Source organism: Pan paniscus, chromosome 14 (assembly GCF_029289425.2).
Source record: "Pan paniscus chromosome 14, NHGRI_mPanPan1-v2.0_pri, whole genome shotgun sequence".
Classification (NCBI taxonomy): domain Eukaryota; kingdom Metazoa; phylum Chordata; class Mammalia; order Primates; family Hominidae; genus Pan; species Pan paniscus.
The window spans coordinates 70,034,030-70,106,118 of record NC_073263.2 but is presented as its reverse complement, the minus strand read 5'-3'; positions in this window follow the sequence as shown (position 1 = coordinate 70,106,118).

The following is a 72,089-nucleotide window of genomic DNA, read 5'->3' as shown; positions in this document are numbered from 1 at the left end:
AAAACACAAAATGTATTATAACAGTATATTTTGATTACTCAGACAGAAGCATTTTGGAATATCTAATTTTCATATTTGATTTTTTCCTGTTAGGTTCAGGGAATACATGTGCAGGTTTGTTGCACGGGTGAATTGTGTGTTTCTGAGGCTTGATATGTGAATGATCCTGTAACCAAGGTAGTGAGCGTAGTGTTGAATAGATAGCCTTCTAACCCACAGAGGCTTCCCCACCCTCCCCCTTCAAACAGTCCCCAGTGTCTATTGTTACCTTTTCATGTCTACGTCTATTCAATGTCTAGCACCCACCTATAAGTAAGAACATGTGGTATTTGGTTTTCTGTTCCTGTGTTAGTTCACTTAGGATAATGGCCTCCAGCTGCATCCATGTTGCTGCAAAGGACCTGATTTTATCTGCTTTATGGTGGCTTAGTATTCCGTGATGTATTTGTACCCTATTTTCTTTTTTATTATTATACTTTAAGTTCTGGAATACATGTGCAGACCATGCAGGTTTGTTACATACTCATACGTGTGCCATGGTGGTTTGTTACACCCATCAACCCGTCATCTACATTAGGTATTTCTCCTAATGCTATCCCTCCCCTTTACCTCCACTCCCCAACAGGCCCCGGTGTGTGATGTTCCCTTCCCTGTGCCCCTATGTTCTCATTGTTCAACTCCCATTTATGAGTGAGAACATATGGTGTTTGATTTTCTGTTCCTGTGTTGGTTTGCTGGGAATGATGGTTTCTAGCTTCATCCATGTCCCTGCAAGGGACATGAACTCATTCTTTTTTATGGCTGCATAGTATTCCATGCTGTATATGTGCCACATTTTCTTTATCCAGTCTAACAATGAGAGGCATTTGGGTTGGTTCCAAGTCTTTGCTATTGTGAATAGTGCCACAATAAACCTACATGTGCATGTGTCTTTATAATAGAATGATGTATGATCCTTTGGGTATATACCCAGTAATAGGATTGCTGGGTCAAATGGTATGTCTAGTTCTAGATCCTTGAGGAGTTGCCACACTGTCTTCCACAATGGTTGAACTAAGTTACACTCCCATAACAGTGTAAAAGCATTCCTATTTCTCCACATCTTCTCCAGCATCTGTTGTTTCCTGACTTTTTACTGATTGCCATTCTAACTGGCGTGAGACATTATCTCACTGTGGGCTTGATTTGCATGTCTCTAATGACCAGTGATGATGAGCTTGTTTTCATACATTTTTTGGCCACATAAATGTCTTCTTTTGTGAAATATCTGTTTATATCCTTCGCCCACTTTTTGATGGGGTTGTTTTTTCTTGTAAATTTGTTTTAGTTCCTTGTAGATTCTGGATATTAGCCCTTTGTCAGATGGATAGATGGCAAAAATTTTCTCCCATTCTGTAGGCTGCCTGTTCACTCTGATGATAGTTTCTTTTGCTGTGCAGAAGCTCTTTAATTTAATTAGATCCCATTCGTCAATATTGGCTTTGTTGCAATTGCTTTTGGTATTTCAGTCATGAAGTGTTTGCCCATGCCTGTATCCTGAATGGTATTGTCTAGGTTATCTTCTAAGGTTTTAATGTTCTTAGGTCTTATGTTTAAATCTTTAATCCATCTTGATTTAATTTTTGTATAAGGTGTAAGGAAGGGGTCCAGTTCCAGTTTTCTGCATATGGCTAGCCAGTTTTCCCAACACCATTTATTAAATAGGGAATCCTTTCCTCATTGCTTGTTTTCGTCAGGTTTGTCAAAGATCAGATAGTTGTAGACGATGGTGTTATTTCTGAGCCCTCTGTTCCATTCCATTAGTCAATATATTTGTTTTGGTACCAGTACCATGCTGTTTTGGTTACTGTAGCCTTGTAGTATAGTCTGAAGTTAGGTAGCGTGATTCCTCCAGCTGGGTTCTTTTTGCTTAGGATTGTCTTGCCTGTACGGGCTCTTTTTTGGTTCCATATGAAATTTAAAGTAGTTTTTTCTAATTCTGTGAAGAAACTCAATGGTAGCTTGATGGGAACAGCACTGAATCTATAAGTTACTTTGGGCAGTATGACCATTTTCACGATATTGATTCTTCCTATCCATGAGCATGGAATGTTCTTCCATTTTTTTGTGTCCTCTCTTGTTTCCTTGAGCAATGGTTTGTAGTTCTCCTTGAAGAGGTCCTTCACATGCCTTGTAAGTTGTATTGCTAGGTATTTTATTCTCTTTGTAGTATTGTGAATGGGAGTTCATTCATGATTTGGCTCTCTGTTTATCTGTTATTGGTGTATAGGAATGCTTGTGATTTTTGCACATTGATTTTGTATCCTGAGACTTTGCTGAAGTTGCTTAACAGCTTAACGAGATTTTGGGCTGAGATGATGGGGTTTTCTAAATATACAATCATGTCATCTGAAAACAGAGATTATTTGACTTCCTCTTTTTCTAGTTGAATAATTTTTATTTCTTTCTCTTGCCTGATTGCCCTGGCTAGAACTTCCAATACTATGTTGAATGGTAGTGGTGAGAGAGGGCACCCTTGTTTTGTGCAGGTTTTCAAAGGGAATGCTTCCAGCTTTTGCCCATTCAGTATGATACTGGCTGTGGGTTTGTCATAAATAGCTCTTATTATTTTGAGATACGTTCCATCCATACCTAGTTTATTGAGAGTTTTTAGCATGAAGGGGTGTTGAAATTTATCAAAGGCCTTTTCTGCATCTATTGAGATAATCATGTGGTTTTTGTCATTGGTTTTGTTTATGTGATGGATTACATTGATTGATTTGCATATGTTTAAACAGCCTTGCATCCCAGGGAGGAAGCTGACTTGATCATGGTGGATAAGCCTTTTAATATGCTGCTGGATTCTGTTCGCCAGTATTTTACTGAGGATTTTTGCATCGATGTTCATCAGGGATATTGGCCTGAAATTTTCTTTTTTTGTTGTGTCTGTCAGATTTTGGTATCAGGATGATGCAGGACTCATAAAATGAGTTAGGGAGGAGTCCCTCTTTTTCTGTTGTTTGGAATAGTTTCAGAAGGAATGGTACCAGCTCCTCCTTGTACCTCTGGTAGAATTCAAATGTAAATCTGTCTGGTCCTGGGCTTTTTTTTTTTTTGATTGATAGGCTATTAATTACTGCCTCATTTTAAGACCTTATTATTGGTCTATTCAGAGATTCGACTTCCTCCTGATTTAGTCCTGGGAGGGTGTATGTGTCCAGCAATATATCCATTTCCTCTAGATTTTCTAGTTTATTTGTATAGTGGTGTTTACAGTATTCACTGATGGTAGTTTGTATTTCTGTGAGATCAGTGATGATCTCTCCTTTATAATTTTTTTAAGTGTCTATTTGATTCTTCTCTCTTTAATTCTTTATTAGTCTGGCTAGTGGGCTATCTATTTTGTTAATCTTTTCAAAAAACCATCTCCAGGATTCACTGATTTTTTGAAGGGTTTTTTGTGTCTCTATCTCCTTCATCTCTGCTCTGATATTAGTTATTTCTTGTCTTCTGCTAGCTTTTGAATTTGCTTGCTCTTGCTTCTCTAGTTCTTTGAATTGTGATGTTAGGGTGTCGATTTTAGTTCTTTCCCACTTTCTCCTGTAAGCATTTAGTGCTATAAATTTCCCTCTAAACATTGCTTTAGCTGTGTCCCAGAGATTCTGGTACATTGTGTCTTTGTTCTCACTGGCTTCAAATAAGTTATTTATTTCTGCCTTAATTTCATAATTTACCCAGTAGTAATTCAGGAGTTTGTTCAGTTTCTGTTGTGTATTTGTGTGGTTTTGAGTGAGTTCCTTTTTTTTTTTTTTTTTTTTTTTTTTAGACAGAGTCTTGCTCTGTCACCAGGCTGCAGTGCAGTGGCACCATCTCGTCTCACTTCAACCTCTGCTTCCCCGGATCAAGCGATTCCCCTGCCTAGCTGGGACTACAGGTGTGCACCACCACACCCAACTACTTTTTTGTATTTTAGTAGAGGCAAGGTTTCACCATGTTGGTCAGGATGGTCTCGATCTCCTGACCTCATGATCTGCCTGCCTTGGCCTCCCAAAGTGCTGGGATTACAGGTGTGAGCCACCGTGCCCAGACGTGAGTTTCTTAATCCTGAGTTCTAATTTGATTGCCCTGTGGTCTGAGAGGCTGTTATGATTTCCATTCTTTTGCAGTTGCTGAGGAGTGTTTTACTTCCAATTACGTGGCCGATTTTAGAATAAGTGGTACGTGGTGCTGATTAGAATGTATATTCTGTTTATTTGGGGTGGAGAGTTCTGGAGATGTCTATTAGGTCCACTTGGTCCAGAGCTGAGTTCAAGTCCTGAATATCCTTGTTAATTTTCTCTCATTAATCTGTTTACTATTGACAATGGCGTTTTAAAGTCTCCTGTGATTATTGTGTGGGACTCTGAGTCTCTTTGTAGGTCTCTAAAAACTTGCTTTATGATCTGGGTGCTCCTGTATTGTGTACATATGTGTTTAGGATACTTAGCTCTTCTTGTTGCATTGATCCCTTTACCATTATGTAATGAGCTTCCATGTCTTTTTGATCTTTGTTGGTTTAAAGTCTGTTTTATCAGAGACTAGGATTGCAACCCCTGCTTTTTTTTTCTTTTCTTTCCCTTTGCTTGGTAAATCTTCCTCCATCCCTTTATTTTGAGCCTATGTGTGAGTCTCTGTGTATGGAATTGGTGGGTTCTTGGTCTCGCTGACTTCAAGAATGAAGCTGCGGACACTTGTGGTGAGTGTTACAATTCTTAAAGATGGTGTGTCTGGAGTTTGTTCCTTCAGATGTTCAGATGTGTCTGGAGTTTATTCCTTCTGGTGGGTTCGTGGTCTTGCTGACTTCAGGAGTGAAGCTGCAGACCTTCGCAGCAAGTGTTACAGCTCTTAAAGGTGACACATCTGGACTTGTTCGTTCTCCAGGTGGGTTTGTGGTCTTGCTGGCTTCAGGAGTGAAGCTGCAGACATTCGCAGTGAGTGTTACAGCTCATAAAGGCAGCATGGACCCAAAGAGTGAGCAGCAGCAAGATTTATTGTAAAGAGAGAAAGAACAGACCTTCCACAATGTGGAAGGGGAACCGAGTGGGTTGCTGCTGCTGGCTCGGGTGGCCTGCTTTTATTTCTTTATCTGGCCCCATGCACATCCTGCTGATTGGTGCATTTTACAGAGAGCTGATTGGTCCGTTTTACAGAGAGCTGATTGGTCCATTTTGACAGAGTGCTGATTGGTGCATTTACAATCCCTGAGCTAGACACAGAGCACTGATTGGTGCATTTACAAACCTTGAGCTAGACACAGAGTGCTGATTGGTGTGTTTACAAACCTTGAGCTAGACACAGAGCACTGAATGGTGCATATACAATCCTCCAGCTAGACATAAAAGTTCTCCAAGTCCCCACCTGACTCAGGAGCCCAGCTGGCTTCGCCTAGTGGATTCCGCGCCAGGGCCATGGGTCGAGCTGCCCGCCAGTCCCACGCCGTGTGCCCGCACTCCTCAGCCCTTGGACAGTTGATCAGACTGGGCACTGTGGAGTAGGGGGTGGCGTCCACTGGGGAGGCTCGGGATACGTGGAAACCCATGGGGGTTGGGGGGAGCTCAGGCACGGTGGGCTGCAGGTCCTGAGCCCTGCCCCGTGGGGAGGCGGCTGAGGCCCGGTGAGAATTCGAGCATGGTGCGGGCGGGCCGGCAGTGCTGGAGGACCCGGCACACCCTCTGCAGCTGCTGGCCTGGGTGCTAAGCCCCTCACTGCCTGGGGCCAGCAGCGCCAGCTGCCTGTTCTGAGTGCAGGGCCCACTGATCCTGCGTCCACCTGGAACTCATGCTGGCCTGCGAGCCCTGCATGCAGCCCCAGTTCCTGCCTGTGCCTCTCGCTCCACACCTCCCCGCAAGCAGAGGGAGCAGGCTCTGGCCTTGGCCAGCCCAGTGAGGGTCTCCCACAGTGCAGTGGTTGGCTGAAGGGCTCCTCAAGTGTGGCCAGAATGGACGCTGAGGCTGAGGAGGCGCTGAGAGTGAGCGAGGGCCGCTAGCACATTGTCACCTCTCATTTCCACGAGATAGGTCTCTTTGCACACTGATGGGTCCTGACTCTACCCAATTTGCCAGTCTGTGCCTTTTAATTGGGGCATTTAGCCCATTTACATTTAAGGTTAATATTGTTATGTGTGAATTTGATCTTGTCATTATGGTGCTAACTGGTTATCTTGCCCATTCGTTGATGCTGTTTCTTCATAGTGTCAATGATCTTTACATTTTGTGTTTTTCCTGCAGTGGCTGGTACTGGTTTTTCCTTTCCATATTTAGATCTTCCTTCAGGAGCTCTTGTAAGGCAGGCCTGGTGGTGACAGAATCCCTCAGCATTTGCTTGTCTGTAAAGAATTTTATTTCTCCTTCACTTATGAAGCTTAGTTTGGCTGGATATGAAATTGTGGGTTGAAAATTTTTTAAAGAATTTTGAATATTGGCCCCCCATCTCTCCTGGCTTGTAGGGTTTCTGCAGAGACATCTGCTGTTAGTCTGATGGGCTTCCCTTTGTGGGTAACCCAACCTTTCTTTCTAGCTGCCCTTAACATTTTTTCCTTCATTTTAACCTTGGTGAATCTTGTACACTATTTTCTTTTTCCAGTTCAACACTGATGGGAATGTTGGTTGATTCCACGTCTTTGCTATCATGAAACAGTGTTGTGATGAACATACGAGTGCACGTCTTTTTGGTAGAATAATGTATTTTCCTTAGGGTATACACACAATAGTGAGATGCTAAGTTGAATGGTAGTTCTGTTTTAATTACTTTGAGAAATCTACACACTGCTTTCCACAGTGGCTGAACTAATTTACATTCCCGCTAGCAGTGTTATAAGTATTCCCTTTTCTCCACAACCTTGCCAGCATCTGCTATGTTTTTGATTTTTTAGTTTTAGCCATTCTGACTGGTGTGAGATGGTATCTCCTTGTGGTTTTAATTTGCCATCCTCTGATGATCTGTGATGAGGCTTTTTTCATGTATTTGTTGGCCATAAGAATGTTTTCTTCTGAGAAGTGTTTGTTCAGGTCCTCTGCTCATTTTTAATGAAGTTGTTTGTTTTCTGCTTGCTGATTTAAGTTCCTTTTAGATTCTTGATATTAGACCTTTGTCAGATGCATAGTTTGCAAATAATTTCCCCTATTCTGTAAGTTGTCTGTTTATTGGTAGTTTCTTTTTCTGTGCAGAAGCTCTTTAGTATATTTAGGTTCCACTTGTCAATTTTTGTTTTGGTTGCAATTGTTTTTGGGGACTTAGTCATACATTCTTTGCTAAGGCTGATGTCCAGATGGTATTTCCTAAGTTTTCTTCTAGTGTTTTTATTGTTTTAGGTCTTACATTTTACCTGATTTGATGCTGTCTTCACTTTCCCTCACATCACTGTGTATCAGAGATTCAGAATGTCCATGAGAAATGACGTAATGCTACAGAAGATAGATATTTTGGAAAATTCTTCTAGTTGTCAATCTAACAACACACACTATTTTTGCATCATGGTAGTGAATTAGCTATTTTTAAAGTATATAATCAGTTTGTTATACTGATTCTGATATCATACAAATAAAATTTCAAGTCTCATGATTCCAGAGTGGCTTTGAAAGGAATGTTTAGCATTGTTTTGTATTCATTATCTAAATGCCATTAACTGCTTTATTTGATACAGAGGTTGCTTTTATATTGCACTCCTTAGTTTGCTTCAATTTGTAACTATCATTTATTTTGTGATAGTTCTATGAGTAAGTTCCCATGTCATACCTTAAGTAAACTATTATAAATTTGCTAATATGATTTCAGACATTGTCTGACATTTATGTTGCTTTAATCACGCTCTTGATGGAGCTTCTGTTATATGTATGACAGTCTGTTAAATATCAATTTATCCTTATCTTAAATGTATATGTGACATTGTACATACAAGAATTATCTAGCAAAACTCATTAAATATAAATAGTAAAAATACATTGCACACAATCTTGAATATCAGATGGATGTTTCTGGAAGAAAAGTATAGGTTTTCCCTTAGCATCAGTATTAGCTTTCATATGGTGTTTGTTTGTTTGTTTTTAAAGAGTTGTAAAGTCACTGTTAAAATATCAAAAATATTTCTAAAAATATATTATCAAAATTCATCAAAAATAATATTTTTAATGTTAGAAATGTCTACAGTTGACATTGAGGATGTGTACTTCTTGAGTATTTCATAGAAAGAAAATGGAAATACACTCATAATTAAAATAATTTTGATACTACCTTAACAATCCATAAAATGGCACATCTTTGGGTTTAATTTTACTGAAAATTTTTTTTTTACTATCTATTTTGGAAAACATTTGAAGAATTTTATTCAAGGAGAATTTGCAAAAAGTATGAAGGTTTTAAAGGAGAATGCAGGATATGTCAAGAGGTTAACTATTTAAGAAATAGCACTTGGCTGTGGTCTATGTTATACTTCATTAAACAATTCCATAATTGCTTTGAAATTATAACTAAGCACATTTTAGTATAAATAGTAGACATATATTTCTTAATTTTAGCTTTTATGCTTGTCTTTACTGTAAAAATATTTATTTCAACAGATAAAATTCTTACTTTCTATTAAGGGTCGACTTATTACTTCTCTAATGAACAATATAAGCATGATAATTTTTCAAGTCATTTTCTCCTCTATTGAATTATAATAATTCTCACCACCTACTTCAAAAGTATGGATTAAAGAACAACAGCAGCCAGGTGCGGTGGTTCACACTTGTAATCCCAGCACTTTGGGAGGCCAAGGGGGCAGATCGCTTAAGGCTAGGAGTTCTAGACTAGCCTGGCCAATATGGCAAAACCTCATCTCTACTAAAAATAAAAAAAAACAAAAAACAAAAAAAAGAGCCTGGCATGGTGGCACACACCAGTAATCCCTGCTACTATGGAGGGTGAGGTATGAGAATGGCTTGAACCTAGAAGGTGGAGGTTGCAATGAGCTGAAATTGTGCCACTCTGACTCTGTCTCAAAAAAATTTAAAAAAAAGAACAGGAAAATATGTAATTTCTTCAACAGGTTTTTTTCATGTAGCAAAATACAGCAAAAAAAGCATTTCGTGTATCTAAAATTAATGTTTTAGCAAATATGCATTTTATAATTATAAGACTGTTTTAAGTCCAATTATTACATTTTATCATACTTTAAGCATGAATTCATATATTTACATTTAGAATAAATAATGTGGAAATAACTTTTTTCTGGATATCAGAAGAGCAAGAAAAAAATTTCACTTTTGTTATACAGAAACTACTTTTAAAGTATCTAAACATTCCTCCTTATTTGTAAATAGTAATAGGCATACTTGTATTTTTAGCTGTTACATCAGGTGAGAGAATAAAGTATCATTTCATGGTGAGCTACAGCATCTATAGCAACTGGCAGCCAGAAAAATTACTTTATATATATTTTTAACATGGTGTTTCACATGTTCCTCACATTTTAACATGGTGTTTCACATGTTCCTCACATTTTCTTCTAAAGTTTTAGTTTTAACTAACAATATTGTAGGTTTTTAAATATGGAAAGGTGAGAAGCAGGCAAAGTTGATCTAAAGTTGGATACTGACAGAGCTTTTAACAGACAACTTCAATTCAATTGCCCAAGATCACACACATAAGAATTTGCAGACATGGGATTCAAATGCAGACTCAGAGACCACAGTATTCATATTTTTCATAATTGTCTATAATCGTCTACTTCTTACAGCAAAATGAATCACTATGGAGACCAAGCCAATGAGGAAAGCAGTTAAGTTAAGGAAAGGCCTTTCTGAGAGAATGGAAAAGAGCAATTTTCTTACCTACCTTCTTAGACTCACTATGGACTGAATGCATGCATCTTTCTTCTTTCTATTCCCCCACAATGCCCAGTGCCCAGGACAATGGACACACTCAGTACAAAATATATATACATACATAGTTAATGAATGGAAGGTGGCTGAAAGAATGCCACATTATTAATCATGGTTACCAGAGGACAGTTTAGGATAGAATCTTGAATTTGCTCTGTCAGGGCAAAAGATACAGCATATAATAGTACTACATCTTATTTCTGGTAATATGGGAAAAAGCTGCTACTATTGTAGTTTGAAAGCTGATCCTTTATTTAACAGCCTATTTTCTCTTTGTACACACCCCTACATTTGAATATACATTCATAACTTTCATTTACACCAAGAATGATATTTCATATACCAAATGCTGCTATCTTATAGATTTAAGGGTAATTCTGATTGATATTGTTCTTCCTGATATTTTATTTAAATCATTCAGACTTGGAAACATATCAAAATGCTTCTCTACTTGTCCCTGGTTTTAGCACCACAGAGCTACATTTTAAAAACTTAACCCCCCAAATTCCGTAGACATCCCATAATATGTCCAAGATACATTTACAAACGGAAACATAAAAGTGACCCTGTGTTTCACATATAAAAAGCATATTTCACAGTCAGAATACCCCTTCTGGCTGGCAAAGAGTAAGTATAATGAGCTTCAGTTAAAAGGTATTGCAGAGAACATCCTGCCTGTTAATTTAAGCAATCCGATAAACTGGGCTGTCTCCTGCAAGGTGAAGGACACGTCAGAAACCTTAATGAACATCTTTCTGAATAGCAGTTACAAGCTTAGTTGCTCACCACGGAAGACTGATTAAGTTAGGGAGGATATTACCTTTTTATCCAGTCTTTCTTCTCACATACTTTGCCACTGAGATTGAACTAGCTAGTGTCTGCAGTGCAAAGATAGCATTGCTCAAAGAATCTGTGTCCTGTAAATCCAGATAGAATCACTTATCCTGGAAGTTCTTTATCTAAGTTCTTGCCACTGATTATATAGTTGTCCTCTATATACAAGTAAATATTACAACATATTTAAATCAATGGAAAAAGTGATGGAAATTATTCTTGGATAAAATTATATTTCAAAGGAAAGAATGACTATTTGTGTATTTCAATGCATTTGAGTGTGAATTTCTATTCCTTATTAGGTAAGTCAGGATTCCCTTATATTTAGAAAAAAAAGTCAATTGTCTTCAGAAGATTTATGCATATTTAAATGTTTCATATTTAATAGTTTATGATAGATACATTTTAAACAATCTCACTTGCCAAATAAAGAATCAGAAAAATAATAAAATCATATTACAAATTATTATATATGTTAAGCCTACAGAACAATAGAAATTTAAATGTTGTCTGATGTAGTTTTGTTTATAGGGTGTGTTCATTATTATGAAATTAGCTTTAATAACCTATTTACAGATGCCTGTATGCTAATCTTGATCATAACTGAACCAAGTTAATCCTTCCAGTAATTGTGTAACCCCAAAGCAATAGTAAAACAAACAACAATTGTCTATAAACTAGCTTTTAAAATAGAACTATGTTGTTACCGAAACAACAGGCATCCCCACATTTCCTGTTCAAAGGAAGAGTCTCTCTCAAAGCAAGGAAGACAGTAACCAGTATCTCATGTCAAATGTTTGCACTTCTAAATGGGAGATAAACAATGGATAGACATAGACATAAAGATAGAATAATATACACTGGGGATTCCAAAAGCAGTGAGGGCAGAAGTGGGGATGAGGGTTGAAAAACTATTGAGTACCATGTTTATATTTGGATGATGGGTTCACCAGCAGCCCAAGAGCCAGCATTATACAATATACTCATATGAAAAGCCTGCTTGTGTATGCCCAGAATCTATAAGATTTTTTAAAATTATCTTTTTATAATAGTGTTTTTAAATATTAAACACTGTATATGTAAGCTAACATATAGCTTGGTTTTTAGATTTTTCCTGTTTTTGTTTATTTTCACTTATAATTAAATTATATTGATTATATTAAATAGATTTGGGGGTTCTTTTCAGGGTTTGACTGCTATTTACTCATACAACAAACAGTAAGCATTCACAATTTGGTAGGCCCTATCCATGGTACTAAGAATAGATCAGTTCAAAAAATAAACAGAAATTCATGTTTTCATAAAGCTACTATTCTATTGAGGAAAAGAGATTATCTACAAGTTATTAAAATATAGTAGATGAAATGGAAATAAGTACTAAAAAAAACGAAAAAAAAAAACAAAAAAAACAAACAAACAGGAAGACAGGTCTGGAGAACATTGTCATTTAGACAAAGCAAACAAGAAGGTCTCACTTAGAGCATGTGCAAAGTTCCTGAGGTGGTCACATGCCAGGCCTGTTTGAAAATCTGCCAGTCACATACAGAAATCACCAATTGTTGCCTGTTAGGTTCCCTGAAGGCAGAGGCTGAGAGTGAATTGGAGGGGCAGAATATGTATTAGGGACTAACACACATTAAGTGACAGAAGAAACAGCATTAAGCAGAGAAAAAAGATGAACTCCAATAGTCTGACAAAGCCTCCACCAATTACGGTGGGAACTCTGGAATGTGCATATTCCTGTTATAATGTTCTCCATGTCTCTGAAATATGTAGGCCTTTATTTGTCATTGGTTATGGGATGCCCAGGGAAGGGTGTGACCTTGAGTAAGATAGCATTCTGAAGCTGAGACAGACCCTGAAGGATCTGAGGATGGCAGGCTGCCTTCTGACCACACTACTCCAGAAGCTAGGGCAGAGTTCTTCCTTGAAGGGAGATCTGGATAGCTAGTCCTTGTGTCTCCCCAACCAATCTGCTACCACTGTAAATTAAGAGTTTGCATAGACAATATGTCATCTGGTCATTAGCCACTGTTACAGGACTTGCCTCTCTGTTTGAATTTCATCTAGAATTTTGCTAAAAACAGAAGTTTTATAACTAGGTATTTATATAATAATATCCTGCATTTTACAACCTCTTGGTAAACCGTTGCTGAATTTAATAGCATAGCCATTCTGTGCAGCATGTTTCCCCCAACTCTGTGTTATTACTGAACCTAGTGATGTTTCAGCAGTATCTCCAATTTTAAACTGAAGAGACTTCTTGAAACAATAGAATCTCAATTATCTGACGTCGATTTTTAGGACTTGCAATTTCAGCGTGTGATTTTAATTTCTCCTTGCATGAATATGGCTCAAATTTGAAATATGAGAAGTATTAGCATTCTTTAGTGTCTTAAATACTTGTTGAGAATTCTTATTAGTGAGTGAGTTTACATATTGCTTTGATTTCTTTTTTTCAAATATACCATTACTACATGTTTTATTCTTATCCTGGTAGTGTATTTCCCTTTAATCTAATGTCTTGTAATTTGACTTTATAATATTATACCAGACTGAATATACAGTTGTTTGAATCCCATTTTATATATAATTTTAAAAATTTTCAATTTGTTATTGAAGGAATACATGGATCATATTACACATCTGCCATTTCTTCAACTAATATAAGCAATAATTGTTTTGATATTTATTTATTTTTTAAAATTTGAATATTACCTATAAAACATGGGGATAGCTGCAGGAAAAAAATCTTAAGTGTAATGAAGTGGAGACACTGTAAAAACATCATGTTGGGGAAAATATTACTGAAGAAAAGAATGATAGTGGCTTTTTAGAGTGGATCAATAGGAGACATATTCCTTGAGGTCAAACGACTGGTGAATTATTAATGTAGGAATTTTTCTGTCTGATAATGCATTAGTTTTCTATCATTGTTCAGTATTGTGCCATGTGATATCTGAATTACACACCACCTCCAGCAAATGTCTTTACCTCTTATAAACTGTGAGAAAATGGAAGATAGCAACCTCCCACAATAAAACTCTCAATCCTCCCAATACTAGCACACATTGTGTCACTGTTTCCTCTGTCAAAAATAAGTTGTCCATATATATCAAAAGATAACCCTTTTCTGCCTTTTCAGGAAACTATGCTTCTTCAGGTTAGTAATTTTTACACATGTATTTCCTTTGCTTTTTCTAATATATAACATTTAGACAATGCATACTATTTAATATGCACTGATCTAGAACAAAAAGTAAATATGATTAAAAAGAGACAGAAACAGGGAGAGCCAAAATCCCTATTCTCATGAAACTTTCTTTTAAGTAAAATAAACAGATAAAATATGAACGTATTATTAGAGCCACGCACTACACTGGGGATTAAAATACGTTGGTAGGATTGTGTGTGAGTGGAAGGCCTAAGTAAAAGGTTGATACTTAGATGATTATGTGAATATTGCTGCTGTCAAAAGCAAGAGAAAAATGGGTCCTTTGATCTAGCAATACATCTTTTCAGGAATGGTTTTAATTGTTGAAGGCAGAGAACACCACACATGCATGCTTACGTTAGCTAAAGAGGAAAGAAAAGTTAACTATAAAAGAGGAAAAAGATACCTGGAAGGAAACAAGAATTGAGACACAACTCTAATGAGAAGAATGTTACTTGTATCAAAGCAGGTATTCTTTGAACAGCGTTATTCCTGATTCCTCACTAAATATTCATCAACCTATTCATAAATCATATATCAGTTTAAATATTAATTATTCAAATAAGGATTGTTTCCACAGATTATATCAGATTCCTGATTAATAAGCATTAATATGTCACCCTGTATTTTATAAATACTTCATGAATTAGTAAAATATCAATGCAACACATAGATATTAATCACTAAGTCTATAAATATGGTATTGTTCTTCCTCAGAAAAACATCTCTATCTTCTACTGGTCATCACTTTAGAATCTTAAAATTAATCTCAATATTCATTAGTATTTTCATTAGTATTTGTAAATACTCAATCTCCTTTAAAGTCAGAATTAATCCTTTCAATTTTATTGAAAAGATTAGTCTGATATTCCAAAATTATTTGGGGTAGGTGGATTAAAAATCAGTCTCTAATGTAAATAATTTTAATTATTACAATATTTTAATTAAAATTATGCACAATCTTATATGATAAAAGTGATCAATATTTAATGTGTGATTACCATGTTGGTAAAAATAGGTAAATGTTCATACCATAGTATCTGATAAACCATGAAAAATAGAGCCATGCAAAACCTAAATATTTTCATTACAACATCAAAAATTATGTTTTAGTTTGTAAATGTTTATTCCTAATAAATTATTCTTATAAAAAAAGAGAAAAAAGAATTGTAGTAAAATTATTATATCAACACTTTACAAAACTTTCTATTGACCAACTATTTGAAAAAGGATAAAAAGACATTAAAAACCAAAAGTGATAAGAAGATTTATGGTAAACGAATATTTTATTTATAAAAAAATAGACTCAGCTTTTCCTGGCATTGGATGGCTATAAATTATAAAAACTACTCCAATGCTGGTCAAAGACATAAACAGAATTTCAAGACTTTTATTAAACTAATGGAACAAAAATAAGTTTAAAACAATAACACCAGCTGAAATAATTGCAGTGAGATATAGTTTTTCAAATAATGTTGGCAAGTTCACACCTTGCAATCAAACACACATACACACACATATCTTCAACACATAAAAGTTTTTAAGTACTAATTTGCACTCCTTGTCAAACACTTCGTAAGGTGCTGATCCATGCAGTCACTAAGCAGAAGGATGCTGATGCCACAAAGTCCTTTATACATCAGGAAAAATAATGTATTGCTTGAATAATTTGTAGAAAATACTGCAAATGCAATCTTATCTCCAACCTGAAGGTTACACGATTCTCATGAAGTGTTCAAAGATACTGCCCAGATTAAAAAAAAAAAAATTGGTTATGTGATTTCCTAGGTGGGAGTGTATGTCATTTAGAGTTGAGGTCTGGGCAGGAGGCTGTCTGAAAAATTAAACAATGATTTTCCATTCATAATTCTTTCTTTTTCAGGAAAATAAATAGATTCTTAAATCTACATAATTTGAGATTATGTCACTCAGATCCAGGTAATAAGTTGACTAAGATACATTTTTGCCGATTTTTTAATGAGAAAGACCAAGCTAAGAACCAGTAAAAACTGGAAAATAATTTAAAAAATAAGGAGTGGGCCAGAACATGTTTATAGCCAGGCAATTTAGAGCTATTTTAAAATGCTGGATCCCAGCCCTTAATAACCAAGAGATAGTGGGCAAATACTACGATCTAGCTGCATCACAGGACCATTATATGTAAACTGAGGTAACAGTAGTTGTATAATATCTGTGGTGTGATGACAAAATAAGATAATGCATATAAAGAACAGTGACAGAGATGTTAATTTCTCAAGAACTAACCCCTAGAATATTTTATTGATGTCATTTGATTTAATGCCACAGGTGTATGCATTTGGCATTATTATCTTCCATCATTATCCTTATGCTAGGGATGATTACATATATACTCAGAGATTATCAGATTTCTGACACAATTTCTATTTAGTAAGTGGTGGAGCTGACATCTGAAGGAACGTGTCTGAACTTCAAATTTAGGCTCATGACATGGTTACTAAATATTTATAAGTTTATTGTGAAACCTTATGAGATTGGAAACCTTCAACATAAAGGAAAGGTTAAATTCTCTACGTAAGGTATAGAAGTGACCTGATTGATTGGCTCTGTGGAAGACTATTACATTCACTTAACACTAAATTGAAGATACCTGTATTAGTCTGTTCTCATGCTGCTAATAAAGACATACCTGAGAGTGGGTAATTCATAAAGGAATGAGGTTTAGTGGACTCACAGTTCCACACAGCTGAGGAAGCCGTACAATCACAAAGGAAGGCAAAGGAGAAGCAAAGAAACATCTTATTTGGTGGCAGGCAAGAGGGCATGTGCAGGGGAACTCTTGTTGATAAAACCATCAGATCTCGTGAGATTTATTTACTATCACGAGAACAGCAAAGAAAAAACCTACCCCCATTATTCAATTACCTCCCATCAGGTCACTCCCACAACACATGGGGATTGTTACAATTCAAGGTGAGATTTGGGTGGGGATATGGAGCCAAAGCATATCATTCTGCCCTGGCCCCTCCCAAATCTCATGTTCTCACATTTCAAAACTAATCATGCCTTTCCAACAGTCCCCTAAACTCTTAACTCATTTCAGCATTAACTTAAAATTCCAAAGTCCAAAGTCTCTTCTGAGACAAGGCAAGTCCCTTCCCTCTATGAGTCTGTAAATTCAAAAGCAAGTTACTTACTTCCTAGCGACAACAGGGGTACAGGCATTGGGTAAATACATCCATTTCAAATGATGTGAAATTGGCCAAAACAAAGGAGCTACAGGCCCCATGCAAGTCCGAAATCCAGCAGGGCAGCCAAATCATAAAGCTCCAAAATGATCTCCTTTGACTCCACATTTCACATCCAGGTTATGCCGATGCAAGAGGTGGGTTCCCATGGTCTTGGGCAGCTCTGACCCTGTGGCTTTGCAGGGTACAGCCCCCTTCCTGGCTGCTTTCACAGGCTGATGTTGAGTGTCTGTGGCTTTTGCAGACACATGGTGCAAGCTGTTGCTGGATCTACCATTCTGGGGCCTGGAGGAGGATGGTGGCCCTCTTCTCACAGCTCTACCAGGCAATGCTTCAGTGAGGATTCTATGTGTGGGCTCTGACCCCACATTTCCCTTCCACACTGCCCAAGCAGAGGTTCTCCATGAGGGCCTCAGCCCTGGAGCAAACTCCTGGCTGGACATCCATGAGTTTCCATACATCCTGTGAAATCTAGGCAGAGGTTCCCAAAGCTCAACTCCTGTCTTCTTTGCACCTGCAGGCTCAACACCAGGTAGAATCTGCCAAGGCTTGGGGCTTGCACACTCTGAAGCTATGGCCCAAGCTCTATTTTGGCCCCTTTTTAGCCATTACTGGAGAGACAGGGATGCAGGGCACAAAGTCCCTTGGCTGCACAGAGTACGGGAGCCCTGGACTTGGACCACCTAACTATTTTTTCTCTTAGGCCTCCAGGCCTGTGATGGGTGGGGCTGCCATGAAGGTCTCTGACATGCCCTGGAGACATCTTTCATATTATCTTGGAGATTAATATTTGGCTCCTCGTTACTTATGCAAATTTCTGCAGAAGGCTTGAATTTTTCCTCCGAAAATGGGTTTTTCTTTTCTATCGCATTGTCAGGCTGCAAATTTTAAAAACTTTTATGTTCTGCTTGCCTTTTAAACATAAGTTCCCATTCCAAACCATGTCTTTGTCAATACCTAAAACTAAATGCTTTCAACAGTATACAAATCACCTCTTGAATGCTTTGCTGCTTAGAAATTTCTTCCACTGGCCAGGCGCAGTAGCTCATGCTTGTAATCCCAGCACTTCGGGAGGCCAAGGCAGGCAGATCACTTGAAGTCGGGAGTTCAAGACCAGATTGACCAACATGGAGAAACCCTGTCTCTACTAAAAAATACAAAAAAATTAGCCAGGCGTGGTGGCACATGCCTGTAATCCCAGCTACTCAAGAGGCTGTGGCAGGAGAATTGCTTGAACCCAGGAGGCAGAAGTTGCAGTGAGCCAAGATCATGACTCCAGCCTGGGAAACAACAGGGAAACTTCGTCTCAAAAAAAAAAAAAAAAAAGAAAGAAAGAAATTTCTTCCACCAGATGCCCTAAATCATCTCTTTCAAGTTTAAAGTTCCACAAATCTCTGGAGCAGGGGCAAAATATCGCCAATCTCTTTGCTAAAGCATTACAAGTGTCACCTTTGCTCCAGTTCCCAACAAGTTCCTCATCTCTATCAGAGACCACCTCCACCTGGACTTCATTGTCCATACCACTATCAGCATTTTGGTCAAAGCCATTCAACCAGTCTCTAGGAAGTTTCAAACTTTCCCACATTTTCCTGTCATCTTCTGAGCCCTCTAAATTGTTCCAGCCTCTGCCTGTTACCTAGTTCCAAAGTCACTTCCATATTTTCAGGTATCTTTACAGTAGCACCCAACTCTTGGTACCAGTTTACTGTATTAGTCTGTTCTCACACTGCTAATAAAGACATACCTGAGACTGGGTAATTTATAAAGGAAAGAAGTTTAATGGAATCATAGTTCCACCTGGCTGAAGAGGCCTAATGATCATGCGGAAGGCAAAGGAGAAGCAAAGTCACATCTTACATGGTGGCAGGCAAGAAGGCATGTGCAGTGGAACTCCCCTGTATAAAACCATCAGATCTTGTGAGACTTATTCACTATCACAAGAACTGCATAGGATAAACTCACCCCCACGATTCAATTACTTCCCACAGGGTCCCTCCCATGATGTGTGGGGATTATTACAATTCAAGGTGAGATTTGGGTGGGGACACAGAAACAAACTGTATCAATACCTAGATTAATTTTAATAAGAATATAAAGGTATTTTACTCTCAATAAAAGACTGACCAACATATTATCATGGTAAGAACTCAATACCAGAACTGGTTTGAAAGTTGTCTGAGCTGTCAGTGATATCTAGCTTTAGTAAACATAGAGCTAAAAGCCAACAAATCAGTGATAGTCCTTCTTTAAAATGAGTCACTTGGCAGATGCATGCCAATGAGCCAGCTTGTAAGGCTGACATCAACTTATTCTTGTCTTTCTCGCCTTGTGACTAAGAAAATCTCAAAATTAATGCTTTCCAAAAATGTAGTAAACAATTAGGAGTTGTTTTGCTTAATGAAATAATACCTGGTCAGACTAGATCCTCTTTACGTAAGTGAAGACTGTAATTCAGCTTTTATGGCACATATTAAGTAATGATTTTACTTTCAATATTACTAATACCCACATAACATGGAAGGGTGAGAACTGAGTAAAGAAAGATCTGACAGGAACAGGGAGCTGGAAAATTCAGGTGTCAAAGACCTCTCCATTCTGATTTTGTAGCAAAGGCAAGAGTGGAAAACTCAATTTGGTACAGACACGTAAATAACTACACAGATGATCACATCAGATGACGAAGGTGGAGGTTAATACAGCTAAATCATCTTTGCTGCAAAACACATGAAGTAACACAGCTTAGTGGTTAAGAGTCTGGCCACAGAGTCAGTCAGGTGTGAGTGAGAGCTGATTCCTTGCTTACAAATGTGATCATCTTGCACCAATCATTTATGCTCTTAAGGATCCTCCTTTGGCCTCAGAATCTTGAGGTATAAGATGGGGATAATACTACATTTTCCAAGGGGATAGTAATCATAGTTGTGTAGCAGAGTTAGGCATTATTTTCTAAAATGCTACTCCCAGAGTTTATTTGTCTAGTACGGGTCTCAAGCACTAGTATTCTGAAAGCTTCCTGGAAGATTCTAATGTGCAGGCCGTGTTGAAAAACAATGGTTTAGGAGAATTAAAATATATATGATTTAAGGGTGTTAAGACGAATTTATTTTTACAGTCAATTCTTAATACTTGATAATTTTATTGTTTCTGTGGAAACAATAATAATAGTATTAGTTATCAACATATTAGGCATTGGGATTACTGGTAGAGGTAGCTACAATTCCTGCTGCATGACTGCCTCAAGCCCTGCCTTTCTTCCTAGTATGTAGATGGGTTTTTCTATTTGAAAATTTAAGCCATAATAAATCTAAAACTATGTGTTTCCTTCTCATCTAGATTTTAAATATTTGGAGACTTATAGAATATCGGAGATAATCCATTATCCCTTCTAATACCAGAAAAGCATAGATATACTTCTAAAAATATAAAGCAATAGATGAAAATCACAAATGAAAAGATATTATAATTGAAATAACTGTCAACAGAGATTTTTTAAATTAAAGAAAAAAGTAGAAAAGATCTAATTTTAGTTCTCAACTAAGTGCCTGTATGAAATTAGAATAGATATATTCTAAGTACAGGAATCATCCAAGTAGATAAAGATGACTATTGTCAAGTTAAAAATGGCCATGGAAATGGAGAAGAATAATTATATCATTGAGAAACTGGAGTCAGTGTAACACAAGTAAAATTGAGTAATTCTTCTGTAATTTATAATTCAGACTTAACAGTACAGTGAAAATAAAATGTGTAAAAAAGAAGCAGACACAAATTCTATAATTATGCATAAGGTTCACCATGTTTATGCATTTCTTGGAAAGATTATATCCTAATTATATGCAATTATGAATTTGCATATATTAAATATGTATATATAATTATATATGTGTGTTATATATACACACACTCACATATATAAAATTGCCAACTAGTGTGTTTTATTTCTCTAAAGAACTTTTCAGAATCTACAAGGAACTCAAAAACTCAATAAGAAAAAAACCTCATTAAAAATCGGGCAAAGGACACAGACATTTACAAAAAAAAAAGACACACAAGTGACCAACAAACATAAAAAAATGCTCATCATCACTAACCAGAGAAATGAAAATTAAAATCACAAAGAGATATTTTATGCCAGTCAGCAATGGGCATTATTAAAATTAAAAAATAATAGATGTTGGCATGGATGTGGAGAAACACTGTTGGTGGGAATGTAAATTAGTACAACTTCTTTGGAGAATGGTATGGATATTTCACAAAGAACTATAAGTTGAATTACCACTTAACCTAAAAATTCCAGTACTGGGTATCTACCAAAAGAAAAAGAAATAATTTTTTTCAGAAAGACACCTGCACTTATATGTTTATCACAGTACTATTCACAATAGCAAAGTCTTGAAATCAATCTAAATGTTCATCAATGGATGATTGGATTTAAAAATGTGGTGTATAGACACCATGGGATACTATGCAGCCATAAAAAAAATAAAATCATGCCTTTTGCAGCAACACAGATGTTACTGGAGGCATTATCCTAAGTGAAATAACTCAAAAACAGAATATAAAATACATGTTCTCACTTATAAGTGGGAGCTAAACAATAGATACACATGGACATAAAGATGGAAATAATAGACATTGGGAGCTCCAAAAGCAGGGATGGTAGAAGAGCGACTGAGGGTTGAAAAATTACCTATCAGGTACAATATTCACTATTTGTATACTGGGTACCCAAAATGTTGTTTCTTTGTTTGTTTGTTTGTTTCTGGAAGCCCAGATCTTACTATTATGTAATATATCCATGTAACACCCCTGCACATGTACCCTCGAATCTGAAGTAATAAAAATAAGTTTTCATCTTTTCTGTTTTCCTAGTGCCCTTTGTATTTGTTATCAAATCTCAATAGACCAAATATTAAACATATCTTTTCTATTTTTTCTTTTTATATTGTTAATATGGACTTATTTTATATAAAAATGTATGAAGTTTGTCACCATATTAATAATTTGTTTGCTTTCATGGTATTTGCTTTCTTTTTTTTGTTAAAAGGAAAAATAAATCTCTGTCCCATAAAAATAAATAATACTCAGTGGTCCTTTCTAAAGTTTTGATGCAGGATATTTTCTTGACCCCTTTGCAGTACATGGGTGCCCCGTTTACTCTGCCTGCCATGCTCAACGTCTTGCAGGAGGGTGTGCATAGGTGAGCGAGTGTGGGAACCAGCCTGCCTCTTCAGTGTAGGCAGAAGCAAACACTCGGGTCCACTGTACCCCACCCCTTGTGGGAGGGAGTGTGTAGGCAAATGAATGTGGGAACTAGCCAGCTGCTTTGGCACTGGCAGGAGCAAACTCTGTGAAGGCCAAGCAGCAGTGTCCAGGTGGGAGTGCCTGTGACCCCAAGGCCCCAGAGGGTGTTTTACAATGTTATCTTAGCTCCACTGCCCACGGACAGAAATGTATTATCAGCTCAGTGGATCTTTGCCTCGTTACATGGGGTGACTGCTCTCTGCCAGTGAGGGCAAAGGGCCAGTGTAACAGTCTTTTTTGGTACTTGCACTTGCTGCATCCAAAATTCTTGTCCAGTACCCAAGAAGAATGAGGTCATGCAGACGAATTGAAGGATGGTGAATGTGGAGAATTTTAGTGAGTAATGAAAGTGGCTCTCGGCAGAGAGGGTAGCTGGAAAGACGACAGGAAAGGCATGTCACTCTCCCCTAAAGTCAAGCTACCTCTCTGCCTTTCTCCTCTGAAGTCAAGTAGCCTCTCTCTAATATCTGGCATTATCTCTGAAGCCAAGTCACCTCTCCCTGATGTCCAGCCTCTTCTCCCCTGTACCAGCTGAGTCTGGGGTCTTTATAAGCACAAGATGCGGGGGCCAAGCAGGCTGTAGGTAGTTTTGGAAAAGGCAACATTTGATTAGTAAAAAGACAATATTCAGAAAGAACCAATCAGGAGATAGTGGGCAAACAGGTATAGAAGTTCTTACTTTGGGCTGCGGGTTTCAGGCTTTTTGGCTTAAAGGTGGGGCTTCACCAGGAACCTGCCCCTGTCTGTCTAGAATTTCTCTGTCTCCTGTGTCTATCAGTTTTACTTCTGTATTATATTCAAATTTCTAATTCATCTGGAATTATTTTCTGTGTATGGGTTAAGAGTAAAATTCAACCTCCTGTTATACCTCTGAACAATTACTGCTTATCTCAGCATCATTTATTACCATATAAAACTTTTCTCACTAACTCTGTGCCCCCATTTTAAAACATTAATGTCTTTATATATGCTAAGCCAAAGTAAACTAATTTGGGTTTTGTACCATGGAATTTGTCATTTGTTTCTAAGCTAAAATTTTAATATTTTTAAAGTTTCAGGAATGCACCAGAACAGGTCTCAACTTGAAACTCTTAGTCCTTTGTGATATTCTGCTTCTTCAGCAATGTAATTTACATAAATACATACACACACACACACACACACAAACAACCCTACAGACACACAGTCACATATACATTTTTGTTTGCTAAATGATTGAATATATAGTATTGATCACTCTCTTTTAAAAAGATATGCAAGAGTAATCACATAAATCTGTATGCAATATTAATTTTTGTTCAGAATGCAAACAGAAGTAGTAGAAACAAGAGAAAAAAATAGTAACTATAACCAACATAGATGTTTGCTTTTCTGGAATGTAAAGTAAATTATGGACTTCAACAAATCTGTGCTTTCGCTAGATATAGTCACATTCTTAAGGTTTTTCTAATGTTCCATCATACCTGACTGTGGTCCTCATATTTTTATTATATAAAAACTACTGTAGCTCTACCCAGCATATCAAAATTTCATGAAGGAGGTAATAAGGAATAAACACAGAACAAAAAGTCATATGACAGCAAAATCAGCTCATTATTAAGTGCTCTACCAGAATACAAGAATTATGTTGCCTAGATGTATGCAATAAGACCATTCTTAAGCATAAGGGGAAAAGGTCATTGTTGGATAGTTGGACACAACACAGTTGCAAGCAAACAGGATTATCCAAGACAGAAAATGGAAATTATTCTATGTCATAAGCCCTACATACATTTTTGTGTGACTAATGGAATATTCAGATCACCTGTACTATAAAATTTAATGAGTAATCTTAAACACAGATGACAAATTATATTGATACTTTAACATGGACCTAAATGACAATTACGTTCATACTGCAAATGAAAAAAGAACAAATTGAAAATCTTAGAATACCAAAATAAGACAAATTGGGTAAAATTTTTAAATTCTTATGAAAACATGATTGCCGTTCATATTTATGAAGTACATGCATGTGATATTTTGATACAAGCACATGATGTGTAAAGATCAAATTAGGGTAAAGAAAGCTCGAAACTTTTACAAATCAGGAAAGAGAAAAATTCAAATAATGACAATGAGAGAAATGAACTTCGAAGCTTGTAAACACCATTTGACATTTTTAAAGTTAATTACTTTTGTAAAACTAAATTTAACATAAATTGTCAAAATAATAGATTGTAAATTTACTAAAGATAATGATTTTCTGTTTTCCTAGCAATGTCCTACTTTTCTTTATTTTCTGCTAAGGTAAAACTATCACTTTCATTTAGATTGGACACCTGTATGATATACTAAAAGAATTTATAGTGACAAACACCATTTATCAAGTGATAGCTTTGTGAGTATATTGAAATATGTAAAAAGTAATATCTTTTGATACTGTTGACAGCAGCTTATTTTGTATGTGTTTCAATTGAATGCTCACAAAATTCCTGTCATGTTTATCTGAAGTGAAAAGATGAGACCAACTGGCAATTACAGAGAATTGTAGTTTTAAAATAATAGACTTTTAATCACTTAAACAGACCTATTTTTGGCAATTACATAGATAAATATGGATTAACAAAGTAAAGCTAAAAAGTTTGTAAAAGCATATAACTAAAATGAAAATAATATCTGAATATCTTCTAACAGGTGCCCCTAATTCCTGGGCCATGGATCGGTATCAGTCTGTGCTCTGTTAGGAACAGGGCCACACAGCAGGTGGTGAGCTGTGGGTGAGTTAGCATTACCACCCAGGCACTAATGGCTGATGATTTGAGATGGAACAGTTTCATCCTGCAACCATCTCCCCTCCCTCCATTCCCATCCGTGGAAAAATTGTCTTCCACAAAACCGGTACCTTATGCCAAAATGGTTGGGACCACTGATCTAAATTACATAATTTTTGTAATAAACGGAAAAAAACCTAAATGGCTAGACAATTTTGTTAATATTATTTTTAACTGATAAATCATACTTGAATACATTGATGGGTACAATGTGATGTGATATATGTATATAATGTGAAATAATTAAATCAAGTAAATTAATATATTTATAACTTTACTTACTCATAATTTTTTGTGGTGGTGAGACATTTGAAACTTACCTTCTTAGCAATTTTGAAATATACAATACATTGTTACTGACTATAGTTACCCTGCTGTGGAATAAATCTCAAAAACTTATTTTTCCTATCTACTGAAAAATTGTACCCTTTGACCAACAAGTCTTTACCCTCCTTTTATTCCCCTAAGTCCATGTAACCCTCATTCTACTCTATTATAAGTTCTACTCTTTTAGATTATACAAGTAGGTGAGATCATGTGGCTTTTATTTTTCCATGTCTGGCTTATTTTACTTAGCATAATAATGACCAGACAAATTAAAATGTATATTTGTATTAGGTTAGTGTGGGCCTGGAGAATCCCTAGGTTTCAATAAAGTATTTTAGAAGCTGGAGTTTGGTGGGAAAATGTCTTCAGTATTCTAAGAACAAGCATTTCAAACTAAAACTCAATGTCCTCAATCAAATGTTAACTATTTCAAACTGAAATTTAATTCCTCAATCAAATGTTAAGACCAGAAATATATGTATGTGTGTGTATGCATGTGTGTCCATTCAAACATGAAAAGAGTCTCAAATTTTCCCTTCCATTAACTTTTAAACATTTTCTTAGATAGTTTGAAACATTTTCTTAGTTTATACATATAAAAAATACAAAATACTTGTATATCTATATATGCATGTAGTCTACACCATTATATTTGTTCCCTATTTATTTATTCTCCAAATCCATTCATATAGTTCCATACTTACATACACACAAATACACCTATATATATAATTACATATGCATATATATACACATACACGTATATACACACACACACATATATATATACAAGGAATTTAAAGTTTTCATACTCTGAACTTCATAAATACCTTGCAATTTTAGCTACATATTACATTTTCTGTTTAGAAAATAATGACAATTAAATGTTGATTTATTATCTTCTTTTCATAACATATTAAACAAAATATTAACTGTTTAGATCTAGGTTGATTTAACTCTGAATTTACTAATTTGATTAATGTATCTTATAGGTTTTAAGCTAAATTTAGCTTTCTGTGTTTTATATCTTTTTAAACATGATCAAATTAGCTATTTACATATTTATTTTAATTTTGGTTTTGTTTCTGCTTACTTTTTCTAAAAAAAATCAGGCTTGGTAATTAGGTTATATAGCAAAATATTTTTAATAAATAAAAGGTCCTTTCAAAGTTTTGAGATCAATGTGTTATATGCAGATAGTAGGATATTTATTAAAATATTGTATTGGCAATGAAGTAATAAGACAAACATTGCCATTATTTTCTTAACCTGCTCCGAATAAATCTGGTTAAACATATGCCATATGCCTTTACATAAAAAACAAACATAAAAATGGGTGCAATTAGTCGTCATGTGTTAAATATTAATAAAATTTCTAAAATGCTCCCCATAAATAAAGCAAATATCTCTAAAGAATATATATTTAATCATTTGCAATCAAGATGCTTTCCAGTGACCCTGAAATTTTCTTCTTTATTTTTTAAATTTTTTTGAGACAGGGTCTTGCTCTGTCACTCACACTGGAATACAGTGGCGAGATCTCAGCTCACTGCAACTTTAGCCTCGTGGGTTGAAGCGATTCTCCTGCCTCAGCCTGACAAATAGGTGGGACCATAGGCGCACAACACCGCACCCAGCTAAGTTTTTGTATTTTTAGTAGAGACAAGTTATGCCATTTTGCCCAGGCTGGTCTCAACCTCCTGGGCTCAGGTGATCTGCCCACTTCGGCCATCTAAACTGCTGGGATTAAGGTGTGAGCCACTATGCCTGGCCCAAATATTTTTCAATTTAAAGAAGGAATTCTTTTAATTTTTATCAAAAGTATATAGATAAACATATGTATGTTTCTCTGCCTTTCTCTTTCTTTGTGTATCTATATATCTATCTGAGATTTATAGGAATATAAGTTTTTATGTGTATATATAAAACAATGATTTACATATATGGTTATAGAGAGAGAAGGAGAAAGACGTTAGGACATTTCATCATTTATGGAATACAATGTAATTTTACTGCAAAGAATTGTAAAAAAAATTACATTCATTCCAAGTTATCTATTAATAGAATTGATATAACTTATCTATCTATCTGCTTTTTATGAGAAAATTTTCATATCTATACAAAGGGCAAAAAAGCATAGGATTTATGATAAAAACTCTCCTACTATGGTAAAAATTCAAAATAATTCATGGATATTTTAACTAATTAAAAAGACAATCATTTTTTAAGAAACATTTTCCAAAAAATTTACTTTTATACTAATTATTATTCATCAAACTTTTATATATATTTTGTTTTATTCCCCCACGTTTGTTTTATTTGAATTTTTTTGTTTCATTAAGGATGAACATCTGCTTATGAAATTGTTTTGGCTAATCTTTTATTTAGAATTGTATTTGGTATTTTAATTAATAAATTGTCAATGCAAAATTAAGAAAACTACAGTAATTTCAAAAATGTAATTGCTTTGTTTAGGATTACATAATTTGTATTAGAACAAGAAAGAGAACTGACCTTTTATAAAACCACAGTTGGGCTTCTTATGAAAGAAACAAGCTGTTCTGTCTGAAAGAAACAAAAGAAAACCCAAAACAAACAAACAAGAATTCTGTGTTTATTATTCCATAATTGTTTACATTTCTTACTAATATAAAATTGAGCCTTTTAACATTTCGTTATAACATCCTATAGCTATTTTACAAGAAAATATATCTTTTGTATTCTATTTAATATTTGATATAAATTTTCTTACTAACTGTAAAAGGATTAAATTTTATTTTGTCAAAAATTAAATGATGAATTGTTATCTCTCCTTTATTTTATTTTACATAGGTATAACATAGAAAATTTACTCATTTGGCCGGGCGCGGTGGCTCACACCTGTAATCCCAGCACTTTGGGAGGCCAAGGCGGGCAGATCACGAGGTCAGGAGATCGAGACCATCCTGGTTAACACGGTGAAACCCCGTCTCTACTAAAAATACAAAAAATTAGCCGGGCATGGTGGCGGGCGCCTGTAGTCCCAGCTACTCGGGAGGCTGAGGCAGGAGAATGGCGTGAACACAGGAGGCAGAGCTTGCAGTGAGCCGAGATCGCGCCACTCACTGCACTCCAGCCTGGATGACAGAGCGAGACTCCGTCTCAAAAAAAAAAAAAAAAAAAAAAAAAAATTACTCATTTATTTTTATTCAAAAAGTATAAAAACAGTCAAAACTGTATATCCTTACATTCAATGAAATTCAACTTTTTCTGACATCTATAAATTTTTTAAATATTTTAAATAAAGCATAAAATACATAGGGAAGGTGGACACATCAAACGCCTACAACTTGACGAATATTCACAAAATGAATGCATCTATTTAAACTCCACTCTCATCAGAAAACAGAACATTAAGCACACTTTAGAAGCCCTCCTTGTGCTCCCATCTAACATTTTCTCTTCCCCAAAGTTAACTATTATTTTGATTTTTGTTATTATAAAGTACATTTTTTAATTTTTGAAGTTTATACACATAGAATTATGCAGTATGACACCTTTACTTTCTGCCTGCATTTGCTCAATATTATATTTGTGATATTCATCTCTGTGGTTGGATGAAGCTGTTCATTCTTTTCATTGACATAAGATGGTATTTTATTAAATGAATGTACCACCACTTACTTAAAAAGTTTATGATTTATTGGTGTCATTATTGGTTTTCATTGTTCCCAGTTTGGGGCTAATACTAAAATATGATGTGAACATTCTTATCCATGTATTTGGGTGAACTTATGATTACATTTGCGTATATTATTCATCTTGGGGTGGCACTGGTGATTCACAGATATTTTTTCGTTCAATACTTAAATCCTGCCAATTGCTTTCCAATGTAGTTGTATAAATTTACAATATTACCAGCAATGAGTAAAATTTTCAATAGCTTCACAACATTGCAAACCCTGGGTGTTCTCTCCCTTTTGCTTTTTAGTAAATACTAGTATTCTATGAAGATGTGTTATTGTGGAAACTAATTTTATGTTCCGCATGACAAATAAGGTTGAACACTTCATCACTATATTGGTCACCTAGAAATTGCTCTTTTTGAAATTGCCAATTCAAGATTTTGCCCATTTAAAAATAATCAGGTTGTCTCTTTTCATTGATTTGTAAATGTTATTTATATCCTCACTATATGACAGTTTAATGAAAAGAAATATTACAATGGTCTTTTCCTATCCAATGACTTATTCTTAAATTCTCTTTTGAAGAGCCTATTAATAAAAATATTCTGAAGACTCCATTAATAAAATATTATATTTCCATCACTATTTAGTACATTTCATTTCCTTTTAAGAAATATTTGCTTACCTCCAAGCTAATGAATGTGTTCTACATGTTATTGTCTAGAAATTTTAATGTTTATGCTTACACTCAAATCTAAAACACAGCTGGAATACAATTTTAAGTAGCATTTGAGGTGGGGTGCTAAATTATTTTCCTACATGCTTCTCCCAACCTGACAGAATTCACCCCCATAAATCTGTGTCATGCAGGAGAAATGAAGGCATGCTACCTGAAGGTTAGTTGATGCCAAATTTGTAGAATATATTTCCTTCCCCAATTCCCAAATCGTCATGTTTTTTACTTTCTTTATATTATTTTTATAGACCCCATTTATTTTCTTATTGGTCTCTATTTACTTATTTATTAAAAGTAAAAGTATCTCAAAAGGGAGAAAACACCTATGGGGCTCTATATGTTTATATCTATAAATATTAGGAAGAACAGTCAAAATAAAGCAGCTCTTCTAAATTCTCTTTTTATGCTGTGTAGAGCCCCATAGTAGTTGCCTCCACTTTGAAACACTCCTATTTTTCAAAAAAAATGAGTAGAGATTTATAGGAGATAAATAGGGAGCCTATGAAAAATATCGTGAATAGAGAAAGTTTAAAAATATGGACAATTTGGAGAGATATAAAGTTTACTGACCTTTAAAGTTTAAAGTTAACTGACCTCCAGGAAGCTGGTCTTTCTTTATCTTACATGATAAATTTAAAGTTAACCAACCTCTAGGAAGCTTGTCTGTCTTTATCCTACCTGACATAGATTTAGTGGGGCAGACTCTCAGTTTGGGAGAGATCTGCCATTGTCGGTTTTTTCCTGACCAAATAGTTAATTAAGCAGACAGTACATAGAGTTCTATAAATGCACCCCTGTCCAGAACACACACACACACACACACACACACACACACACACACACAGATTTCCCTCTATTATTAACATATTCTATTGATGAGGTACATTTCTTCCTATTGATGAACCAATACTGACACATTATTATTAACCACAGTGTAAACTTTATATCATGCATCCCTCTCCATGTTGGACAGTTCTATGGGTCTTGTGTTGTATAGTTCCATGGACATAATGACATGTATTCATAATTACAATTGCATACAGAATACTTCCACCTATTCATCCCTTCCCTCTGTAACACCTAATCCGAGAAAACCACTGATCTTCACACCCTCCACAGATTTGCCTTTTCCAGAATGTTATATAGTTAGAATCATACAGAGTGTGGCCTTTTTAGATTGGCAATTTCGACTATGCAAAATGCATTTTAGGTTCTTCAATGTTTTCATGTGACTTCGCAGCTCATTTATATTTCTTTATGTGTTAAGGTTTATTTTCCCCGTATATGTAAACATATTTATAAAAGTCTAAATAGAATAAAATCAAAAAGTAGATGTCAATATTGTTCCATTTGGGTGGTGGTTTAAAAGTGAATTTTTTTCTAAGGTGAACTTTAAATGCCACACAACCATTTCAAAGTTTCAGTGGCGTTTAGTGTGTGTTTACACTGTTTGTGCTTTCACCATCTCTCTCTAGTTCTCAAACATTTTCATCTCCTCAGAAAAACACCTCCTGTTCATTAAATAAGTCCTCATCCTTCCCAACACAAACCCATCAAACTCACACTCACACCAACTCTCTGGCAACCATTAATTTGCTGTTTATCTGTATGGATTTGCCTATTTTAGATATTTAATATAAACATAATTATATCATATGCGACCTTTAATATCTGCCTCCATTCACTTATTGTAATTTTTGAGGCTTATTCATGTTGTGACGTGTGTCAGTATTTCATCCCTTTCTATGGCTGCATACTCTTTTATTTTACGTGTATGTCAAATTGGTTTGTCAATTCATTCACAGATATTTGGTTGATTCTATCTTTTGGCTATTATAAATAAAGTTGCTGTAAAAATTTGTGTACATGTTTCTGTGTGGATTTATGTTTTCACATCTCCTGAGTATATGCCTAAGTGGGAAATTGCAGGGTGATTTGTAAATCTAAGTTTCACTTTTTGAGGAACTACCAAACTGTTTCCACAACAGCTGTAGAATTTTACCTACCCATGTGCAATGTGCAAGGGTTTTGACATCCTTGCTGTATGTAACTTGTTATTATTATTATTATTATTATTATTATTAAATATAGTGTTTATGAAGTTTCTTGGAATTTAGATTTGAGTTTCTTTAATGAGCAATAATGTTGAAGATCTTCTCATGTGTTTGTTATATAATATCTTGTTGTGTGCTTTTGTTCATCTTCTTTGGAGAAATGTCCATTCAAATCCTTTGTCTGTTTTAAAAAATTGAGTTGTTTGTCTTTGGTTGTTGAGTTTTAAGAGTTCTTTATACATTTAAGATACTGAACCTTTATTAAATATATGATTCACATATATCTTCTCTAATTCTGAAAGTTGTGATATCATTTCCATGATGATGTCTTTTGAGAGAAAAATACTTTTTATTAAAAAATGTTTACAAAATCCAATGTATCTACTTTTCCTTTTGTTGCTATTGCTTTTGATAACAAATCTAATAATCCCTTCTAAAACCCTAGGTAAGAAAGATTTAAGACTAATGTCTTGCAATAATTTCATAGTTCTATCTATTCTACTTAAATCACTAATATACTTTGACTGTGTTGTTTCTTTGTGTTTAGAATCAGGAAGGAATTGAGCTGTATTATTTTGCATGTGACTGTCCAGTTTTCTAAGCATCATTTGTTGAAAAACACATTCTTTTTCCATTAGATGGTCTTGGCACTCTTCTAAAAAATCAGGTGGTCACAGATGTTTGAATTTACTCCTGGACTCTCAACTCTATTCCATTGTTCTATATGTCTATTATCATCCCAATACCACACCGTATTGATTACTGTAGCATTGTAGTAAGTTTTGAGACAAATAAATCTGAGTCCTCCAAATTTGCTTATCTTTTTCAGGAAAAAAGTTGTTCACTTTTGCAGAAATGAAAAAACTGATCCCCAAATTCATAGTTCTAGAAATTGACATTTGCTTCCCAGGAAAGACTCAAGAGAGAAAAAAATAAAATGGAAAAGCAATAAGATGAAATTTCAAGAAAATAATATCAAAATGAATATAAATGTGTAAGAAAATATCCCAATATAATGCAAAATTTAGTTGTGGAAATAAAATACACATTAAAAAATTAAACACTATAAAAATTATATATTTACTCACTTAGAAATCAGTTTCTTGCGTTGTGCATTGCTTTGAGCAGATCAGATACATGTAGGCATCTTCCTGAAGAATATCTTTTAGCATTGTACTGCATGAAAATTTGGAATGAAAACACCCAGATTTGTTTTTTCTTCATAAAATTGTATTTTGCCAATACAGTTAAGAAATATTTTCCATCAGACAATTAATTCTAAGTTAATAATCTTTATTTGTTTCTTTCTTGAGTTACTTTAAACACATCAATTTTTTGTTTTCCACCATACACACATTTAGCAGATTTTAAGGCATTTTTGTCATTTGTTTCTGTAATTGATTACTGTGTGCCTGTGGAAAATTTCCCTTTTGTTTATTTTATGTGGGGTTTATTGAGCCACTTGGTTATGTGGTTTTAAAGTTATCAGCTGCAAAATTTTGAGGCATATTATGCTTCAGATATTGTTTTGCATTTTCCCTCCTATCTTCCTTTATCTGGGACTCTAAGTACATGGTTTTGTGGATTGAATTTCAGCCTCTGAAACATATTTTCCTGGAACTTCCAATATTACCTTGTTTGGAATAAAGATATTTGAAAATGTAATTAAGGATCTCAAGATGAGATCATATTAAATGTAGGTTATTCCCTAAAACCAATTAGCAGTGTCCTTAGAAGAGGGGAGAAGACAGAGAGACACAGAGGCGGGGTGGCATGTGAAGACAGAGACAGAGATTGGAGTGATGCATCTACAAGCCAAGGGACACCAAGAATTGCCAGCAGTCTCCAGAACCTAGGAGAAAGGAATCAAGTGAATCTTCCCTCAGAGACTTCAGAGGAAACCAATCTTGCCAACATCTTGATTTCAGATTTTCTAATTCCAGAACTATACGAGAATACAATTCTGCTGTTTTAGGCCATCAAATTTGTGGTAATTTTTAATGGCAATCTTAGACCAAAGCAGAAGATATAAAAGTTTCTCAAGTAGCCAAAATTCTGCTCATTTTTTGTCTTCTTTTATTCTATGCTTCTATCTTCCAGTTTCTATTGTCATGTACTATGGTTTGGTTATGATTTGTTTGCCCTACCAAATCTCAAGTTGACATTGGATCCCCAGTGTTGGAGGTGAGGCCTGGTGAAAGGTGCTTGGGTGGTAGAGGAAAATCCCTCAAGTGGCTTGGTGCCGTTCTCACAGGAGTGAATGAGTTCTCACTCTTACCTCCCCAAAGAATGGATTGTTGAAAGCGTCCAGCACCTCCTACACCCTCTCTCTTGCTTTCTCTCTTACCATGTGATTTCTGTACATGCTGGTTTCTCTTTGCCTGCTGCCATGACTGGAAGCAGCCTGAAGCCCTCACTAGAAGCAGACGCCAGCACCATGCTTCTTGTGCAACCTGCAGAACCATGAACCAAATAAATCTCTTTCCATTACAAATGGCCAAGCATCACATATTTCTTTATTAGCAACACAGAGTAAGATATTATGTATTTAAGTTCATTTTCCCCTTCTGCAGTGTATTCTCTGCTACTAATACTATCCAAGGAATTTTTCATTTAGGAGTTTTTTTTTTTTTTTTGGTTGTTGTTTGTCTGTTTCTTCAGACAGAGTCTCGCACTGTTGCCAGGCTGGAGTACAGTACAACCTCCACCTCCTGGGTTCAAGTGATTCTCCTGCCTCAGCCTCCCAAGTAGCTGGGACTATAGGTGCGAGCCACCACACTCAGCAAATTTTTGTATTTTTGGTAGAGACGGGGTTTCACCATGTTGGCCTGGATGGTCTCGATCTCCTGACCTCATGATCCACCCGCCTCGGGCTCCCAAAGTGCTGGCATTACAGGCGTAAGCCACTGTGCCCAGCCTAGGAGATATTTTTAACTTCAAAATGTTTCATTTGGCTCTTTCTACATTTTTTACCTTTCCTCATTATGTTATTTTTTCATTCAGTATCTCACTGAGTTGAAATATACGTTCTTATGTTTTTGCATACTGAATTCATTATACCTGTCATTACTTAGTTTATTTCTATTGATTACTGGTTTGGAATTATACATCCCTGTGACTTTCCATGTATAATAAATTTCGGTTGGGTGCTGTGCATTATAAATTTTATGTTGATAAGACTGGATTTTGTTATACTCCTTTAGTGTTTGTTAGATGTCGTCCTTACTAACCGCTAAATTTTTTGAAGATTAGCTTAAACCTTTCAACGATTCTGTAAAAGTCTTATTAAGGTGGGTTGTGTACCCCTTATTCAAAGGTTAGTTTACAAATATTATTACTACTACTATCACCACAACCACTACTACTACTACTGCTGTTTCTCCAGAATGCCCCAGATGCCATGAGGAATTTGACTCAGGTTGGTCAAAAGGAACTTATGAGGTTACAAGTAACTGGTTTCATGAGCGTTCATCCTATGTAATCATGGCTTTATATTCCTCAAAAGACTTAAAGTGATCACTATGGAGGTTTCTTGGTAAGTTTCCTGAAAAGATCCACTCACAATCACACTCTGTCTGCAAATGTCATTTCCACCTCTTCAAACTTGTATAACTCAACTGAGAAACATGTTGTGCTCTGCTTGAGTTACTCATCATGCTTGGCTGCCTCATCATGGTCCCAAAAAAGCCTCTAGGCAAAAAGCCAGGGTCATTATAGAGCTCACTTCATTTGTTTCCCTTCACTTAGTGACAATAAACCTGTAGTGCCTATAGTCCAATGTCTGAAAGCAGCTGCCTCATATATTTTATCCAATTGTCTCATTGTTTATAATGGAAGAAAAGTATTGTCCTACTTACTCTATCAATATGAAAAGTAATAATTCCTTAAAATTATATAATAAGCACATTAAATCATTACATAATATTTTACAAATTTTAGTGATAGTCTCTTACATATAGTGAAGGTACTATCATTTTACTTAATATTTTTTCAAATTACTGTACATACACAGTACTAACAAGACCATCATATTTTAAATCCTCTTTTTACTCTCCCATCATGTGCTAGGTATTATCTTGTTCTTGTAGATTCCACCCATGGCATTGTAGATCTTCAAGCTGTGGTTGACTCTCTTGACATACCTGAACATATTGCTGTGCATTTAGGAAGGGAGCATTATCTTTTAAAAACTCTCATTTGTGCATTCTTATTCACATGGGTAGATGTGAGAAGGAGAGTTAATATTGTAGGAGTTTGTGGAAAATACTGTACTGTTTCTTCATTCTTAGCACAACTTTCTAAATCCCCATTTAATTTTTGGTCAGTTTTCTAAGTTTGATTTCTTATGTATTATTTTTCCCAATACATCTAAATGCATTCGCATTAAATAAATGGCAAACAGAGAGTAATTCTTTAATATCTCTTATTTTTCAACTTCTCCTTTTAATCACTACACCCTAGAGGAGGGAGTATATTACAGTGCTAAGAACATGGTCTCTGAATTGATTCTGACTAGATTCAGACATGAACTCTTCACTTCTTGGCTACAAGACCTGTATAATCAGAGTTAACTGAACACTCTTGTGCTGAGTTTCCTAAGCTCTGGATTGAAATTATTTACCACATAAAATTGTTTGTTAGGACTGAATAAGAAAGGGTTTCCTAAAGTGCTTTACAGAGTGAATGATCCACAAGGTGAAATAAGCAAAGTTAGCTACCATTATATTAATTATGAATAGAGTTTGGTAATTTCTACTCCAGTCCATATAAGTACATTTAACTCAAGACATGGCGTTTGATCTCTGATTATACTGGTTATTTCTAGAAAATATAAATAGGTGATCATAGGCTAGAAACAAAAGGAGACTTTGAAATTAAAAAAATACAGATGCTTCTCAAATTATGTTCCCATATAAACCAATCCCAAGTTGAAAATAGATTTAATACATTTAACCCACTGAACATCATAAATTTGCCTAGTCTACCTCAAACATGCTCAAAACACTCACTGTAACCTATAATTGGGCAAAATTATCTAACTCAAAGCCTATTTTAAATGAAGCATTGAATATCTCATATAATTTATCAAACACTGTACTGGAGACAAAAAAACAGAATAGTTGTAAGGGTACTCAAAGTAGAGTTTCTACTGAATTTGTGTCAGTCTGTAAAAATATAAATCAAATGATATTAGGAAAATGATATTAGTAAATAAGATTTTGAATTCTAAATTTTGTTTTATGTGCATTAAAATAAAGAACTAAAATGTAAACAAAAATAGTGTTTATTCCTTGTGACACTCTGAAGGAATTATTGTTGTAAAGTACTTATAACAATACAATTGTTCAAATATATTTATAGGTATCCACAATGATTAAATTAGGGGCCAATTCATTATTTATAGAAATATTTCAAAAATTATTTTATTAATTATTTTAAAAATAATTTCCCAATGTTGTATGTTCACATAAACAACCCAAGGATATACAAATACACACATATATACATGTACAAAACATACTTATCTGTAACTTTAACAGATGAGTCTGATAGCCTCAGTGTTTTTATATTTATTTACAAAATAATCAAATATGAAGATTCACACATCTTTGCCACTATCTTAAATGGGTTTCATATATGTAACAATACTGTTATCCTAAGCAAATGAGAATTCTAAGTTCAATAGGTCATTTAATGCCCTTGCTCTTCATAAAAACCGTAATAAAGTGAACAATTTTAATTATTCATCACTATGTGTAAGTATGTAGTGAAATAGGCCCTTAGGACTTCTTTCTGATACTGCAAAATGATTCCAATTAGATTAGAAGTCCAATTACAAGAAAAATCAAGAATAAAATTGGAATTCCCATAATGTTTAACATTATTTTATTAAAAATGTTTAAACATTAAAAACTTGTATAATGACAATAAGATAGTTCAATTGTATCTAATAAATTACTAACATTCCTAGTATACTAGATTATAAAACAATAATTTCCTTATAAATCATTATGCCCAGCTGAAAATTCTTTCAAAACTATAATTCAAAGGGAGAGAAAAAACAATAGAGACTAAAAAATATATCATGTCCATATATTTTTAATAATAATCTGTTGCTTTATCTTGTCTTTTTAGTAAACCAAAATACAATGTGATTATTTAAAAATAATTTATGATATTTCAATAAGAAATACATTGTTATTTATTATCAAATGACAAATCAAGAAATATTATTACCCTTTGCTCTCTGGCAAATTTGACATCATATACTGAGTTGGACCTATAATATTGTCATTTTATGTATGGAATAGCATATAAATATACATTGATTATTGTCCAAGAGATTACCATTTTTACTATTATCTTTACAACTAGTTATCTCCTCAATGGTTTCTGTTAACATGTTATTAATATCAAGCAAATAATACCTTAATGAGTGAAGAGCATGGCAAATAATATGAAAAAATAGTATTTTATCACTTAGAAGGAACTTTATAAATTTTATTGAAACAAAATGTTTTGCATATTAGAGAGAACACGTGAGTATTTGTTACATGAATATAATGTGTAATGATCAGGTCAGGGTATTTGTGGTATCTATCACCTTGAGTATTTGTCATTTCCGTTTGTTAGTATTATTCCAAGTTCTCTCTTTTAGCTACATTGAAATATACAATACATCATTGCTAGCTACAGTCACCCTACTCTTCTATTTAATATCAGGGCTTATTCGTTCTATGTAACTGTATGTTTTTACCCACAAACCAAGCTCTCTTTATACCCTCCTCCCACCCACACATCCTTCTATGACTCTGGTATCTAACATTTTATTCTGTCTCCATGCAATCAGGGTTTTTAACTTCCACATATAACTGAGAACATGCAGCGTCTGTCTTTCTGTGCCTGGCTTATTTCACTTAATGTAATTACCTCGAATTCCATTGATATTGCTGAAAATGCCATAAGTTCATTCTTTTTCTTTCAATTGCCAAGTAGTATTACAGTGTGTATATATACCACATTTTCTTTCATTAAGTTATCAGTTGGCACTTAGGTTGATACCATCTTTGCTATTGTAAATAGCGTTGTGATAAAAATGCAAGTGAAATTATCTATTTGATATACAGATTTCTTTTTCTTTGGAAAAATACTCAGTAGAGGGATTGAAGGGTCATCTGGTAGCTGTACTTACAAATTTTGAGGAATCTCCATATGGCTTCCCACAGGGATTATGCCAATTTACATTCCCACAAACAAGGTTCTGTTTTTTTCTCCCCATCATCCCTACCATTTGTTATTTTGTTGTTGTTGTTGTTTTATCAATTGCCATTCTATCCAGGATAAGATGATATGCCATTGTGGTTTTGATATGCATTTCCCTGGTGCTTCACGATGCTGAACATTTTTTCAAATACTTCTTGGCCATTTATCTGTCTTATTTTGAAAAAATCTATTCATGCTCTTAGCCCAGTTTTTAATATGATTGTTATTTTTGTTGTTGTGTAATTGTTGATTTCTTGTATATTATGGAGATTAGTCCTATGTTGGATAAATAGCATGCAAACATTTTCTCTCATTAAACAGGCTGTCTCTTCACTCTGTTGATTTTTTCCTTTGCTACATAGAAGTTTTTTAGTTTAATATAATCCCACTAGTCTATTTTTGTTATAATTGTTTGTGCTTCTGAGGTCTGAGCCATGACATATTTGCCTAGACCGGTGTCTTGAATTATTTTCCCTATGTTTTTTTTTTCTAGAAGTTTTATAGTTTGGGGTCTCACATTTCAGTCTTTAATTCATCTTTAGTTGATTTCTGTTTATGGAGAGAGATAGGTGTCCAATTTCATTCTTCTGTATATGAATAAACAATTTTCCTAGCACTATTTATTGAAGAGGCTGTCCTTAGTTTGGCACCTTATTCTAAATAAGTTGACTGTAAATACATAGATTTATTTCTGGAATCTCTATTCTGTGCCAATGGTTTGTGTGTCTGTTTTTATACCAACACTGTGCTGTTTTGGTTACTATACCCTTGTAATGTATTTTGAAGTCAGGTGGTGTGATGCCGCTAGCTCTATTTCTTTCTTTCTTTCTCTCTTTTTTTCTTTTTTTTTTGTGATGGAGTCCCACTCTGTTACCAGGCTGGAGTGCAGTGGCATGCTCTCAGCTCACTGCAACCTCTACCTCCTGGGTTCAAGCAATTCTCCTGCCACAGCCTCCTGAGTAGCTGAGACTACAGGCACGTGCCACCATGCCTAGCTAATTCTTCTGTATCTTTAGTAGAGACTGGGTTTCACCATGTTGGCCAGGATGGTCTTGATCTCCTGACCTTGTGATCTGCCTGCCTTGGCCTCCCAAAGTGCTGGGATTACAGGTGTGAGCCATTGTGCCCGGGCTTCCAGCTGTATTTCTTTTGCTCAGGATTGCTTTGGTTATTTGCACTCTTTTTAGGTTTCATGTAAATTTTTGTATTGTTTTCTTCTAAGAAAAGATGCCCTTGGTATTTTCATAGAGATTGCACTGAATGTGTAGATGATTGTTTTGTATAAAATGGCTATTTTAATGATATTAATTCTTTCAACTTATGAGGATGGGGCATATTTCCATTTGTTTGTGTCCTCTTTAATTTATTTCATCAGTGGTTTGTTGTTATTGTAAAAGGGATTGCCTTCTTGATTTCTTTCTCAGCTAGCTTATTATTGGTGTATAGAAACACCAGCTGTCCCCTGGATGTGCCTAAGAATGATTTGCTATTTCTAATAAAAATGTATCAAATTCACATATATTTTTAATAGCTAATACCTTCACACTGAAAAATGAATAAAGAGACTATGTTTCCATAAAGAAATAATAATAGAAGCAATGGAGCTGTTGACATGGGTCAGACTAGTTAAAATTTTATTCATGGCAGAGGATATAATTTGTTGCAAACAGACTTCAAAATAGTTAAGGTTGTTTTTTTTTCTAAATTTAAAATCAGGACTACTACTAAATAATAAAGGTTTTTGAGTGATATTTTCATTGTATTCATTTAATTTTCTTGTAATTGTATACCTCTAAATTTTTCAACTTTCTTCCATTTGGAAAAAAACAAAAGTAATTAATATTTAGTAAAAACTTATCTATACTTTACAAAACAATTTCCCCAGAGTATTTAATTCTTAAAATAAGTCCTACAAGCTAGTAAATTTAGGTGAACTGCAACATTGAAATGAATCAGTACACTGAATATAAATAGCTACATATTTAATAATTTTATGTTTGTTTATCTTAAATTACCACACATTCTATATCTATATAGAAATCTATAAAATGAAATAATTTTATTTCTTAGACTAGCACTAATATCAGTGCAAATGCATGACTTCTGTTAAAATGCAATGGAATTAATTTTGATAGATTATTTTTATATCTGTATATATTTGTCTTGTTTGGAGGAGGCAAACACTTTGCTTTAGGAAATATAGACATTTGTTCAATAATATGACAGATATTTATGAGTTTCTTTTATACCAGATTTTATGTCGACTGAAATACAAGATGATAATATAGACTTTGCCTTTAAGACATTTATACTAAACAAGAATCCAACCTATAAATAATAATTTAACCATTAATCAGGCATTCTTTTTGATAACAATATGTATGGGGTGCAAGAAAAATCAAGCAATTATGTTTATTTTTGAAAGTCACAGAGATCTTTCTAGAGTGTTGAAAGCACAAGCTTCAACACTCTAGAAAGAAAGTCTGCAAATGAGAAATCAGTGTTGCAAAGACATGACAGGCAAAGGAAATAGGACTATTGAGTCAGTTATCAAGTATGCATTGAGCATCTACTATATTAGCAGAAATTATGACTTATATCAAAACAAAAGTGGGTGGGGAAGGAGAAAGGTAAATGATTGCACAGATATTGGCCTTCGGGACAATCATTGTGAGTATGTCAAGCATGCTGACTTATATTAAGTACTAGCCCTCCCTTCTCCCTCTCCCACACACACTTTGGTTGCCAGGCATGGGGATATGTATGTGCACATTTCACACACAAGCTTGTTTCCATATCTGCAGTTTCAAAGTTTCCCTCTCTTAATATAAATTAATTGGGTATACACATGCAAATATACTAACAAATTTCCCAACAGGAGACAGCAAAATTCACATCCAGCTGTGTAATTCAAAGCGATGTTGTACGGTAAATGTACCTGATACCAAAAACTTAATCATATCCTGAATATGACCCTGTATGACACACACATCTGAATGTGCATTCTGAGCTAGAGAACCTAGGCATGACCAACCAGGAGATTTCTTACCTTGTCTACGAAGAACATCTGTGTCTCCTGCCCTGTCAAGTGAAACATGGGCCATACAGGGGCTGGAGGCCCTGAGTGATGGGTTCAATGAAGGTTGCCAGGTGATGGCAATTAAGGGGAGAGTGTTAAGTGAAATGCTATATAAACTGCATGCTGTTTGCAAGTAGTTGTGGTTTCAGGGCCTAGCCTGCCTCCACTGGCTTATGCAATTATGTTGCCCAGCCCACTGCCATTGGACTGTAGCAAGGTGGATATGTTGTCTACCTTACTGCCACTGTACAGTTTCTATATGTAATGAAGTTCTCCTGTCCAGCCTGTAGCCCCTGGACTCCCTCTTCTGTATGTAAGCCCCTAATAAAACCCCCATGTCTCATGAGTTGTCTCCGGGTCTCTTCTTTGGCTTCTTGAATCTGATAACTTTTCTATTGAGGTTAATAGGGGCTTGGCACAACAAATGTCAAGAACTATTACTCCCTACATTTTAGGATCTCTAGCTGACACTGTTTTTCTCTTTCAATATCTGATGTACTTTCTCTTGATCCTTATCTTCCAAGCTAAACAAACCAAATATACAATGGTGAAGGAAAATGGTGAAGGAAATTAATAATAAAAAAAAACTTCACTCTTAACTTTAAAAATAATTGACAAGTGCCAAAAAATATACACCAAGCCAGTCTATGTTAACATCAGAGACGAGAACACAGATGCCTCATTGGCAATGGAGTGGAATCCTTGGACAGCACATCTGACTGATCATGATTGTACTTGGCAGAGAGGATCTCTTTGTCCAAAAACTCCATGGCAGTTCCTGAGACCAGGGACTTTAGGAGAACTTTGTAGGAGAAAGTTAGTAGTCCATTACAGTCAGTCAGCTTTACAAAATCTCAGGAATTACCTTAGGATAACAGCCACCAGCTCTTTGGATTATTTCTGGAAATATAGTTATCTTAATACATTTAGCAGTTCTTTCATTACAGTTTTGGTGACTGCCTTAACCAGTATCAATTTCAGAATTTTATTTATCAGAAAGTTTTTTAAATTAACCTTTAAATAAGGATCTGGTCCTTGGAGGTCATTCCTCATTACCAACAGCTGTGAGAGCTTTGCTGCAGTAATGTCAGCCCTCAATCTAAATGCTTCTCCCTTCCGCCTTCACAGAAATCAAATTTTGGGCTGAGGTTGTGTCCTTTTTTATATTTTTTATGATGGATAACATCAATAACAGGATGCAAAACTAAAGCTGATAAGAGGGACTTGGGTAGGGCACAAAAGTGCTCCATTTCTCCAGTTCTTTTAGACCATCCTTATTACTAGGAAATTTTATGAGCTTGGAATTTGGATATACAGCAGATCCTCAGATAACTTTGTTTCCTTCAATGACATTTCATTATAACACTGATGAGGAAAAAACTCATTCTCAGATGAGGTCACTGTCTTTTTGGAGATTGCATGTTTTCCCCATGTCTGCATGGGTTTTCTCTGGGTACTCTGGTCTCCTCCGACATCCCAAAACAGTACACGTTGGGTGAACTGGTTGTCTAATTGGCCCCCGTCTGAGTGAATGTCAGGGCATATGTGAGTGCACCCCGACATGGGATGGTGTCCCCGACATGGGACGGCTGATTCCCACCTTACTCCTGAGCTGCCAGGACAGGCTCAGGCCACCCATGACCCTGAACTGGAATAACTAGGCAAATAATTTTCTTACTTTTTTTTACAAGTCTTTAAAGAATGTATGTATAGCTCACATTGATTTCAGTGTTTAACATTAGAAGCATTTTGGTCTAAAGAAAAATGATTCATTATTTTTTTGTGACTGGAGATATGTCATAGAAACTTAACTCTTATTCATATAATAATTTTTTTACTTACTTATTTATTATTTATGTAAGTAAAAAAACTTAATTATTTATATAAGTAAAATAAAGTAATTATATAATACAATTATGGTAAAATTGTTGTGATTTCCAAGAACTTGTAAGTTTCTTTATCTAACAGTAATTTTTCCATTTCAATTTACTATTGTTGTTGGTAAGACTATTTCCACCTGGCCTTTGAAATACACAAAGGATATTATTCTGTTAGAGATATTTCATGGGAAATTTTTAACTAAGAGATAAATCATTTGACAGAAGTTACATGAATTATAACTTTTATTTTTAAAAATACATATATTGAAATAAAAAGAGGTGAGTTTTTATCTTTGAAGTCAACAAAGTTTTTGAGACAAGAAAAATGAGATTTTTTTCAATAAAGAAAAAAATAAATCTCATTCCTGGTGTTAATTTCTAGCATAAAGTGTCCTAAAATAAGAGTATGACTTTGGGCTATTTGATTTACTTTATCAGAGTCACAGAATATTTGAGTTTATATAAACTGTAAGGTCTCTTCTAGCTATAAAATTTTGACCTAATATTTTTAAGATTCATTCTTCCTTATTAGAAGAAAAATATGAAATTGCAGTGATGTGTAACCAATTGTGACACAGAAAATATTGGAGTGAAAAATTATTTTTCTAAGCAACACATTACCATTACTACTACACCCATCTTAATCCCAAGGAAGAGTATGTCACAATTTGCTACATAACAGGAATCTAACTAGCTTATTAACAAATCATTGTTTTTCTCACTCAAGGATTTGTAAATAGGCTCTCTGGCTCTGCTAAGCTTGACTGGATGGACCTGACTCCAAGATACTGGTTGAGCTCGGGTCTTCTCCAGGTGTGTTTTACTTTCCTTGGAGAAGTGACTACCTGAGAATATTCTTTTAATAAAAAAAATCACAGGAGCACAAAAGAGAGCCATCCAAAATGCACATGCACATTTAAAGTCTCTGCTTGTTTAACATCTAATAATATTACTTATTAATAAAAAAGTCAAATGGTAAAGTATAAAACCAAGTCAAATTCTACTAACTCCAAAGTCATGTGACAAAGGGAAGAACTGAATAATTTAGAACAATGTGTCATTCTATCAAAGAAGAAATTGACAAGCTAGGAAAATTGTATCGTGTAGGGATAGATTACAAATAATTGATGCTCATAACACACCTTTCTTCTCCAATTCACTAGAGTCACAATAGAATCATTTGTAGGAATGGATTTTAGAGACCTTCTGATATAACCACACATCAGATCTCTGAATTTCTTTCACAGGAGCCACTGCCTTTCGATATTGATGAGTCACAAGTCTTATGAGCATAGCCTGACCTTTGTCTTCACTTGAACATCTCTAAAATTTTCAATATAATATTTTGACAACCTACTAATATTTTTCCACTTAAGCGATCCCATGGGTATAGGTTTTCAACCATATCAATCTCTCTGCTGACCCACTATGTCTCTTTCTATCCGTAGGCACATTTCGAGTCTGGTCTAGCACCCACAGGCCACTATAATTCTAGCCTTTACTTGGTAAATACTTTTCAGTTCTTGTTTCTTTTTCCTTTGTACTTTTACTGAAAAATCTTAACAAGAAATTACCCCTTCTGCTATCTTCTTAGGTCTTTTATACAAGGACTTAATTATTGTTAAGTTATTGAATATACACAAATAAAGCAGACTGGTTTGGCTAGAAATGCATGATCACAGGGCATAAGTTGGCATGCTTTTGTCCTCACCAATTAAAAATAGGATCTCTATTTTACACCTAAGCAAGATAATTTTATACTACCCCAACTTCCTTAAATCTCTACAATTTTACTTCTGACATGTTTTAAACATATAATTCATTTTTTAAAAGTTAGGATTAATGTACAATTCTTATCTTGTTCTCAATGAGCTTAAGGACCCACTGACTTTCCTTCTATCTTTCCCTTCCCTATTCCAAGAGAAAATACATTTCTCACTAACAAAGGCTAATACCTATCACGATGCTTAGGAATTTTCTCTTTCTACCTTTAGAATGACTTTGTTCTGTTAGTTTTTCTATGCTTTATACCATATGTTTTTCCTTTTCTATTGTATCATTTCCATCAGTATAATGATATGGGTGGTATCTCCTACTCATTAAAATAAAGCAAAGCAAAATTCTCCTAAACCTTAGCTCCATATTCCTGCATAGCTATGTTTTTAATAGTTTATTACAAAACAATTTCTTGAACTGTTTCATTTTGCCAAAATTCCAAATCATTTCATAATATAAACTAGCCTTGCACTGATCAATCCACTGAAACTCTTTTTATCAATGTCATTAACAATCTCCATGTTTTAAAATCTAGCGAAGCCTCTCTGTCATTTTTACTCACACTATTAGGATTTTAATATATATTTTATCATACCAGTAGTTATGAACTGCCTTCATTTCTTGGCCATCTTACAATACTTTCTCCCTGAGTTTTGTTGTTTTGCTTTTCATACATAGATAGTCCAACCATTTCAACACACTTTGCTTGTTTCTCCTTTATTACCTAATATATAAACGTACAGATATTTCAGGACTCAGTACTGTAAGTTCATGTTTTATTTTGCTATGCTTCCCATGGATGTAAGTGTCACCTGTGGTCTGACATTTCTCAAATATATATAAGATAATTATATACTATGTTCATATAATTATAGAGGATGCATTTGCATACACTCAAATAAAATAAAAATAAAAACAAGAAAGTTTAAGCTTCCCTCAGAAAATTATAAACTAAAATGTATCCTAATGGCAATTTCTAAGTTAGTGCTGGATGTTTGGCTTGAGAATCTAATATAGCTCTCTGTGCTATTATATTTTCAATTCATGAATTGTGAAAATTAGAAGTAATTTAATGCTAATTAATTAAATTGCTAATCTCAATATTAAAATATGTCATTTAGAATTCAAATTATCTTAATCAGTTATAAAAACATAGTTAATTGTCATGTTCTGAATAAAACAATATAAGTACAATTATCATTTTGAATCATATCAGTTCCTAGAAATGAATCCACTTTCAGAAATGATTATTTATTCCTTTTCCATTATCTGAAATATTGTATTTATAGCTAACCAATGGCTCTAAATTAAAAATACTATCATAGAATGATACTTGATAAAATTGTATGCGCACGCTTTGATTTTATTTTGTTTTTTTCTCTATACATGTAAAAATACTAAATATTTAACTAATGACCTGTGAAGGGACAAGTGAAAATTCAATAAATTCTCATTTTCTTTAAATTGGAAATGTTTAGACTTTCTCACAAATGAAACCTTACATCATGTTTATTGCTGATTATTTTTAAATTAGTAGCAGCTATGGGAAAATTATTTCACTTGAAATCCATACTGTTATCAAAGCTAGTAATGCTATAACACAATTAATCATGTGTGCCCTGAAAGTTTCTGTACATGTAGATAAAGGTAGAGTGAAGAATGACAGCAATCACAAAAGTCTATAATTTTGGTGTAGGCAGTTGCAAACAATTAGCTAACACATACGATTGCTTACTTTATATATAAAAACATGATTCTCAGTGCTTTTATGCCAGTTATCACATAACCCCTTCAGATCAATTCTTCAATCTCTTTGCTCTCTTAGGAACTGAGCTTCTTGGACTGTATCTGTGGGCTCTGTTACATCTGGTTCTCAATTGAATTCAGCTAAAAGAAGTCATGCCACAATGTAAAAGAGAAGGAAAAGAGTAAGAACAGATTACTTATTCCAGTAGCCCCACTTCAGCATAGTAACTTTGGACTGGTTGGGTCCTCCAATTCCTAGATCCTCTCAAGAAAATCAATACAACTCTCTCTAAAAAGGTGTTAGCAACTTTAACTTCCCAAATCCTTTTACATTTTGAGCAGCAACATTGCTGCTATTCGTTAGTCCAGGAAAAACTGAGACATCCCTTGTGAATTTTCTTCATCCTTCTCATACATTTAAATAACTTCTTTATTATATACACTTTCTGTCATTCTTACTTCAGTGTACAAACTTTTATTTCCTGATTGATACAGTCATAAAAAAAACCCATTTATGCCTGAGGTTGCAGTTTTTTGAATGTTTGTAATCAGACTTTGGCGATGACCTTGAGCAGTAGGATATAAATAACTCCCACATGCTTAGCATTCCAATAATGGAACACTAGGCATAATTTGGCTGAACAGGGTCAGGTCTCACTCTGTTGCCCTAGCTGGAGTGCAGTGGCCTGATCTCAGCTCACTGCAGACTCGACCTTTGGGCTGAAGCAATCCTCCCACCTCAGCCTCCTGAATAGCTGAGACTATAAACATGCATCACCATGCCTGGCTAATTTTTGTGGTTTTCTTTTTTTTTTTTTTTTGTAGAGATGAGGTTTTGCCAATTTGCCCAGGCAGCTGTTGAACTCCTGGGCTCAAGTGATCTGTCTACCTCAGCCTCCCAAATTGCTGGCATTAGAGGAATGAGCCATCATACTCAGCAGAAACACTTTTTAATCTCCGTTTTGCAGATTACAGATGAGGCACAGAGGGTTTAGGTCACACAGTTGGTATGTGGTGGAAATGAGATACAAATCGGTTAATCTGGCATTAAATAACAAGATTGAATCAACAGCCACACATACACAACACACATTCTGTATACACACAGAAAAACTGCAGTTATGCCAGTATTATAGAATTATTTTAATAACCTCCTACAATAAAAAAATAGTTTAGGAATAGACACTTGCATTGATTGCTCTAGTGCTTCTAATAATATTCTATGGGAAATATTTTAAAGTGAGGTTATGGACTTTGAAATGACCAAATTTGGTAAAGGGCATATAGCCAGTTAAAGTTTCTAGTGAAGTTTATAACAAACTGACATGAGCCATCATAAAGGGCATGATTACATTAGTCCTTTGATGATCACAGTAGGAATTAGCAGAAAGCATTTGAGTATTGTAGGGAGAAAAGGGTGGGATGTCTTGCCAGAAGCACACAGAGCTGTGGGACTTAGGGCAGCAGAGGCTTCTTCTTGCTCTGAGTAGTTGGGACTCCAGACTCTTGTTAATGGCAGACTGCAGGCAGATAATCTTTTCTCAACAACCCGGGATCCCACTGGACTTCTAAATAATTAAGCATGATATGACTAATGAACAAAAAAGGATATATTCTCTTAGATATCATGTATAACTAAAAGTTGAATTCTTTACTGAAGACAAGAAAAATGTTGTGAAAAATATCAATCTTTTCTGATGGCCACTGATTAAAAGGGAAATTAAACTCACAATTTTAAGGGGTAATTTCTCAGCTTGCTTGTAGCTAGTAATCTTGGTAAAATCATTGCTAGTGGGCCAACTAGCCTTTCCCTGGTGACTGGCCCTTCTACTGGGTTTCACTCTGAGGGAACAAGCCTTTCCCTAATTTCTCAAATAACATATCTTATTGTGAGACTTACTGAAAGTTCAATGAAACTGACACGAAATTGTAATACAGATGCCAATTTACATTTCTGCACAAGCCTTTGTAACATTTAAAATATGACTTCTTCAAGCATCTTTATATATATACATTTGTACCAAATATATCCACAACAACATAAAGCAAATTAATCGTTTTCTAATCCCAGGATGAGATCAAATTTTTGTTATGAACATTCTTTGATATAAGAATAAATTATAATTCATCAAACGCTTTTTATTTTTACTTTTTTTTCTCTGCTCTCTCCCTAGGTATCATAAACCAAGTACAAAGAAAATAGTTCAAAAATATATTATCTCCAATCTAGATATTCAGAATCCCTTCAATGACTTTCAGGTTTGTAAACACAAGTTTGTACATGGAAGTTTGTACTTGACAATTCCACTGGAGTTCCTAAATTTACCTCAAATTGAGACGTCTAAATAGAATACCATAGTCTTCTAACCCTTAATAATGCTATACTCTTCTAAAGTAATAGGAAAATAAAACTGTTCAAGAATAAATAATATTAGCAGTGTCTCCAGCCACAAGAAGTCAGCAAAGTGATAAAATAGAAAGCTTACTTTTTTTTTCCTAACTGGCACCAAAATCCTTCCTATTACCGAAAATAATGAGAGTCATCCTTGATATTACATGTGCCCATATTAAGTCTGTCACCAAATTCAGACCTCTGTCTATATAACTTTGGAATTAATCAACTTGTCTCCATTCCTTGACATTACTCTATTCTCAGCTACCATCATCCATCAGACTACTGCAGTTGCCTGGTAACTAGTTTTTTTTTGTTTTGTTTTTTCCATCTTCTCTGCACCCTCTCTATATTGTAGTAACCTATACAACCAACTAATCTTTCAAAACTGTTGATTATTACATCCCAGATTATAAATGAATTAAGCTAAGTCAATTGTTCTTTAGGTGGGGACCCGGTCTTGCACATACCAACTTCTTTCTCCTTTGCATATCTAATACCATATATCCCTATTCTCCGAGTAATCTGATTTCCTTTGCATGATAAAATATGCCACATCTCCATTCTCTGCCTCTTCTAGATCTTTGCTATTTTGCTTGCTGGAAATCTCTTATGTGCATTTGGTTTAGTGATTCTCCTCCCCTATCACATATTGGGTCATTCACTATCATTGCTTTCTCCTGGACATCTTTTCTGACCTCCTTAACTAGGAAATGTGTATCTCTACCAACCCACTTATCCTATTTCTAATTTTATATTTATTTGAGTAATCATTTGACGGCTATCTGTTGTATCCAGTATACTTAAGCACCACGTGGAGAAGGTTCATGGCCTGTTTGTTTCTTTGTTCACAGTATTATCCTCAGCGTACAGCATAGTTCCATACACATTTAGTGTATTACCTTATATTTGTTGTATAAATAAAATAATAAAAGGACACCCAGCAATGCAAAAAATTTGTCCTCTCTGGTGACATTTTTATTTAAATAATAGATACAATTTCATCCTAAAATTAAAATAAGGCTTTTACATTAAGGTGAAATTTACACATTTGCAAAGCTGGATTTTTCAATGTTATTGTCACTTTGTTACATCATGAATTATCATCAACATTATTGTTGTTACTATTGTTTCTGTTTTTCAAAAAAACATTTGTTTATAATTTTTATTGCTCAAAATGCCTAGCAATATGCTGATCAGTAACTGAATTGCATTAGTTGTTGCTTTGTTTATTTATATTCTTGAAATTAATAAAGTATCTCCATAATTTCTTCAGGTTACAGAGGATATTTTCCTATTAATGAAATCAACTCAGAGCTCATTAACCAGGTAAGATGGAACTGCATTAAATATCAGAGATTTATATGCTTATTTTAAATAAATATTTCATTTGTATTTGCCGAAATAATATAACATTTCATGTTTAATATTTCAAATATTCAATATTGAATATGTTACATATTCGAAAGTATTAAATATGTACAAATCTCTAATGGTTGAATAAATCTGCAAGTACTGAAAATATTAAACATCCTTTAAATCAATAACTATACTTGAAATGTAAAATCTATCTACTTTTTTTCCTACTTATATCCAGGAACATAAACATACTCATTTACATGTTTACTTGAACAGGTAGATGAACATTAGGTACTCAGTATATCTGGTTTGACTTGGCTGTATTACATATATTTAAATTTGTTTACATACGCTCAGAATAATCGAGAAAGAAAATATGTAAGAAAAAAAGAGTGTATATTTAGGAATGTTTATATTGGCCTCTGCTTTTTGGAACAAAAGTACCCATTTAAAGCTCTACAGGTAATAATGTGTTATTTTCCTGCAAATACAAAGCATGATTATTCTATTTTTAAAAGTGAATTTGTCTTCTTAATATCATTGACATGATGCATGTCACCTAAAATTAATTTTTAAATTGAATTTGATACTTTATTCCATGGAATTTTAAATTTTGCACATATGTAAAAGAAATCCTTCAATGTTCCTATTGCTCAATATTTTCTTTCTCATAACAGATTAAGTTGGTTTGTAGAGAATCACTTGTAGCATTTGATCCACTTTCCACTTATCTAAATAAGGTGTGTTCATGGTATTTATCTACATTTAGAGATCTGTTATATAATATTTCTATAGAATATTACTATCCACACACAAATCCACTGCATGTACTTTCATCAAAATTACGTTTTCTTTCATTTTTCTCTTTTTAAAAAACAATTGGAGGTGAAACATATTGAAAAATAAATAAATAATATAAAACAACCTAACATCACTATCCTAAATAAGGTCTTTAATAGCATCATTTATATACTTAGACATGTGAAAGGAAAGTAGAAACTTGGGACTCCAATTCATTATGCCAAAAGAAAAACATTAAGCTGAAAGCTGAGACATTCAAGAAGCTGCCTTTCCTTTTTACAATATTTCTAAGCAGATAGCTAAAGATAAAAAAATTAAGTATCTCCTAAGGTAGCTACTCGACGTTCAGTTTACCTTATGTAAAGTACCAATTTACTGAGCAAGAGACGAATACATAATTGATTATTTACCATACTGACTCCTTTTCACTTGCAACATGTGGATTACCATATACTCCCTCTTTGCCCTCCATCCCACCATTCCCCTTTAAATACTGAAGGCCTCAAAATAATATTTAGAAAAAGGCAAGACCACACAGACTGTCACTGTAATTCTCTGTTCATTTCTTCCAGGCATGTCCTTAACCTCGGCAAAATAAACTTCTAAATTAATTGAGACCTGTTTCACCTAGTTTTTGGCTTACAGATACTTGAAAAGAACAGAAACATAGTGTATTATTTCCCTATTGCTACAGTAACCAATTGCAGCAAACTTAATGCTTCACATGCCATCCCATCTGGAACATTCCCAGAGGGTATGGCGTCCCTAGCACCGTGCCGACACCCATAATGGCTGCTGATTGCATGGGAAGGCCCCACCCTTTGCTCCCTTTGATTCCTTTTCTCTGCCATCCCCTTGTGGAGGGTTCCTCTGCAGGGAATGTACCCATTAACAAGACCACAAAAGAAAAAGAAAGAGAGAATTTCACACTCCATTGTTTCAGATCAACTTTAACCCTTAATGTCTTCAAATTTCATTTTTAAAAGTAATATATGAATATTTATAATAAAACAAAATATATTTTTATATTAAAGTATATTAAACACATATAAATATATAAAACATGTTAAATCCCAAATAAATATTGTCATATTTTAATAATATTTATAAGATATTATAAAATATTGTGTTATGTTTATAACATATTATAAAAATATAATGATGTATTTGGAAGTTTTTAGGGAAAAGGAATTTTTTTTCTCTTTTTGGTTTAATAAAATTTGGTGTGGAAAAAATTTAAATGATATAATGCCTGGCTTGCCCCATTTGGGCAGCTGCTTTCAAGGGGGATGTTATACCAGGCTGAAGATCCTCCTCACATCCCAAGGACTCCCTTTTTTTCTGGCTCCTTCCCTTTTTTATGATAAGTTAAGAGCTGTAACTATTTGGAAACTCGGGGTCTTTTTTGTTTTTTGGGGAGAAGCGTAGGTTTTGTGGTCCAGGGCATTTTTATCTTACGTTGAAAATAGATAAGGGAGAAAGGAGAAGAGGAGGGATCCTCTCCTCTCCCACATTCATCTTCAGCTTCTTGAAAATGGGCTTCTGCAGAATAAATCTGAAGTTTTCACTTCAAAAAGTTCAAAATTTTATAAATTCATTTTAAAAAATGAAAAAAGTGTTTTAAAAACAACATGAATTAATTATCTCACAGGTCAGATGTTTAAAATGCTTTTCCTGGGCTAAAATCAATATGTTGCCAGGACTGTGTTTCTTATGGAGACTCAAAGAGAAAACTTGTTTACTTTTCTTCTCTAGCCTCTAAAGGTTGTGCACATTTCTTGGCTTGTGATCTTGTGTCACCTTACCTCTCTTTTCATTTTCACACCTCATTCTTTGATGCAGACCCTCTGAACAATATGGATAATCTCATCTCAAAAGTATTAATTTCATCACATCAGCAAAGTCCATATACCATATATGGTAATATATTTGTAAGTTATAGGAAGTAGGATGTGGACATGTTTGGAAGACCATTATGAGATCTATCACACTTAATACAAACTAGTAAGTCTTGTAGTAAATAAACCTAGTATATTTAACTCAATGCATTTTTTATAGAACAGAAACCTATTACCTGCTGAAATTAATTAGTATTTCAAGTAAATTTTGTTTCCTCCAACATCCTTTGGGAAAAAAAAATTAATAATCAGTAAATATGTTTAAAGTAATTTAAAGAGTTAGAAAGCAACTAAAAGAATACAGTAAAATAATATGTAAAATACAATTTTAAATTATATGATTAAAATGAAAATAAAAAATAAATTAATAATGAATAAGCCATTAAAACAATCACTGAAACACTTTCTGGTGACATAAAGTCAAGCAATATCACTTTAAAGATATGCTAATCAAAGATAAGGTAATATAAATTACAGAATATGCCCAAAGTATACGTGACCTTGAGACAGATGCAACCACTCAAGAAGGTCATCAGATAGCTCTACCTGGCAGGAATTCAATGTGGGAAGCCCTGTTGGCTTTGTTCACAAAAAAACTAATACAAGGTCTCTAACCTGAGCTTGGAAATACATTTTGAGTAATTTGGAGGTAAATGAATTAAATCATTAAATATTAAATGAAAGTCATTATAGACTTTTCAGCCTCTGGGGATTGTGTTATATTTTCTATTTGTTTTTCCAGAAAGCATGCTCAAATGGATTAGCTTAAAAAATAAATAAATAAATAAATAATTGACCACTAGATAAATAGATAAATAACTGTTTCTAGGGTAGGGTAGTAAAACATAAGATAGGTGTGGAATATCATGTCATGCCAGAAATAAGAAATTACTCAAACAAACAGACAAACAAAAATAGGTATATCAAAGGCACTCAGGTGCCACATTCTAAGAGCATGAGTATTCAAGCAAAAAATAATTTGAGCAACAAATAACATAGTAGTGAATTCTAATGCAAAATTAACATAATAAGCATGAGTCTATATTGACATGAATACTAGGGTCACAAAAAAGAAGGCAGGGAAAGATGGGACAAATCTTCCTTTTGGAAGAATTAGAAATAATCTACATAATTACTCTTTGAATGTGAGCTTGACTTCGTGATTGGATTCCAAAGAACTGAGAAAAGGAAAAACAGTAACAGGATACTTCACCTCTGTGAATTATCTCCAAAAATATATAACTTCTGTCTAAGCATGAGAAAAACAATAAACTTATCTTGAGAAACATTCTATAAAAACTGGACCAGTTCTTAAAACTATTAAAGTCACGAGAAATAAGAAAGACTAGGAATCTTTCATAGACCACTAGAGATAAAGATAATTGATGTCTCAAAGTAATATGGATCTTGGAATATAAAAGGGTTATAATGGAAAAATCTAGTGAAATACAAATAAAGATTAGAGTGTAGTTAACACTAATGTAGCAAAATTGTTTTCTTAGTTTTGATAAATGTATCCAGATTATATAATTTAATAATACCAAGAGAAAATGGATAAAGGGTAGACAGAAACTCCTTATAAAATCTTTGCAACTTTTCCATAAATCTAAAATTATTCTGAAGTTAAACATTTATTTAAAAGAAAATAACCTTAGCTTTATAACAAATATTCATAATGTTGTCTTAAATAATATTTAAAAAATTAATTTGAATTCTTATCTGAATGATCATGGTTTCAATAAGCATTCTTAAAATGTTTTTGTATTAATAATAACTATTGCTTGTTTATTTTTCTGGATACTGTCTCTCCTCTAATGTTAAGCTTTTAGCTTAATTAAAAATCTAGAATATGAGATTAATAAAAAATTCTAATAATTCATTTTACTTCTGTAAGTATGACAGATATTCAGACTTTTCATCAGACAAATATCATCATACATATTTTGAATGTTAGTGTTGTGCAGACAATTTTGAATTTGCCAAATAAACCATAAATTGTTATCTCTGTAATGCTGAATGTCATAATGTTTCTCTAACGATGTTTTTGTAGGGAGGAATTTTTTATTATTACACATATTTTATTTTAACTTTCATTGCAATATAAATGAAACAAAGATAGAAATTGCTTATTAAAAATAAATACTTCCATCACGTTGCCAAAGATAGTAGCATTGATTTATTGTCCATTTTATGCAAAATATTATGGAAAGTCTAAGATAAAAAATTCCCATACAATTGTAAATTTAGTTATTTTAATTATATTTTTAGTAATAAAACAATTGTTATTCAATTGGATAATACTGTATTAATACAAATATTGATATAACTATTTATGAAAATAGTGATAGATTATGAATAAATATTATTAGAATTTTTCCCAGGTAAAATAGAAACGTCTACACACACCATGGCTGGCACAGACAATGCTTGATTTCATATCATTTCCTGCCTACTCTCAATCCCTTCTCATAATGATTACTACTAGCTTCAGATGGCTGAATATAAATATAGCATTTTGTAAAGCTTTACAGGAGCAATATTTTAATAATATGTGATTGTACACAAAAAAAAGTGGATATAAAAAAATTTAATTTTAAGAAAGCAAACAATGAAAAATGTATAAAAATCTTTGTACATATTTTGAAAATGTTTTGTTACTTTTCCCTAAATAATATGTAAACAAGGTTATATAACATCCTGTCTCTTCCCATTATGCAGCTTAGTGTGAACTTCAATTAAATAGCATTTTCCTCAAGAATTAAACATTTTTTAAAAACTAGAAAATAATGATAACTAATATAGAAGAGACATAATGTATAATGAATTAAAGACTAGATTATTGGTAAATATGAAAGATTTCTATATGTTTCTTTTTTATGGAAGGCTATTAACTTCTTTTTTTCTAGAAAAGTCATAGATTTGAGATTTAGAAAAATAATAGGCTTCTATCTCCCAAATACAAGTTATTTTAAAAGCAATAACATGATTACGTTTCTTTGTTCCAGCATTACCTTACAAATAAATAACACATTTTAGTCTATGTAACTTTATTCTACTAAATAGTTATTCTTGTTGATATGAATATGAACATACTTTATTTTAAAATTATCATTCAGCTTAAATATTTATTTGTTAATGTTGGAAATATAATTTGCCTTTTATATATTTTTTTCTGAAAGCTGGACTGAGAAAATTTTTCTGTATAAATGAAACCAAAATGTGTCTATCAAGGGGAGAAATGAACAGACAACGGTCTCGTTTCTGGGAATGGAAAATGGGCAAAAGTCTGCAATCATTTTTATAAATCATTCCTATAATTTCTTGAGTTTATAAGTTGTAATATAATATAAAAACATTATGAAACCTACATCTATAATTTAACACTATATAATAATTATACATGTCAGCATTTTATTAAAACAGTCCACTTCATGATTTTAATAATATTTGAATATGCCTAGAGCTAAATTTATTGCAATGTTTGAATCATGTCATCATTTTCTAACTGAATGGCTTTCTGTCTTTGGGGGATAAAGGAAAAAAAGGAGCCTTGACACACACTATATTAAAGAGTATGTATCAATGACAAGCTTTTGCTAGGATAGAGACAATCCTGACATCCTCTTGAGTATCTGATTGACATAACTTTTCCTACTTTTATACTCTTGAATACTCCCTCAATATACAGAAATTCACCTATAATGTAAAATAAACAACATGAGTTGTTTGTACAAAAGTCTATTTGAAGACAATGCTGATTGGGAGTGAGCAGAAGGCAAAGATGGACAAAGGGGAAAAAAGGAAAAAATAAATGAATAGAAAAGAAGGAAACACAACTGCTCCAATTAATCAAATTGCTGAACAATATTTGTATGCAACAGACTGTCTCTCCATTATACACTTTCATTATACATCTAATAACTATAAGACTTAAAATAAAAGTCCTGTTCTCATTACCGATGCCTTGCAGAATCTACAGAGGGGCAGGAGGTTACTTAAAACTCACACTTGCTCAGGACCCTGCAAGTATTTCCAGTCACTGCTGTCTTTGAATAAATCTCCAACTACTTCCACTAGTTCTTGTCCCACTGTTAGATGACTATTCCTTAGATACATCAAGGAATTAGAGGCCAGGCGCAGTGGCTCACGCCTGTAATCCTAGCATTTTGGGAGGCCGAGGCGGGCGGATCACGAGGTCAGGAGATCGAGAACATCCTGGCTAACACGGTGAAACCCCGTCTCTACTAAAACACAAAAAATTAGCCGGGTGTGGTGGTGGGCGCCTGTTGTCCCAGCTACTTGGGAGGCTGAGGCAGGAGAATGCCGCGAACCCAGAAGGCGGAGTTTGCAGTGAGCGGAGATCACGCTACTGCACTCCAGCCTGGGCGATAGAGCAAGACTCCGTCTCAAAAAAAAAAAAAAAAAACAAACAAAAAAAAGATACATCAAGGAATTAGAATGAAACAAGGCATTCCTAGTAAATTAGTTGCTCAAAGCTGATGATTGAAAGTAATGTAATGTAACTTTTCCATCTACTAAGCTATTGTCAGGGGGCAAAATATGTTCAACTTACTCTTTAGGGATATGCCTTTTTGCAAAAACCAAACCACAACCCAATTAGTGGCTGTTATGTGCGGAAATGCCATTCTTCATTTGACTTTACTCCATGAGATTCATTTTTTCCTGTTCTACTTCACCAGTTTATAGTTAGGAGATACAAAGTATCATGTTTTTATCCTGCTTTTATTTTTATTTATTTACTTAGAGACAGAGTGTCACTCTTGTCCAGGCTGGAGTGCAGTGGTGTAATCTCAGCTCACTGCAACCTCTGCCTCTCAGGTTCAAGAGATTCTTGTGCCTCAGCCACCAGAGTAGCTGAGATTACAGGCACACGCCACCACACGTAGCTAATTTTTGTATTTTTAGTAGAGATAGGGTTTCACCCTGTTGGCCAGGTTGGTCTCGAATTCCTGAACTCAGCTGATCCGCCCACCTCTGCCTCCCAAAGTGCTGGGGGGTTACAGGCATAAGCCAGCACACACAGCCTATCCTGCTTTTAAACAAAACTATTATATGCAATTTGAAAATAAAATGCATATAACTCAAACATTTATAGGACAAAAAGATTACTGCAAGATTTTGAAATATTCTTAACATTGTGCCCTTTTTATTTACTTTTATAGCTTCTAAAAATGCATTTGTGATAAAAAGGATGTATAATTTTATGCAAAACAATCATTCAAAATACAATACTAATAAAAAAGTCTTATATCTTTTTTTGAAGTTTCCAAGTAAATGATTTTATGCTTGTGTACCCACAGATATTTAGAGTTCAAATATTGTTAAATAACAGAATGGTTAAAAGCGTGATCTTCGAGTTCAGAGAAACTTCCTTAAGGTTCCATATAAACCATTTGCCAACTCTGAAACTTCCATTAAGTTACTTAACTACTCAATACTTCAGCTTCCTCACATGTAATAGCTGAGTGGATTAAATGACATAAGGCATGTAAAATGCTTAGCCCACTTTGCATGGCATATTACCTGTGCAACAATATTTGAAGAGGTCATTATTATTTTAAATGTACATTACTGACAAATGTGATGAATAAAGAGATACAAATGCACTTTTCTTTTTATGAAAAGTGACAAAGTATTCTTAGATAATTATGTCCAAAGCATTTTAAGGAAATTAAATTTCAGAATCACTTTGAGTAATATTTTTCATATATATATATATATCCTGAAACTATTTTGTGTAAATGAACTGTAATGTGAAATCCCATTCACTATTGATGTGAAATTCCATTCAATATAAGAAACTAACTTCAAATTTCCTCTTACTGCTAGGTTGGTATGAAATGATTCTTTGGCAAAACAATATAAACACAAACTCTGGAGAAAATATGTGGAAATTCAGTATGTTCTATAAATATATATTGTTCTGTATTTCTCTGTTATGCTTCTTTAAAATTGATGAATATTTGAAGATCTTGGGCACCTAGCATTTGAAGAAAATTAAATCCAGAGAATGTTAAAGGTGTGGAAATCCTGCAATCCCTGCCCCAGTGTAAAAACCTTTAAAGACTTTCTCTATAATCCACATTTTCCTTTACAATGTATTCTGAAGCTAAGAAGTTTATTTTAAGCATTCTGATTTATCAGGTAAGTCCTTCAGTATATTATTGGGAAAACTGTTGTTTTTAACCCATTTAGCTGATACTTTCTTCACTGAATTCTATCAATTTTTCACTAATCTTTCTTATCTTAGATCCGTTCTTCATAACTTGTTGCTCTGAGATTGCTAATACCCCATTAATGATTAAAATTTATAAATTTTAATTTCAAATAAGCATTGTCTAACTTATATCAGCTAGTACATCATCACATTTGTATGAATACAACAGTAGAACTAGAAAAATGTTATGACATTTTTCAGGCATGCATTCACCAAAAACAATATTTACATCTAATATGAAAATTAATTCTTTCCTTCTGTCTTTTTTCCCACAAATCACTCTTTCTCTCTTTATCCTCTTCCCCTCTCTCTACCTCTCCTCTTTCTGTCTTTCTGCCTTTCTGTATATGATTTATCAGTTTTTCTCCATCTTGATCTCTCTCTCTCTCTCTGTCACACATACACAACCTATAGTAGTATGACAATATAAAAAGTAAAAAGCAGGAAGACTGTTTTGAATATGATGATACAAATAATCTCACTCTGTAAGGTATCCAATGCCTTCAATTTTTCCACTATGCTACTAATTATGTCCTTGAGGTTGAAAATAAGGTACCAGTGTGACACTACATTTTCAGTATACAAATGTCAAAAATATTTTCAAAGTCAAATGAACTAAAAGGCAAATTATTGTTTAGATAAATGAAGGCAATGCAACAATCTGTCATGCATAAATGCAATTAATTGTGCTGTATGACTAAAGAAGGTCAGAGATAAGCAGTCTGCTTCTGTCAGCATTTGTAAGACACTGAACATTTCCCCCCAACTAAATTAATCAATGCCTATTTCCTTATAATATTACTAACTCTATACTACCCGTTACACAATAACTCTTTAACATAGCTGCTTCTATTGATATGACTTTATCTGCTTATAAGAAAAATAATATTTTCCAAAATTATTGGTATGTGATGAACTAGAAAAGGTGTAGAGCTTTTTCAAAAATATAGAACTTCTCTTTCATCATTTTTTAAAAGTTAGTTTCTTTCCATTAAATATTATTTAAAATCTAATTACTTTCCTCTCAAATTTTTTAAAATATCTAATTTTGAAACTAACATATATATTATTCAATAAATAAGTGATATATAGTGTTAAATCCTAGAGAATTGTATTGGAAAATGAAAACATGACCTGAGTTTGTAGAAGTCATTCTGCTGTTGAACAATTGTACTTAATATGTGAATCTGTCTATATGTATTTCAGGTCTCAAACATAAAATTACAAAATTAGTCTCTTAAAAAAGCAAAGATAGATAAAAGATTGAGTTGGAATATAAGAGACACATGTTTGTATGTATTTTTGGTGGTATAAATATTTATGTATTTTGACACTATGTTTTTCATGCTATATCACCTTATATTTACTGTACTTATTCTCCCAGAAATTGAGATCTTCTCTGTATCCCTATCTAACCCAGATGGTTAGTAATAAGTAGGAAATATGAACAACAACAGAAAGGATTAATGTGATACCTCAAGTTCATTTAAAGATATATGTTATAATCTAGACTTTAAAATCACCATTGACTTATTACCCAAATCCCATCAAGAAGCAGGCAAGATGAGATTGGGCACTTTCAGGGTGGTAAAGCTTGAAGAAAAAAAAGAAACGACTAAAATCAGAGGGGAGCTGAATGAAATGGACACCCCAAAATCCAGACAAAACAACAGTAAAACCAAAACTTGGTCCTTTGAAAGAATAAACAAAATCAAAAGACTGCTAGCTAGATTAACAAATGTAAACAGAAACAAGATCCAATAAACACAATTAGAAATGAAAAAGTGACACTACAACTGATCCCACAGAAAGACGAAAGGTCCTCAGAGACCTTTGATTGAACCCAGAAGAAATGGAAACACCGAGCATACTAATGTCGAGTTCTGAAATTGAATCAGTAATGAAATAAAACAAAAACTAACAACCAAAAGAGCTGTAGACCAGATACATTCCCAGTTGAATTCTACCAGAGGTACAAAGGAGGGCTGATACTAACTCTGCTGAAACTATCTCAAAAAATTGAGGAGGGACTCCTGCCTAACTCATTCTACAAAGCCAGCATCACCCTGACACCAAAAGCTGGCAAAGACACAACAAAAAGAGGAAAACTACAGGACAATAACCCTCATGAACATTGATGCAAAAATCTTCAACAAAATACTAGCATAACAAATTCAGCAGCACATCAAAATGATGATTTACAATGATAAAGTAGGCTTCATCCCTGGAATGCAAGTTTCAACATACACAAATCAATAAATGTGATTCACCCTAAAAACAATTAAAAACAAAAACCATAATATCATCTCGATGGACACAGAAAAAGCTTTCAATGAAGTCCAACATTCCTTCATGTTAAAAATCTTTAAGAAACTAAGCATCCGAGAAACAGATCTCAAAATACCAAGAGCCATCCATGACAAACCCAAAGCCAATATCATATTGAATGGGTAAATCTGAAATCATTCCCTCTGAGAACTGGAACAAGACAAGGATGCCCACTCTCACCACCATTATTCAACCTACTACTGGAAGTACTAGCCAGAACAATCAGGACAGAGAAAGAAATTAAAGGCATCCAAACAGGAAAAGAACTCAAACTCTTCCTTTGTGAATGATATAATTCTATAGCTCAAAAACCATAAAGACTCCATCAGCAGGCTCATGGGGGAGATAAATAACTTCAGCAGTTTCAGGTTACAAAATCAATGTATAAAACTTCGCAGCATTTCTTTATGACAAAACTGTTCAAACTGAGAGCCAAAATAAGAACTCAATTCCATATGCAATAGCTCACAAACGTCCAAACAAATTACCTAGGAATACATCTAACCAATGAGGTGAAAGATCTCTACAAGAACTACAAAACCACTGTTAAAATAAACCACAAGAGACAAAAACAAGTGGAAAAGTATTCCTTGTTCATGGATTGGAAGAATCAATACTGTTAAAATGACCACACTGCCTAAAGCCATCTATAGATTCAGCACTATTCCTATCAAACTACCAATGTGATTTTTTACAAAATTGGGAAAAAACTATTCTAAAATTCACATGGAACCAAAAAAGAACCCAAGTAGCCAAACTAATTCAAAACAAAAAAACCAAAGCCAAAGGCATGACATTAATTGACTTCAGACTGTACTGTAAGGCTATAGTGACCAAAACAGCATCGTACTGGAACAAAAACAGACAAAAAGACCAATAGAACAGAATAGAGAACCCAGGAATAAGGCTGCACAACTACAGCCATGTAATCTTTCACAAAGTTGACAAAAATAAGCAATGTGAAAAGGACTCCCTATTCAACAAATGGTACTGCGATAGGTAGCCATATGCAGAAGATTAATACTCAACCCTTAACTTTCACCATATAAGAAATTAACTCAAGATGGATTAAAAATGTAAATGTAAGACCTACAACTATAAAAACCCTAGAAGAAAACCTAAGAAACATCATTCTGGACATGGGTTTTGGGAAAGCGTTTATGACTAAGTCCTCTAAAGCAATTACAACAAAAACAAAAATTGAGAATTGGGACCTAATTAAACTAAAGAGGCTTCTGCAGAGCAAAAGAAACTATCAGCAGAGCAAATAGATAATCTAAAGAATAGCAAAAAATATTCACAAACTATGCATCAGACCAAAGTCTAATATCCAGAATCCATATAAGAAATTTAAACAATTGAACAATCAAAAAACAAAAAAAAACCCTGTTTTTTAAAAATAGGCGAAAGATGTAAACCGACACTTCTCAAAAGCAGATGTATAAGTGGCCAAGAAACATGAAAATGTGCTCATCATCACTAATCATCAGATAAATACATATCAAAACCATAATGAGATACCATCTCACACCAATTGGAATGGCTACTATTTAAAAGCTAAAAACAACAGAGGTTGGTGAGACTGTGGAGAAAAGGGAATGCTTATACACTATTGTTGGAATTGTAAATAAGTTCAGCCACTATGGAAAGAAGTTTTGAGATGTCTCAGAGAACTTAAAACAGAGCTACCATTTGAGCCAGCAATTTCATTACCGGTTATATATCCAAAAGAAAACAAATTATTCTACCAAAAAGACACATGCACCCATATATTCACAGCAGCATTACTCACAATAGCAAAATCATGGAATCAATCTCGGTGCCAATCAATGGTGAATCAGGTAAGGAAAATGTGTCACGTATACACCACGGAATACTATGCAGCAATTAAAAAGAATAAAAACATATCCTTTGCATCAACATGGATATAGCTGAAAGCCATTACATAAGTGAACTAACATAGGGACAGAAAACCAACTACCACATTTCCTCACTTACAAATGGGAGCTAAACACCACATTCTCATGGATATAAAGATGGCAATAAATGACAAAGGGGACTAGTAGATGGGGAAGAGAAGGAGGGGACAAAGATGAAAAAACAAATTGATGGATATTATGCTCGGTACCTGGGTAACAGGATAATTCATACCAAAAACTTTAGCATAACACAATATACTCAGGTAACAAACATGCACATGTACCACTGAATATAAAATAAAAGTTGGTACATAAAGGAAAAAAAAAATCAGGCAAAAAGGTTTAGTACTTTAATGCTTAATTATTGTATGTTTGGATCTTTATGATCAATAAACCCTCATATTTCTTGGTGACAAGTCCAAAGCTTTATTTTTGAATATTCCAAGTTTCCCAATTGATATATGAGAGGAAGTTAAACTCCTTTTGGAGATGTAAAAGGGCAGTAGCAAAAAGAACATGGAGAACATAATTTTTTTTGGAAAGATAAATCATATGATATCAAGATTTACAAATAAAATCTATGTGCAGACTGAGGAATATTAAGTACTTTTGGGCACTATTAGGACTGTAGATTTATTCTAAATGCAATGCCTTTGGATAAATAAAAATTATTTGTAACAATAAGTGAATAATAAAACAGACTTCTACAAAGCTCTTACATTCCTGCATGGTTTACTTATTTTTTATTGTTAAAATATTTAATATTGTGAAATATAATGCACATAAAATATTTTTAAATTATAGATGTTGAAATTAATAGTTATGACATATTTCCACACTAAACTTCTATGTTTTCTTAATAAATATGTTATTATCATAATTCAAACTGTGTGTAATTTATATATTATACAGTTACATCAGTAAATAGATTTATGACTACTTATGGAAGCAAAATGACTTTCTTATTTTGTTGTTTGAATACTATGTCCCAATTGTTGAGTTTTTGGTGCATTTGCTTTTGAGGACTTAGTCATGAATTATTCGCCTGGACAATGTCTAGAAGAGTATTTCCTAGGTGTATTAGTTCATTCTCACACTGTTATGAAGAAATACCTGAGAGTAAGTAATAAAGAAAAGAGGTTTAATTGATTCACAGTTACACATGGCTGCGGAAGCCTCATGAAACTTACAATCATGGTGGAGCTCCTCTTCACAGGGTGGCAAGAGAGAGAAAGAGTATCCAGCAAAGAGGAAAGCCCCTTATAAAACCATTAGATTGTGTAAGAACTCACTTAGTATCACGAGAACAGCATAGGAAAAACTGTCCCCATGTTTCAATTATTTTCACCTGGTCCATCCTTGACACATGGGGATTATTACAATTCAAGGTGAGATTTAGGTGGGGACACAGAGCCAAGCCATATCAATACATTTTCTTATAGAATGTTTATAGTTTGAAGACTTAACATTTAAGTTTTTAATTCATTTTGAGTTAGTTATATATAGACAGATCTATCTATCTATCTATCTATCTATCTATCTATCTATCTATCTATCTGGTGTGAAGCAAAGGTCCAGTTTTATTCTTCTGCATCTGGTTAGCCAGTTTTTCAGGCACCATATATTGAATGTAATCCCTTTCTCGCTTGTTTGTTTTCATCAGCTTTGTTGAAGATCAGTTGTTTGTAAGTGTTGTAGCTTTATTTCAGGGGTCTCTGCCCTGTTCTATGTGTCTATTTTTGTGAATTATTATTTTTAAGACAAGATTATGTCATGTCATCATGTCCTTTTTAAAGTATAAATTGCTTTCTAAATGCTTAATTATAAAATGTAATATCTATTATCTGGCGTTCTAGTTTCTCCATATCCTCCATAATATATAATTTTTCAGTTATAACTTCATACTGCCCCTCAAAGGCTATTAATCAAACACAGTCTAGCAAAACAGAATCTATTAAATGTTTTCCCACAACATACTTATTCCAATCTACAGTATTGTGCCTTTTTATCTTTCTTGCATAAATCTCCCTCCATGTATTACTCCATCATATTATTGTATTCTTTTTTCCCATTAGAAAGATGTTGACTTTAGAATATTTTTACTATTGCATATAACCACATCAATTCCTCCCACCAGTAATCTTTTTTAGAATAAAATATTCCTAGCAGTGGTATTCAAATTATTTTGCTTATTAACCCTAAAAACCTTTTGAAAATCTATATTCTTTCCTCACATAGTTTCATAGTGATAGCTAAAGGTCGATAACATGTGAGATAAAATGTAAATAAATTCAAATTTTCCCATACATATAATAAAATGTAGTATTGATATTTTTGACAGAAGTTATTATAAACATAAGTATATCTAGTAGAAATGTAAAATGCTTATTCACCACAATTTACAACTGTTATTACATAACTGATCTGAACAACAACACTTAAATATGATTTCTCAATGGCTGTAAGTTTCTATTGTCATTGTGTTCATTTTTATTAATAATACAAATGCATGCAGTATAGTGTTCACAGTGCAAGGCACAAAATAAATGCTCAATTATTTCACTTTAACACTTTATATCATAATTTAAAATGTCATACAGACAATTTTTGCTTTAGTTTGTCTTTGCGCTTATGTAATTTTTAAAGAATCCTCAATACAATGTAAAAACACAATTGTTCTTTAGCCATTAATAATGATTTTGCTAAATTATTTTTGATATTCTTTTAATCTCAGTCATAGCTGATTAACTGAAGCACATTACAAACCACAGGATACAGTATTCATATGGGTATCTAACTATACAGACATCTGTTAGGTTATAAATCCCGGCATAAATAGATCATCAAATTGATTCATAAGTTGCATAGAGGACAATGTTATGACCCAAATGCTAAATATCCAGCTAGTTTAGAGGGCACCCAGAAACTATGTTTTATCAATAAAGTTACTGCGTACAGATATAAGAACATGAAGAGAGCTTGATATGAAGTAATTTAAATGCAACGCATTAGTGCATAATGTAATTAAAGAAATGTTTAGAAGACAAGATATATAAAACAAGACAATCTGAGAAACTAGATTTTTAAGTGAGCAACATGTTAAATATGGATTACTTTGCCATAGCAAAGTGAGATATGAGATCTCTCCTCTGCTACCTAAATGATTAGGAATGTAATTTAGTAATCACTATAGTGAGATAAATGAGATATAAATGCAATTATTCATCTGTTTTGGAATACTAAATGTTTACATATATTGTATGTTTTTCAAAATTACAGAAATGCTGCTTTAATTTATAATATATAGCAAAGATAAAAGCAAAAGCTTGAAGGAAAGAAAAAAAACAATCTGAACAAGATGGCATAGGCTTACCTCGTCCTCACATCAGTCACCCTCCAAACCCCAAATAACACTGTCAACCATGGAAATAAAACAATAGGAAGCCACATGAGTAATCTGAGAAACTAAGAGATAAAAGACACATTGGTTAGGGACTCCAAGACTGAAGGGACAGTGTTTAGGTAAGGACTCTTTTAACCCCTTATCCAAAAGCAGAAGGTCCAGAGTTTTCTGATTTCCATACTAGTTACAGAAGGCAACGAGGTAGTCTCACTCTTTCATTAGGTCAAAAGAGTGTCCTGGTAAGCCTAGCAATACCAGCAAGTGGGGATCAACCAAAATCCCAACTGGCAAACAGCAATAGAAAGAACTTTCTCCCATTCAAAGATGCCAGATAGTCAGAATATCCAGCAAAAGGCATTGCACCACAATAAGTGCCAGGTCAGCGTGTGCTACTGTTATTTATCTTTGTGAACCAAATAGTCCTTTCCACTACAGAGACACCAAAACAGTTGAGAGGCTTCTGAAGACAAAATTCACCCCTTAAAAATATGCCAATTCTGGAAAATGTTCTGTGTCACCAGAGACTATAGGATCACAGAATATGTGATCAGGCCTAGGAAGCACACCTCCTCCCATAAGCCAAATAACTCTGTCTACCACTGACAGACCCCAGCCACTGAGGAGATCCAGGCATGGCCAATTCACTTACAATAAACACTAGGTCTAGAATGCACTTGTTGCCCACACTGGCCAGAAAGTCTCTCCTCCTTCTTTGAGCCATCAGGGCCTAGGTAAACTTCTTCTACCCAGTCAAGCAACATATTCAGAGAACAGTGTAAACCCCAGCATATAAAAACTTGACAATACCAATAGAACTAAACCAAGCAGACCAAAACTGCATAGCGAAAATTTTGAAAATTACAATGTTAATGGAACCAGACCCCCAAAAAAGCAGGCCTGTGTGATAAACGTGAATAACTGTCTTCTCAAATACAGCATTTAAATTGTACCTATAATCTTCCAATATATTAGACAAAATGTCCTGAATAAAATTAGTAGTCATCTACTATAAAAAAGCCAGGAAAATCAAAATTTAAGTGAAGAAAAATAAGTGACACCAAATCAGAGATAAATCAGACAAGTATTTTAGAGCAGTCATTATAAAATGTTGCAACAAGCAATAAAAAATTCTCTTGAAATCAATTATGAAACAAAAAATTCGAGCAGAGAAATAGAATTTATAAAAGATACCAAAGGGGAATTATAGAATAACTCACATTGTAAATTACTGAAAATAATTGACTATAATTTTAAAATAGTGTGAAAAAATATTTAAAATAAGGAAATAAAACTCACTGAATGAATTCAATAATTGAGTGGCAAAGACAGAGGATGGAATCAATTAACTTGAGGAATGATCAATAAAATTATATGAACTAAACAACAGTCTGGGTATGGTGGCTCACGTCTGTAATCCCAGCACTTTGGGAGGCTGAGGCATGCTGAACACTAGAGGTCAGGAGTTTGAGACCAGCCTGGCCAACATGGTGAAACCCCCTCTCTATTAAAATCACTAAAAATTAGCTGGGCGTGGTGGCATGCACCTGTAATCCCAGCTACTCAGGAGGCTGACAAACAAGAATCGCCTCCTGGGAGGCAGAGGTTGTAGTGAGCTGAGATCGTGCCACTGCACTCTAGCCTTGGTGACAGAGTGAGACTATCTCAAAAACAAACAAACAAACAAAAACAAACAAAAAATCCTAAACAACAAAGAGAATGTAATTAAATAACAAAATGAAATAATTAAATAACAAAATGAAGAGACCCTCTGGGACCTATGGGGCAATAACAAAAAATTCAACATTCAGATGACTGAAGTCCCAGGTTGAGAAAAAAGGATAATGGAACTGAAAGAATATTCCAAAAAATGGCTGAAAACATCACAAATCTGACAAAAATATAACCCTGTTGATCCAAAAAAAGCTGAAAGAACCTCAAAACAAGATAGGCTCAAGAAATTCACAACATTACATATCACACAAACTTAAAAAAATTAAGGTCAAGAAAAATGTCCTACACAGCTAGAGAGAAATGACACATTAACTACAAGAGAATTCTAATTTCAATGATAGCATATTTATTTATTTATTTATTATTTTATTATTTTTGTGTGTGTGTGTGTGTGACAGAGTCTTGCTCTGTCGCCATGCTGGAGTGCAGTGGCATGATCTTGGCTCACTGCAGTGTCCGCCTCCTGGGTTCAAGCAATTCTCCTGCCTCAGCCTCCAGAGTAGCTGGGATTATAGGCACATGCCGCCACATCCAGCTAATTTTTTTGTATTTTTAGTAAAGACAGGGTTTCACCATGTTGGCCAGGATGGTCTGGATCTCCCGACCTCGTGATCTGCCCGTCTTGGCCTCCCAAAGTATTGGGATTACAGGTGTGAGCCACTGCGCCCAGCCAATGATAGCATATTTCTTATGTGAATCAATGGAAACCAGAAAGTAATACACAACATTTTTCAAGTGCTGAAAGTAAAGAACAATCAATGACAATTTCTATAGCTATCAAAACTATACTTTAGGACATAAAGTACTTCTAAATGACCCTTTAGGACACACCGTACTCTGAGATATAATAAAACTTAAATAATTCATCATAATTTGCTAAAAACAGAATGGTTAAGTTCTTAAAGGACGGATTTACAGAGTAGAAAGTAAATAATAAAAGACATTTTGGAACATCATGAGGAAAAAGAACAAGAGAAAAATGCAAAAATATAAGTAAATACAAATAGACTATAATTGTCCTCAAGAGTTTAAAAAATGATATGTGATAATTAAAAATTATTATAGCACCTGTTACATAAGGTAACAATAAAGAAAACTTGGGAAATTAAAGGCACCTAAATTGAATTAATGTTTCATTCCAAGTGGTAAAACACTGATGCCAGGAGATTGTAATGAGCCCCATGTGTATACTGCAATATCTAGATGCACCACCAGAAATACTATTCAAGCCAATTCACCTTAAACTACTAAAAGTACATCAAGATAAATTCTTTAAAAAATGTTCTATGGGTTCCTATGGCTTCATAGAGCCCATAGAAAGGCAAGAAAACACAAATGGCAAAAGACAAATAAAATAAATAATAAAAAGGCAGATTTATGTTCTAACATGTCAACAATTATGCTAAACATGAATGGTCTCAGTACAGCCACTAAAGGGCAGAGATTGTCAAAATGAGTTTAAAAAGCAAACAAACAAACAAAACCCACAACTTTTTTTGCTTAGAAGATCACTTCAAATTCAACAGCATACATAGGTTGAACACAAAAAGATGAAAAATGATATATGAGGAGAACATTAATTGCAAATTAAAATCAAAAGTGGCTCTATAAATATTAGCTGGAGTAGAATTCAGGGCCTAGAAAATTACTACAGGCAAAGAGAAGCACTACATAATGGTAAGGGGATCAATCCACCAGAAATACATAATAATTCTAAATGTGTTCAAAATCCTAAGCAGCAAACAGAGCCTTAAGCATATGAAACAAAACATTTAGCATTTAAACAATATACAGCTAAATAATACAATAATTAAAGATGAAGTTCCAAAGGAAATTAAACATTCATGGAACTGAATGAAAATAAAATGTAACATATCAAAACTATGCATGATGCACCTAACACAGCATTGAGGCGGATATTTGTAGTATTAAATTCTTACTTAAAAAATGAGGGAAGTTCTCAAAGAAGTAATAAAATAAGGATATTGTTATTGTTCTTTGTTTTGTTTTGTGTTATCATTTAGACATAGCTCTGAGGTCTGTGTCACCCAGACAAGTGACTAACGTCTATACATCTTCTTTGATGCCCTGAGCATCCTTTACTTCTGGATGCTGAGTATTTTTGGCACGAGCATTTTTATTACTTTCATACTTTCTGAAATTTATACAATTAACATCTTCAGAGTTAAGTGAGAGCTGATATAAGAAGATACCTCTAGATAAG